This window comes from Terrapene carolina, unplaced genomic scaffold (genome assembly GCF_002925995.2).
Source record: "Terrapene carolina triunguis isolate 2854851 unplaced genomic scaffold, T_m_triunguis-2.0 Scaffold93, whole genome shotgun sequence".
NCBI classification, from domain to species: Eukaryota; Metazoa; Chordata; order Testudines; family Emydidae; genus Terrapene; species Terrapene triunguis.
In genome coordinates this window covers 14,908,254-14,969,201 of record NW_020664444.1, presented here as the reverse complement: position 1 = coordinate 14,969,201, position 60,948 = coordinate 14,908,254, and the positions used below count along the sequence as shown (strand labels likewise).

General features: G+C 44.7%; 2 protein-coding genes across 2 annotated transcripts in view; one reads left to right on the top strand and one right to left on the bottom strand.

Moving 5' to 3' along the window:
* Nucleotides 1-2,200: 2,200 nt before the first annotated feature.
* TECPR1 (tectonin beta-propeller repeat containing 1) lies at nucleotides 2,201-37,643 on the bottom strand. The gene is made up of 25 exons (XM_024208459.2): nucleotides 37,567-37,643; nucleotides 33,624-33,856; nucleotides 30,613-30,795; nucleotides 30,025-30,147; nucleotides 28,989-29,114; nucleotides 26,467-26,641; nucleotides 26,268-26,368; nucleotides 23,611-23,712; nucleotides 23,030-23,175; nucleotides 20,835-21,364; nucleotides 19,709-19,854; nucleotides 18,563-18,718; nucleotides 17,884-18,033; nucleotides 16,913-17,070; nucleotides 15,091-15,218; nucleotides 14,697-14,799; nucleotides 13,861-13,957; nucleotides 13,309-13,388; nucleotides 12,742-12,798; nucleotides 10,391-10,565; nucleotides 8,003-8,138; nucleotides 7,077-7,169; nucleotides 6,105-6,211; nucleotides 5,520-5,639; nucleotides 2,201-4,556 (listed from the first exon to the last, which is right to left on the bottom strand). Exons 2-25 carry the CDS (start codon nucleotides 33,852-33,854, stop codon nucleotides 4,353-4,355), a joined length of 3,627 nt encoding a protein of 1,208 aa, XP_024064227.2. The 5' UTR covers nucleotides 33,855-33,856; nucleotides 37,567-37,643; the 3' UTR covers nucleotides 2,201-4,352.
* Nucleotides 37,644-52,890: 15,247 nt separating this feature from the next.
* BRI3 (brain protein I3) overlaps nucleotides 52,891-60,948 on the top strand; it is a 25,966-nt gene continuing 17,908 nt past the window's right edge. The window contains exons 1-2 of the mRNA XM_024208449.3: nucleotides 52,891-53,324; nucleotides 56,436-56,544. Of these exons, the coding sequence (XP_024064217.1) occupies nucleotides 53,156-53,324; nucleotides 56,436-56,544 (278 nt within the window). The 5' untranslated portion in view covers nucleotides 52,891-53,155. The remainder of the gene's footprint in view (nucleotides 53,325-56,435; nucleotides 56,545-60,948) is intronic.

Sequence of the window (60,948 nt, the reverse complement as noted above, 5' to 3'; positions counted from 1 at the left end):
TCCTGAAAGGGGTACGGTAGTCTGGAAAGGTTGGGAACAACAGGTCCAGTAAGACTTTATAGCCTGGAAGGAGAAACCACATAGTTTGGCTGGAGGGACGAGTTACAAAGATAAAGCTGAAGCCCTTGAAGTGAGAGAGGGGGTAAGCAGGAGGACAGTGCGTTGAGAGCCCGCCAGGGCAGCTGTTAGACTTGGAAGAGAGCTGTTCTCCAGCGCAGCTAGGAGGAAGTACTACCCATGGTGAGTACCCTGGGACAAGTCTAAATAATGAGACAACGTTCCTGCTATTTTGGTTTTAAAAACCCAGGTCCCTGTGGGCCCAGAGCCTTGGTCTGGCATTTAAAGTCATTGTTGCAAACAAAGTGCTAACCAGCCACTGGCCCAAAGTGAATTAGGCTGAAGGCTCTCATCTGCCTACATGACAAGCAATGGTAAGGTCCAGATCACTTTAGCAAATGCTTCCAATATGTAACAGGTGCAGATAAGTATGTTCAGGATTTTGTCTTCCCCTCCCTCGCCCCACGGCCCAAAATGAATTCTAGTGACCCCGATGTCAGCTGGAGAAAGCTGGCTTAGGAGGAAAATGGCTGCAGCAGCTGGGAAGCTGCCAACCTGGAAAGGCTAATGAAGGTCAGAAAAATTTTTAAATACTTTAATTGCAATGTAAATACCGGATTGTTTGAGTAAATGTTGAAGTGCATGACAGGAGCAACACGGCAGCCATTTGTGCCTGTCTCTCTGGGTCAACTAGTTTTTGTACAACTCTGTTTTAACTAAATGAAAGGGGGGGGGAAATGGGGGAGTTGCATGTCACCATCCCTGGGCCCAGTGCACGTTTTGGGGCCATGGTACCTGCTTTGCGCAGTCTTACCTGCTGCAGGGATCCTGGAGGCAGCTATGGCTGGGTGGAGGCCCTGGTAGTCTGGCTGTCAAGGACTGTGGCCAGAACCACTGAGGCACAGGCTCAGAGCCTCCCACAATCATCGGGGGAACTCACCAAGGAGGTCTCTGGGCAGCTTTTTTTGGTGAGACCCCTCTGGTAGGATTCTTTGTGGCCCGGGGAGAAATGGACCCAACTTCCTACCTTTCAAACATTGCTGCTGCTACTTCTTCAGTAGTGACTCTCCATACACTTCTGAAATATCAATCTCTGAATCTCTTACAGAGACCGGGCCCCACATTGCTAAACAACACTTTAGCAGGAACAAAGCTGCCTTTAATGTTCTCTTAGAACCTCAAAATAATTTAATTTGGGCCACTAACAGAGTCTAATCCCCCTTAAACATACCAGGGAAGAGTTATGCAAGCACCAACTTACAATTCAAGTTCAGATGTCATGTAAAAGGCACTTTAAATGGGTGGAGTTACCTTAGTTCCTGGGGTTGTGGTCCGGAGAGATAACTCAGTGTACTAGCCAGGCTGTGGAAGACAACAAAGGGTGATGCCATGTATGTGGCTCTCTAGTTTTCTTGCTATGCCTAGATTTACAGACAGTTTAGTTGTGGTGGATCCTGGTCCCATTTCTTAAAAGCTCTCTTGACTGTTTATATAGGCCCCGATTCAGCAAAGCACTTAAGTGTGTGTTTAAGTGCTTTGCTGAATCTGTCTAGGCACAGTAATGAAAGTGAGATAAGTAATAGTGAGTGACAAACACTAAGGGAGTCTAATAAATCTTGCAGGGGTTTTTAAGCTCCTCAGTGACCAATACCTTACAATAGAGATTCCCACAGCAGTATTCTGTGTACTTTAAAATCCTTCTCTGTAGGACTTTTTTATGGGGTGGGACAGACAGCATTTTAGCTGCCAAGGCAGCGTATCAGTGTCTGGATTCAAATCTTAGCGTAAATAAAGGGGCATTATTACAAGTTATTAAAGCATTTGGCAAACAATACTGCATAACCTTTAACAGTAAATGCAGTATCAGGTAGCTAGTGGTACAGAGATCAGCTATGAAGGGTATGCCTTCCCTCAGTAAATACTGCCCTGCTGTCAGCTATGACCTGCTTCTCACTGAACAAAATTGCTAGGGTATTTTATTTCTTCCAGTAGTGTTAGCATTGTAGCTTAAGGCAAGTAGCTACCCCTAGTTTCAAAATAGTAGCTAGTGACAAGAGTTCCTCTTGGACAAATTCAAGGGGATTTCACAACAGGAGCCTTTTTTCTGACAGATGAACTTTATTTTTCAAAATCCATTTCAACCTTCAATTAATTTCAGTAAAGTTATCCCACAGTTATGGGGCTGATGTACATTTTAATTCCATCTGTCACTTTCTACTTTAAGACGACTTTCAGTGGGCAGAGATTTGGTGCTCAAATATAGATTTTATATTTTGCATATGTTCCCTTAAACAGCTTTTTGTTGTACAACAGACAAAATGGGGTTGGCAGTGCCGGGGGAAAAAAGGAGAAAATGCATGATTACATTAGCCTATATTTTATTGACTCAGTTAGTAGAATATGTAACTCTTGCATTGGCGATGTAAACATTGGATATTCAAAAGGAAAATATAAGTTGACCTTCTGACATAGATTATGTGTTAGCGCAGAGAAAAAGCAAGCCTAAGAGTATACGTGGTAAAGCTATTAATGATGCTTATTTGGAACAATTGCTGTGTAACTTATAGAAGTGTGTGTAACCTAGTAGTTATAGGAATGAATGCAAATAATGTCACTGACACCTGGAACACCACAGATGTAAAAATCAATACAAAACTATAATCACATATTGGAAAGTTCAATAGGTTAGACAGTAGCATCTTTAAGAATCTTTTTCACATTTGGACATAAACAGTGTCTTGGCATTAAAATATCAAATATATATATATATTAAATACAGGCAATAGTTACTTCTACAAATACAGTACGTGAGACCATGCCACACTGCTATTCAATTTATATAAAAATACCTCCATATACAATCACACACAATATAGGGAAAAAGAATGTAAACTTGCAGTGCTACCATTAAGAAACTCGGGGTGTGAGCCTGCTCTTAACAGTCCTATCGAATCGAAGTGTGCAAGATTAGCCCCTCAGTGAAAACCTCTCTAAGCTACAATGGATAAAGCCTGATCCCGTAAGGTGTGGAGTGCCCTCCTGAAACCAACAGGAGTTGAACGCACCTTGCAGGAGGTGATTGGCACCACGCAGCATTGGGCTTTAAAATAAGAGACGTTCAGAGGAGAATCTAGGATTAACTACAATTTTAGAGCAGGACAGAACTAGACCTTCTCTTTTGAGGAATAATGTACACTAAGGTGTTAACTCATTAGGAGAAGAGCCAGAAATAGATTCAGCACAGATCACTTAGTACAAACTAACAGCAAAGCCCCATTCTGAGTGCATGCTAGTCTACACTGACTTCACTGGAGTGACTGTAGCTCTCTACCACTATGAAGCCGGAATTAGGCACAGAACTTTTTCCAGTCTCTTGCTCGAAGAGACTTGGACAAAGCATGAGTTGTGAGCCATTGGAGGACGAGCTGAACATGAGGCTAAAAAGATGATTTTTCCACCTCATATCTGACACATGTAGAAGCAGATGCTGCCACCCCTACTGAGAGATTAGGACTCTTCCACAAGAGTTCCGCTGACGCCAATGGGAGCACTTGTGAAATAAGATACTACTCAGCATGAGAATGGGTACCAGAAATGGGCCCTTAGTAATGTGTACTCCCTCCGCTCCAGTCCTGCACACAAACACTTGTACTCACATGGAACATTATTGATGCAAGTAATCCCCGCTCAATGCGAGGGTAGCATTGAAGTCAATGGGCTGACTCACATGAGCAAAGTTAAGCATGTACATAAGTGTTTGCAGGATCAGGCCCCTAGATTTTACACTAGTGCAGTGACCAGAGCTCGCTGTACAGTAATCAACTATATATTGATACAATTTTTAAAATCCTCCTCCCTGCCCAAAGATGAGCAATACTAAAACTGGAGAGTGGCGTATAAGATGAGTAAGTGTTAAGGGATGTAGGGAAGGGAATTAAAGACTTCTACAGAAAAATAAATGAGTCTGCAAAGATATTCACATTCACACAGTTTGTGTAGCAGCTTTAAATAGGGGTCAGGGCTATTCCTGCGGCTCCAAACAGCACCTTGTCTCTCTTGTCAAAACTGTGTCAGTTCTATCAAGTCATACGCTATTAACTTAGTAGTATAAGAATAAATTAAATATTAAAATGCCCATATTGCAAACTCCAGTTCTATAAAATGCATTAGTTTTATCAGGCGGCGTTTTTATTTTTCTGAGCAGAAATGGGTTGAGTTTGATGTGTCCTACAGTTTGTTTTTCTTTAAATTACTTGGGAAACAAGCAGCAGCCAGTGTACGGAGAACAGAAAATACTAACAATTAACAGTGTTTCGGTCTAGTTCTTGCCCTTCGTTAACCATCAAGGTGGTTTTAGAATGGTTTCCATTTCCTTCTCCTCCATTCTCCCCATCTTCTAGATCCGTTGGGTTTGCTGAATGCTCTTCAGAGGTCTCATGTAAAGCAGCCTTAGGACCTTCAGTTGCATTTCCTCTGACTGTAATGTGCTCCCATCCACCCTACATGAGATTTTAATATATTTAAAAGAAACATCACAATTTGATTCAGAGCTTTGTTTACAGGAAGGTTTTTATGCTATTTATTCTTAATTCCCTGCCAGGGGGTTAGTTCCCCCCTAGGTCAGCTCAGAAAAAGGACTCCTTATAAAACCCTGACCTCTTAGTATGTGCAACGCCCAGAGGGAGCTGGGTGCATACCTGCCTGGTCCACATACTGCAGGGGCTCAAATCCCCATGACTCCCATCTCCTGGATACTCTGGTTAGAGCATCTAAAATGGATGAGACGCATGCTCAAGGAAAGGAGCAGGCCCGGACAAGGATTAGTATTCTGCATAATGGGGACTGGGTGAAATCCTGTCCGCACTGAAGTCGGAATTTTGCCATCGACTTCAAAGGGGCTAGGATTTCACCGAGACGGTTTAAATATCTGCACTTCAAACACTGCAGCAGAGAGTAGTGCAGCCTCATGACAATGGAGGATAATCATGCACAGACCACAGAGAAGCTTTACTTTTTAAAATGCTGCCATGTTAACTGCTGTATTATATTTCATTTGGCTAATCAGTTAACTACATATTTTAACAGTGTCACTGAAGTCTTCATTAAAGAGTTTAATTTTGTGTCCAAAGCTCTCAAACTAAAAACCAACACTAGTTTAAAGATTAGTATAATGTAAATGATACACTGTTCTATACAGTAATTGCATAACATACTTCATTAATTTAAAAAAAAGACACATACATCTGAAGACACTATCACTTGACATGGAAATGTCTCCATAGTCAAGACAAGGAATGCTCCCATTTCAGAGTACAGCGTACAAGACCAGTTTCCTGCCTTCCACAAGGAGATGAGCAGCTATCCAAAATTTTGAAGGAGCCTGTGAGACAAGGAGTGTATCTTCCTCTATAGACAGTGCCCAACCACCTATAACTGAGCAATTCTGTGCCCCCAGCACTCACCCCAATGCCGTAGTCCCATGAGAGCCCTTTCGGTTCCAATGGTTGGACTCCTGTTCGATGACAGACTGTCCCGCAACTTAGGCTGTGACTTCCCTGCACTTTGTCAGCTATCACCCAAACCTTAAAGAGAGAGAGAGAGAGAGAGAGAGAGAGAGAGAGAGAGTGTGTGTGTGTGTGTGTGTGTGTGTGTGTGTGTGTGTGTGTGTGTGTGTAAAATGTACCCGGCTCAATCACACAAACAGTTCCAAAGGCTGGATGCAGTGACCTTGCTTGGAGCAAAACAGCTCCAATTTGGGCAAAGAGAAACCCAAACATCCCTGCACAAATGAGACCCAGGCGTGCAGATTAGCAGTGAAAACATTCCCACTGAGATTTAACAAGGAAGGTTTACAATACATGCTGTTTGCATAGTTTCAGTGGGACAGCAGGAGTCTGTGTTACCATTTCACAGAGTTAATTTTCAGGTTGTCAGGATGCCAGCATGTGAATCACTGTCTTATGAGGGAAACAGGAGCAGAAACCAGTGTTTACTGATGATTTAACTAGGTCATTCATAACTAGTGAAATGCAAAGTTAAATACATACCTGATCCAGAGGTCCCACAGAAACTTTACGGATATTATTTGAAACATGGTCCCAACTGGATCCTTGAGGGTAGCTTGGTGTGATTCCCTGACGGTACCAGAGATTACCTATAAATAGATCAATTAAATCCTATGAAGGGAAGGATGGCCTTTTAGACAGAGTTCGGGAGTTCTGTTCGTGTAGGATGAGCCCACTGCATTAAAGCCATGAACTCTGCACTGTTTAATTAAACAGTTAAGAGATCAGCAGTTAATGCTTCCATATCTTCTATGGAATCCTGTTACACTTTTCACTAGTGTGTGGAACTTAATATTCTCCATTTACCCTATTTTGACCTTCCTGAATAATGGTGCACTCCCTAATTTGTAAAGCTCCTTGGGGAAAGGACCATGCATTATAGATTTACAAAGATCCATGCACACCATTGTTATAGAAGTAATGCAACATGGAAAAGGAGTTCTCTCAGACAGGACACTGCAGAGTTAAAGGCTTGTTTCTTTTGTGAAAGGACCCTTTAATCTTATCTAATGATGATGCACCAGTTTGTTTGCTATGGATGATGTGCATGGTTCACTGCAAGGCATTCTTCCTGCAGATTTGCATGCTTTTGGGTTTCTGGCAAAGCTCCTCAGATGCAGTGAGAGATGTAATTTTCTTCTTTGTGACCATCCAACGAATATTAAAAAAAAGTTACAGATGCTGTGTCCATATTATCTATGGCACTAGCTATGTAAAATACAATCCTAGGAGTCAGACAGTGATTACCTCACCCAGTCCATCACTGTGCCAAGGCCAAGCGATTCCCTCTAAACACACAGAGGAACAGATGCTCAGGTGGTGTAAACCAGCATAGCTCCACTAACGTCAATGGAGCAATGCCAATTTACACGGGTGGAGGAGGGGGCCCAGAATCTTGTTTTAAAGCAGTCAGATCTCTGGTTCATTTCCGAGTCCTTGTCATTTAAAACTCACCGTTTTTATCCACCGCCAACATAGATGTCCGTCCTACTGAGACTTGTTTTAACTTTTGTTTTGGAGGTGAAGGAATATGGTACCAACAGTCTCCTGAAAGTTGGAAATAAATGAACGAGGCATTGAGAAAACAGCAGTAAGGAGAGTCTTGTAATAGGCCAAAGAAAGCTGTGTGTTCAGACACCATGGGGGTAGGAGCATTAGAAATACCTAGCTACGCAAGGCATGGTGACTCACAGCAGAGGGAACCAAGAAGCCTTCCAGCCCTTCTGTCTATACAATAACATGACCGGCTGACATGAAAAGTGCTGGTCTCAAAGTCAAGCACACCCAAAGCACTAATCCTTTCCATTTGAATTACACACAGTGAGAATACCTAGCTCTTATATAGCACTTTTCATTGGTAGATTTCAAAGGAGGTCAGTATCATTATCCTCATTTTATAGATGGGGAAACTGAGGCACAGAATGGTTAAAATAAAGCGTGAGAACCCACTTCATATAAAGCAATATTTTCCATCTCCTTTCCCAACTCAGTATTTTCCATATTGAGGTGTGTTTAATGCTAGATGGTTTCTACCCTGACCTTCTCAAGAGAGTTTGGCCTGGAGAATTTAAGGAGGAATGTTGCTGACCTGTGTGAAATGGCATTTCCTTGTGGGCAAGGCTGGTAAAACTTCTCTTGGGCTTCCAAGAAGTTACCCAGATACATTGCTAACAAAAAGAAACTCATCTCAAGGTTTTGTAAACATTAACTAACTTTTAAAAGCGTCCTAACGCATGTTAATATAAGTGAGGAGGAGGCTGTTTACTTTGCATCAGCCTCACACTCTTTGCAGTGGTGACATTGAAATGTCTCCATCCTGTGCTTGTTCAGCTCACTACATCCTTGCTGCGAGAAGACCTGCTCTGTTCCCCAGCACTCACCTGCAGGTTTTTTTGGAGACACTGAACCCCGGTAGAAGGTAGAGCCATCTCTCGCAACAGCCCAGACTTGGTGGAATGCCCCAATCGAGACCAACATGAAGGGCTGATCTGTTCCCACGTGAAGCCATGATGTTCCCTAGTGAATGACAAAGAATAGCTTGGGAAACTCGCACCTGTTGCAGAACTGAATGACACAGCGTGCCTGCTGGCTGATCAGCACCTGACGGGAAAAATCCTACAGAATGCAACTGGTTCTGAAAAGTAATTTTTATAGAACTCTATACGACTTAACAGACAAAGGACCTTTCCCTGGTTTGTTTAGATTATGCTACAGCAGGGATGTAATCTTCCGTTCAATTCTATGGGACTTTTCTATAAGCACATTATGCCTTTAGGTGTACCTAACAGTACAACTCCTGAAATAGAACTGGTAGAAAAAACAGGAAACATATTAGTGAACAATTTTTTCAGATTTTTTTTAATACTGGTTTTTCCAAAGTTTCGAGATGTCTACATTTAAATTATATTAAAAAAAAAAAAAAAAGGAAAAATGTCTACAAGCTCTAGATATGACTTGTGCAAAAATTGTGCACACTTGGCCCCAATCCTGTAAAACACTTACACACTTAGACATGCAAGCATCCTTCTGAAGTCAAAGGGAGTGTCACAGGGTGGACAGGGCACTGCACACTTCTATACTGCACACTTCTTATGGCAGCATGTGGGGTACAAACATGGCACCCTCCATCCCCTGCCCAGGTATGAATAGCTTAGGGGAATAAAAGCACACCAGAACCTTAGGCTACGTACCCCACATGGCTCTCTACACACCCAGGCAGTGCTTCCCACATCTACACTGCTATTTTTAGTGTCAGGGGTGGGGTCCTATGCCCTCCCTGCTGCCAGACCCTTTCCCCATGGCTTCCCCCCTGCCAGAGCCTTTCTCTGTCATCTATAGCTACATGCTGCCGTGGGGACACAGCCGGCTTTTCACTGTTGTCTATAGCTACACCTATCCTACATGCTGCCTCCAATGGGGTGCAGCCCAGATATAGCCTAAGAGGGTGCTGGTCCAGCCCACCTGTTCCCCATTAAGAGCCTCACAATTGGGCCTAATAGAGGGCAGCTGGCCCTGCTAGAGAGCCAGAGGGGAGGCCTGGTTCAGGGACTCAACTGATGCTTTAATGGACACCTGAGCCTTATTACGGGGCAGAGATCAGTAGGGAGCAGAACCACAGGGACTGGTCGGGCTGGCTGCTCTGTGCCAGGGAAGGCACTGAACCAGAGAGGCTGCAGGAGAACACTACTCCAGGGGAAATCAGGCTAGAGGTGGAGTTTTTCTATACCAGAGCAGGGGAAAGACTCAACGGTAGCTCGAAAGGGGCTGGAAACACAGCCCGGGGGTAGGCTGAAGAAAAGGTCCTTCTATCTTTTTGTTTGCTGGGACTTCTTAGTTGTTTTTTTGTTACCCCCCAGAAGAGTTAAGTTTGTTTGTGAGGTGGCTAGAGGGCTAATCCACATCTCCAGCACTAGCCTGTCTGTGGAGTTTATTAAGGAGCCCTGAAAAAGAGGGAAACTGAGGTACCCCTGGCCAGGAGGGGACACTTGGGAGGCAGCTGCTATTACAGGGATGATTCACATGCATAAGTACGTTAGTGGATGGCGGTTACTGTTTTGCAATCTCTATTATAGTCTGTAGGTAAATGTGAACCTAGTATTAAGTATACCAGGCACGACAGATGTGCACGGCTCCTTATAAAAAACACACAGCCCAATACAAAGCCCACTGAAGTTAATGGAAAGGCTCCCATTGACTTCAGTGGGCTCTATATGGGGGCTATAGCTTGGCCAGGTTCCTGCCCTGAGCAGCTTAATATCTAAGTCAGATGGGCATGCTACCAATAATTTGAGGAGAAGGAGCAGACCCCTCAGTGACTGAAGGGGAAGTAGAGGAAAGAGGTGTTAGGGAGACATAGGGGGAGGGATAGATCAGTGGTTTGAGCATTGGCCTGCTAAACCCAGGGTTGTGAGTTCAATCCTTGAGGAGGCCACTTAAGGATCTGGGGCAAAATCAGTATTTGGTCCTGCTAGTGAAGGCAGGGGGCTGGACTCGACTCAATGACCTTTCAAGGTCCCTTCCAGTTCTAGGAGATAGGATATCTCCATTAATTATTATTAGGAGAGCAGTATCAAGCACAGGAGGCAGCATGAGTATACTGCCGCGGGGGGGGTGGAGCAGGAAAAGAAGGCTGAGGGGCTAACAGGGGTTTACACGAGAGACAAAAACCAGTGATTTGAGGGGGCACAGCGTGTACATGTGCGCACACACTACACACATGCACTTTAAATGACACTTGTATGAGAGAGGCAGTAAGAAGAAAGTCTTACAGCTGGATTTTGCTGCGTTACTCCGAGTCTGCACAGCACGTCTCCCTTGTCGCTAACTGCCCAGAGTGCTATCGATTCTTCTTTGTCTGCCGCCGAACTAGGGATTATGGCGATGTCCCAGAGGGCGATGGGAGGCACTTCCAGCCAGGGTCCGTTGGTGATTATTTTACATTTTCTAAAGAGAAAAACCCCACAACCCTTTAGGAGCACGCACTTCCTGTGAGTCTGTGCCCATGCTGACAGAATAACTCAAACGTAGGGGCGGGGGAAGGCCCCAAATCCTTTCATTAAATGGGTACTATGGAAACCAGAGATACCCTGCAACTAATATTTTCAGTTTGAGAGTGGGTTGACACCAACCAGGTTTGTGTTTCCAGGTTGAGTTCTGAAGCACTAGACATAGGATAACGTTTATCAGGGTTTCTTTTTCAAGAGCAACTTAATAAAGAAAAAACAGGCCCTCTTAGAAGTCTGTGCTGTGCTCCACTTTGCTTCCTACCGGTCTAAACCTAGCCTAGAACTTCAGGATAAAGAAGAGCATTTCATCATGTTCGTGGGGGAATCCATTGCTGAGAGCAGATCTCTGTAGCTGGTCCATTCCCTCCTCTGTACTGGCAATGGGAGTGACATCTGGACTTGATTCAGGAGGGGACTGTCTGAAGATAACACGGAGCATCCCGAGGGAGGGAGGGAGGCATGTTTGTTGGCTAAGAGTTGGCAGCCTTCCATTAAAGCAGTACAGAAAAAGGTTCTCTCTTAATGGGCCATTACAGAAAGCTACATTGCTCTAGTTTCCATAGAGAAATAAGTAGCACTGCAAATTAGGGAGGATGCATTAGACTCCACAGGCAGAATGTCTACCTGCACCCAGCCCGGGAACACAGGGAATTTCCCTCCTCCAACCCACAAATCCAGGATCTAGCCCTAAGCAATCCTCTATTTGTTTTCAATTTTAATTTGTGCAACTGAAAGACGGGAACGTTTGGGCTCAAGGCTTTTCTCAACTTGCGTCAGTTGTTATATTTGGCATCAGCACTTAGTTCATTTGGATTCAATTTGTTACAGGACATACAGGAGAACGGTTTGTGGCCCCAGGGCCTCGCTGAGCGGGAGGAAGAGATGCTCGAGGCCTAAAACGTTGGCTCTGCAGCCACAAAACAAGCACCAAACATTGAAGTCTTTAATTTGTAGGCTCGTAGCACCTCAATAGCACGGGTGTTGGATAGCTTAGCACAAGAAAGTGCAGGAGGAAAACTAGAGTGATTCAGAATTGCCCCAGGTTCCCTAGAGAAAGAGCAGGGTGCAGGGGGCTTCCTGCTCAAGGCACGATACAGGGATGGTTTGGTCTTTTCTGGTTCCATCCAATTACAGTAAAGCCTGGCTGGGAAGTCATCAGTTGCCTAGTAAGTAGGTGGTGCTGGTCACAGTTATATTAGGACACCATCTATAAGAGGGCTAAAGCCCTATTGTTATGTGTATTGTAGCACCTAGGAGCCCCAGTCACAGACCGTTGTGCTAGGTGCTATACAAACACAGAACAAAAAGACAGTCATTGCCCTAAGGGCCTGCAATCTAAGCATAAGAGACATGTGTTATAAATGGTTACAAGCAACCTACTGGCTTGCCGGACTCTTTAACAACATCTCCTAATCATTTAACCACCATTTATAGAGGGAGCTATAAAAGAGTGGTCTGCCCCTTTAAGGGCTAGAGACCTGGGCCCAGCCAACCCTAGTTACTAAGGCACATCTGAACGGGGTTTAGCTGAGTCCCCTGTAACGAGCAGCAGTAAGTGAAGGATGCTCAGGGAGACTAGAGTACAGAGGCTGCTGGGTGAAAGAAGTGAGACTATGGTAGGGAAGGCCCGAGCATGTCCTAATAAGGGGATAAATGGCTCACAAGAGATTTTCTATTTTTTGTTTATTTAATAAACCAGAACCCGAAAAGGGCTATGAATGGACACAAGGGTTTGAGTTTTTGAAGAAGCCCCTTGAAGGGGGATACTGAGGCAGGCTGCCTGTAGAACTGCAGTCCACGAGGGGATACTTGGGGCGATCTGTCCTGTGACAGGATCCTCGATATGAACTGTGACCAGAGGGCTTTTACCTAAAGATCTCACACAGTCACAATGGAAACGTTGGGACACTTGTGTGCAAAGGCTGGGAGTGAAAAATGCAATTTAAGTGGTTGCTAAAGCCAAGGGCTGCCCTGCTGGAGATGGGTTCTTCAGTGCCGGTTTCAGTGCTGTTGCCCTTTGTTAATGGAGAGATATTTAAGGGACTAAACAGCTTGCTCTTAAGAAAGGAGCATGTCTGAATTCTAAACTTTATGTCCATAACTTAATCCCTTACCTGGCCCAGCGTCTTCGCCGTACAAAATCCTTCATCGTCTTGTGGCCATGGTAGGATCTGCCAAAGATATTTAATGCAAGTTTGAGAGGACTTGGAAATACCTCACATTTCAGCAACAGCCTGTCGGCGCTAACTCTGCTTCAGCCCAGCGTTATTTTCCATGCAACTGTTCTGTAAAAAGCTCCCCCTCACACCACATAGTGTTGTGAGGATACCACGCACAGGCTTGCAACTGAAAATAACTATGTACCCTGGACACCCCCTGGCCGCTTTAGAATACTGGCAAGCCCTTATTTTGCTGTGTGGGACTTATATTTCACCCCTCCGCCCCAAATACCATGGCCAGTAATACTTCAAATCGATAAAGTACTCAACACTGATTGTCAGCAGCTCTCTCACCCTCATTTTGCAAAAGGGGAAATCAAGGCACAGATGCCACCATTAAAGGAAAGCTGAAGTGCAAATCAACTAGGTTTAATAATTGCTTGCAGTGTGGTTGTAGCCAATCAGGTGTTAGCCTGGCAGGGCCATGCCAAGTTTATTAGGTACAAGAAGGTAACTCCTTACGCTGGAAAGTCCGCTGCATACTGCCAGCCTTCCCGATCGGTTCCACCGGAAATGTTAAAATCAATATACCAGTCAGACACCTAGAGTCAGAAGGATAATATGAACAGGAGCACAACAGAAAGGAAGGCACAGCCGGGAGATCACCTTCCACCTCTTCTTCTGCACCCTTTGTATTGTCATTGCTTGTATGGAATGATCTGATAATATTTATATTACAACTTTGCCTGTTGAGAACACCTTCCATCTTGGGTCCCCAAGGACTTTAAAAACATTCAGGGTGGGATTCACAAAGGAGCCAAAGAGGAATTGGGTTGGGCGTGGGGGGAGGGACACAATCAATCCTCTCAGCATCCCTAGGATGTAGGGAAGATCATCTCCATTGTACCGATGAGGAAACCTGAGATTAAAGTGACACAGCAGGTCAGTGGTAGAGCCAGGAATGGAACCCAGGTCTTCTGACACCTCCGTTCTGTGCCCAAGCAACTAGGCCATCCTTTATTATTTTAAAATAAAAAAATAGAAAAAAAATAATAATTTCAAGACAAAATTTACCCAAGACCACTGCGGGGATGGAGGCTTTGTGTTAACTTTTGTACATTCTTGTAAGCCAGACACGTCACTCCACATGTACCTGTCTGTGGGCAGCCCTCTGCAACATAAGTACAAGGAATAAAGAATAAGCGACAGTAAGAGAAGGATAAAAGATAAAGCTCTTCACCTCTGCCTAGCACTTCCCACGTACGTACACACACGTACACACACGTACACACAACACTGTCTTCAATCACTAGACTCTCTTGAAGAAGGGACTGAAATGAAACAGGTTTGCTCTGCAGCTCAGTTGCCTGCCAAACACTGATCAAAGATCTCAAAAAACTGACTATTTTGCATTTAAAAACCAGGAGGGTGAAGCTTGAGAATGCTGCCGCTTTTCAAAGGTTGGTGGAAAAACCTTTCCTACCCACCACCAAGAGATTTATTGACTTCCATTTCACTAGACCCCAATGTCTTTAGATGATTATTAAATATTGTTATTAAATGCAGCATCCAGCAGCCCCACTCAGGATCAGGGATCCGTTGTGCTTAGCACTCCACAACACCCAGGAAGACATGGTTCCTGACTTGAAGAGCTTACGATCTATGACCTTAATCCTGCAATGCGTTGCTTGCAGGTAGGTTTCGTGCCTTCCCAGGGGTGTGCTGGTGTGCAACGCATTGCAGGACTGAGACTACAAAGGCATCCCTTAATGAATATTGACAAATCTAGCCTCTCAAAGCCCATGCGCCTTCCATCTCAATTTAATACTAAATGTTAGAGACAGCACGTGAAATAAAAGTTTAAAAATACCCTGACATTTCCCTTGACCATTATAAACACACACACTTGCCTGTTGCTATATCCTGTGACTGGATTCCACCGCTGGTTCTCATAGATATAAACACATTTCACATCTGATTGCATGTAAATATTATCGGCACTGCTGGCCAATCCTGCAGGCAATAAATCACTCGGATTAAAAGCAAAGGTAAGTGTTAAAGAAGAAAGTTGCTATAGTTTAAAATTTTGCCAGGTAGAACATTTATGCACTTTTTATTGCTCATTTTTGAGCCAAAGATACAAAGCTAAGATGCACACCTTGCTTCCCTTGCAGAGACGGGATATGCCCATCACCTCATTCTACAGACTAGACACAATACAAAGATGGAGGATTGAAATTTTTTGTTCTGCTGGTATCACGTAGGAGGTTAACCAGGGAATGTAGAATAAATGTGTGTCATTACCTTGAATGAAGCCGCCTCCGTATCCTCCAGTATAAACCCAGGCCGTGTGATCGTAACCTATGCCCCATACTATGCCATGGCTATTACACTCTATCAGGCGGAGATGCCCTCCAATCTGACGCCAAAACCTGCAGGGAGAGAGAGAACATTTTACATGAACTCCATAGTGGAGTCAGTAACAGCACGTGTTCCCTGCCCTGCGCCTCAGCCCTGACTTAGGGAGGGTAGCAGGCCAGTTCAGTCACTAGCTAATTGGGCCGCTGCCCAACCGGTGGGGAAGGCGATTGATGCCAGTTAAGAATGCTCCTTTTGACTGACTACTGTCAGTGGGTGGAGGCATCTTGGCTACCTCAGCTGCGAGCTTGTAGCCTGTCAAATGCCTCATTTACGTGTAAGTTTAACTTTGAATTTCCCAATTTGATCCATTGCATTTGTTTTGAACGGTTAGCTATGATACACCGGTGGGGATTTTCACTCGTTAGCTGTGGATATTCGCCCTCAGCGTTCACTTCGCCTGGAAGCTTTTCCTCTAGGAATTTTCTTGGTTTAATACACATGGATTGATGGTCCTAATGTGGGACTGGGGAAAGGCAGGAGGCCAAAGGGGATTCCCTCACCTTCTGCAGGAGCAGAGTCTTATTTTCCACTTACTCAAGACAGACCCCCATGTCTGCAGATGTGAGGAGGTGCACAGCAGAGGGAAATCCCTTCCTGGGGACCTGGAGCCCTGCAGGGTGTGGTGTGTGTGTGTCTAGGGAAGGCAAAGGGACTGTAGAGGAACATGCCAGTGGGGAGTCTGGGGGAGTAGAAAAGAAGACCTGCTTTTACAGATCAGGAAGTGTGCAGGAGTACCAACAACCTGGCAAGCTTTATGGCCTCAGAGGAGCCCCACCCACCTCTCCCTTCCACCGTTAGGACTCTGAGGGTATGTCTACACTGCCGCTGGGAGGTATGATTCCCAGCCAGGGTAGACAGACTCCTGCTAGCGCTGCTCAAGCTAGCAGGCTAGAACAGCACTGCTAGTTACCTGAGCTCTGACCCAAGGGATCAGGCGGGCTTGGACTCCAGCAGCTACCCTGAGCCGCCGTCCATGCTGCAATCTCTCGCCACACTGCTATTTTTAGCATGCTAGCTGGAGCTGAGCTAGTGCCAGTCTGTCTACCCACACTGGGAATCACCCTGCCCAGCTGCGCTGTTGACGTACCCAAGGAATTTTTAGGGGTTCATAACTCAGAAACACTTCGTGCAAGTCACTTCCAAATAGTAGCAAAAATTCTTCTTGGCCCTTAACCTGCCAATTTTGAGGCAGATTAAGGGCCTCTTTGCTTTTGGACTACCGTGGTCGGGGCTGCAGTATCATGCTTAGAATAGAAACCCAGCTGCTATCCTCACTAGAGAGCATCTACTGCCATTGCATGGGGGATTCAGAATTCCCTCACTTGGGTGCTATTCAAATCTCAGCCCTAATGAATGGAATGTTTCATTTACTCTAAAATGCCATCCATGAATTTGTGTAGGAGAATTTAGCACCCAACCCTGCAAGTCTTACAGGTCATCCCAATGAAATCAGATAGGAAACCTTGCAAGATCTGGCTCATAACATGCAGCTTGAGCATGTGAACATCAAAATATAGCCTGAGGAAACTTCTTCATCTCACTTATGAAAATGAAGGCAACTCCATGTCTCTCTTCGTCTTTGGCTGACATCTACAGCACACAATGCGTTCCACACAACAGACCGCATAACTTCTGACATGGAATTAAAGAAAATTCTGGCTGCTTGAAATGCACAATAGTGAGGGGAACTTTAAAACCTTCTTACATTTGGTCACATGGCATCAGGTGTGGTGTGGCCTCTAATTCAGGACTTGGCTCGCTGACAAAGACGTCTCCTTTGCAGGTAACAGACCAGATGGCCTGGTGGGAGGGAGGGCCTTGAATCCGTCTGCTTTCGCAGCAGGACATGCTCAGCAAAGCCAGCTATGATATAAGGAAGGAACAAAGAGCGAGGAGGTGCATTTCATGGTGTGAACAAGGGGTTTTCGCTTAACGTGGGTCATCTAGTGCTAGTGAAAGGAGGTTATCCTCATTGCTAGTCCACCTTGGAGATTTGTAAAAGGCAGAGTTCAGATCAAAGGTGTCAAGATTCATTGCTATCAACATGATTTATCTTTCAGGATCCCCAGAGTGCTTCACAATGTCTCTGTACGCACACACCTCCCCCCTTCCCTCTCACAGCTGCTGAAATGCAGCCATTTGTGTGCCATAGAGACGCAATCAGGTGGATAGACAGCTCAGTGCACAACAGTGAAGGAAAGTTTTGTCCCACTGGTTTAAGCTCTTTATAAGAAGTAGAATATCTTACACAGAGCTGAGCAAACCTTAGTAAAGACGGGTTGAATGCCTGTAGCCCTGCCCATCACACAAAACTCCATTTATCTGCCTCCAAAGAAGGGTAGGGCTGAGTTAATCCTGCCACAGTTCCTGTGGCCTTGTCCACAGTAGGGGATTTTAGAGGGGACAAAAATCCCACAAGAGTGACCATGGGGTCAGCTGCACCACTGGTCACACTGGCACGAGCCCTAGAGGTGACATGCAGCTGTAGGTGTTTTCACTATGATGTCAAGTAAACTTGGGCTGAATTTTTGTTGCACCAGTGGAATCGCTTACCAATCTGTTTGCTAGTGCAGACAAAGCCAAACAGTCCAGAGGTTGCAAACCTGATGCTCAAACCTCACACAAACGAGGGTTTAAGGAAGTAACCAGACTGTGTTAGAAAGTGGGCAGAGTTACCCAGTCATGCATTTCTTGTTCCGTGGCGGCTGCTAGACGAATTGGCCACCGCTGCTTTGTCCTCTCGGGCGTGTAGAGAGCGAAGGAGTGTTTGGCATCATTCAGAACTTCAACCAGAATGGTGACTTCGTTCAGGAACACGTGGATGTACTGGCACAATACAAAGGGCATTGGTGAACAAGGCAAACTCCCATTAAGCCTCCCCCATTGCCAGCACAATAGGGGGACCTTGCACAAATGGTCCCTGGTAAGGATGGCAGAAGGACTAACATTCTGCTTGGGAGTGCTCATGAAACGGGGTTAGACTTACAGCCCTGGATGACTGAGGTCCTATCTACCCCCTCTACATCATTCTGCCAGTGTGTGTCAACCCTATCTCAGAGGGCCCCCTTGCTAGGCATCAAAGGTTGGTTCTTTCTCCATGACCATTCAGTCTTTGGGCTGTCAACAAGATGGCTAATTGGTGTCAGCCTGGTGGTGGCTTGCCCATTGAGAGCGGGATTATTTCTAACAGGACCCTGAGTTAGCCACCAGAGAGAAAAGACCTTCATTTGCTACTGGCCTGGGCCAGATTGGAAGTGGTGACCTAGACGAGAAACCCTGTATCACAATGCCCATCCCCATGGTTTTCCTCTTGTCAAATGGGAAACCAGCAGTGCACTGCACTACTCGAATGTACCTTCTTCTCCTCATGATACATGTAATAGATGAACAGAATGCTGTCTCGCATGCCGTCGTTCCCAGTGAACTGCTCCAGTGCCACTCGCACGTCTGTCCATTTATGAGGCTTCCAGCTTCTCCACCACTGTAAGGTCCCCGTTTTCACCCAGACAGACTGTGGCAGAAACACAAGGTTACAAGGAGCTGCAAAGAGCTTTCTTGACCCCCTCCCTCCCAAAATTTCTGCTCGTTCTTTCTATTTTCTGCTTTGAGACAAGCAGAAGATAATGTGATCAGATGAAGGCTAACAAAACTCTATGGCAGGGAAGTGAGATGCCCCCTTCAGAGAGTTCAAAAATCACAGAGAGATTCTCTGACTTGGGAAAATACAGCAGGTTGTTTCTAACTGGGGTTAGAGTTAGAAACAGTGTTTCTAGCATTTAAGTGCTTTTAACATAATCATCTACTAAAACTGATTGAAAGTGCATACACCAAACTGTTCTATATTGAAACTAATTTTATTTTAATACTTTAAACAGGTGATATTGGATAACTCAAGTCTTAGAAAAGGAGGGGCCAAAATCCTGAATGAAATCTAAGAAGAGCCCAAGGAAATTCTGTGTGATAATCAAAGGGAAATATTAACTAGAAATCCGGTTATTCAGATGTTCTTGACGTTATAAGCACTACTTATGGAAGCTGTGCTATGCCCCCTGGTGTTCATAGAGAACAAGCTCACTCATTTATTGAAGTCCAAGTAATAAGGATATTCATGCAAACAGAAGGCCCTGAATTTGTGTAGTGCAGTAACTCACGTGCATCTAACACAATTTAGAGGCGTCCTGGATTAGGGATTTCAGCATATTCAGGAACAAGTGCAACAGTCAGCCAGTGTTCTTTTTGTATAGTACTAGCTGGAACTTTTCTACAAGAGCTGCTGTGCCAGAGGTTTAATGGCTACTAGGGTTTCCAATTGGAGTGCTTGGGAAAAGCTGCTCTAAGAGCTGTGGTAATGGACAAATGTGAACGGGGGCAAGGATACAATGCTTGATTACAGTAGGTTGCAGGCCATACATTGGACAGTACCATCACGGATACCCAATCCTGACAGATGTTAAATCATGCTCAGAGTTAAAGGGAAGGAAGCAGGAGGACTTTCACTTACCTGCTCAATAGCTTGTTCATAGTGTCTAAAGTTCTCCAGTTCCCGCTTGGTCCTTTCACTGAGCTGCTGGAAAATCTGCTTTCGCCACGCTGCTGTCTGCGCTGGACTGATGGACAGGGAAAGAGACTGCACAGAGGATAACAGACCTAGAGCAGAACCAACGTGATGAACAAGTGAGCTTGAAACTCAATTCTGTGAAGTATTAGATGCTCAAGACACAATCTGCCACTTCAAAAACACTGGGGCAAACACCTCTGGTCTAACACCACTATTGCATGAACACACTAGTCCCAGTGGCATTACCAAAAGGCCAGTGAGAATACTGCAAATGGTGCATAGAAAATGGATTGAAAGACTTATCATAAACTCCTCTGTATATCCCTCCACTAAAGCAGCACCTGTATACTACTAGGAGATGACCATAGGCTCTACAGATTCTGATACAGAGCTGAGATGACCAGTAAGACAAGGCTAAGTATTGGGATGCCACATACTCATTAATTTGACAACCAGCTTATTTGGAAATTTGACCATATTTCACTTTTTTCAAAAGCCTCCCTGTTCTAATCCCTCCAGGAGTCAAGGCTGGGCTCCCATTCAGAAAACCACCTTTCAATTCCTCTTGCCATTAGAAAAGCTTACGATAGTGTATATCTCAACCTCGGATCACAAGGACTATGGTACCAGCAGGGCACGGTGGTATTTGTCTCTAAACAGGCTCCCTCTACAACTTGATTTTCACAAGTTTTCAATCACACCCAGGCGCCATTTTATCCTGAGCTCTAGTTTCAATGCAATGGAGAGCTAAACAGGTGTGTGGAGTTCCGACAAACTGGATTATTACCTGTGTAACATTTCCGCCAAACATGCAGAGAAATAGTAACTAACTATGTTCATAAAGTGTTTTACAGCTAGATACGCACAACAGGAAATACCCTCCCTTCTGGGGTGAAGAGTAACAGCTAACTGGCATGCAGGATACTACGTAAGAGAGTGGGTGGAAGAAGGAGGGATTATTTTAAGATAAGGACATGCTTTTTTTTTTTTAAAGCACGGTATCTTATTATGGCAGCATCATTAGGCCCTGAGTGGGGATCAAGGCCCAGCTACGCTGAGCTGACAGTACCTGACTGAAGAGTGAACCATTTCAGCGAGCTGTGTGAATCCACCAGGCAGCCTCCTCCACATACCCAGGCCCACAACGGATGCTCATCAGCTCCATAATGTTCTTCGACTCCAACTGAGAACATGCCAAGGGAAGACAGGCTGGATGTCTCCGGGAAGGTGCTGGCGGAGAGCAGAGGCTTTTTATGGGCCTCCTTTAAGTCAATGTTTGTCCACTGCAGTTCTGCAGGATGGGGATCCTGGTCAGCAAAAGACTCGGGTTTTTCGAGACCAGCCTTCTCGCCATTGTCTGAAGCAGGGCTGGCTTCTTCAGGAGCAGAGTCCAGAGGATCCACAGCCAAGTTTGCACTCGCTTCTGCTGACTGGCTTCCCACGTTGTTACCGTTGACGCTAGCTGCAGCCCCTGACAGGGGCGTGTCGGCAAGGTTTGGCTGTATCTGTGGGCTCTCGGTATCAGAGGAAATGTCTGCATCGCTCTGAACGATCAAATTCGTTTGCTCCCTAACGTCGTCGCTGAAGAAACAGCCAGCGCTTGGGGACAAACAGACAAGTAACTAATCAGCCACCAGTCCCCGAATTATCAACCAGCACACAGCCATAGAAAAGACCAGAGAAAGACAGACAGAGATGGCTACACAGTGTCCAGCGGATACAAAGCAGAGCTTTTATGGTAAAAGCTTAACTTCATCCCCAAGGGAAGAGAGCCCGACACATGGCTTTGCAGGCCATGCTGAGAAATCCTTTTATGACAGCTTGTAGGGTTGGCTGCACAGAACTCTCCAGAATACCCCAAGTGTTAACACCCCAAGGCCCTGTCTTTTGGTTTACAAATGCTGAGCAGGACTCTTTTTAGACTCCAACTGGTAGGGACAGAAGCAGCCAAAGCAGGGACTGCTGCATTTGGGAGGGGTGGGGTAAAATATGGGGTCCAGCCAGGCCCCTTTCTTCCTCCCAATGCCCCCTTGGCCCCAGAACAGTGCAGAGGAGACCCCACACACCTTCTAGGGGTACTAGGACCCATGCAGTGCCTCCTGTCTTCTCCATGTGGCCTTGGAGGAGGGGTACAGAGAGAACCCGGCTAGAGACTCCAGCCCTTTGGAAGAGGAGCAGGCAAAGCAGAGACCTTTGGACGTTCCAGTCAGGACTACAGATGGGCGGACATTCTGTGACCTGTGCTGATCGGCTGTTTGCTTCAGCTCCCTGCCACCTTCATCTCAGATTCACTCCATAGCTGCCTCCCCGCCCCCCACCCTCGCCTCCATTCTCTGTTCTTTCTATTTAGCCGATCCCCTCCTAACTCCCCCCACCCCGGCAAACTAAAAGGAATCCTGGTATTAACATGATGTTTGCTGCCATTACACTGTTCACTCTGCTTGTGTGTGCTAACCTTTCCCCCACCCTGTGTCTGTCTAGACAAGATTGCATCAAGATTGTTTCCTTGCGCTCCCCCTCTGTCTGCATCCATCTGTTGTCGTCTTATTCTCAGACTGCAAGCGCTCTGGGGCAGGGGCTGCCTTTTTGTTCTGTGTTTGCCTAGGACAATGGGGGCCTGGGGCTCCCAGGTACTACTAGTACAAATAAATAATAATAATAGAGCCTATCAACATTGGATTCATTCTCAACTGCAGATAGTTTCTGTTCAGCAACACAAGACGTTCTGATTCCTAGGGTTTAGCACGTGGCTTCTCACAGTGTTCCCAGCATGTTCTGCATGGCCGAAGGGCCAACTCACAGCAGGGAGCCATTTGTTCATTCTCTCTGGGAAAGAAAGTGGCAAGATGCCACACAAGTGACACCCAAGAGGAGGATAATCGTTAAGTGGAGTAAACACCTCCAGGATATCCGGCAGGTAACATTTCATCTATTATAGACTGGACCCTGGAATCTGATGGCAAATCCCAGCTCAGCTCACTTTACTGCCAGGCTGCACTGAATTCTCAAGTCAGAACATTACCTCTCTCCCCAGAGAAGAAGAGTTTGCTGCTCACTGTTACATTTTAAATGGGGAAAAAAAACCCAAACAAATGGACTTCAGCACCTGGCGAGAAGCAGGAGCCACGTGTGGGGTTTGTTCAAGGTTACAGTGAGGGGCCTTGAACAAACTGGATGGATTGTGTTCACAGAAATACTCCTCATATGCCCTGGCAGCACCAAAATCCGATGGCCTTTAGGGGTTTTGGACACTTTATTAGCTACCTGAGCAGACTGGTCGAGCTGCCGGTCTGAGACCTGTCACTCTCTCTGACAGATACAATCGCCTTCCATGTCTTCCCGCTGAGCTCGCTCGGTGTGACGCCTTGCCGGAAATAAACTGCTCGATCCTCGCAGCCGATTCCCCAGACCTAGGGGAGAAAGGGGCCTTGATGGGAATGTGTGTGTGTCCTAAGGGGATGAATGGCATGAAAAGCAGATGGGCATCAGCTACAACAGGGGAGTGAGAAGAGGGCAGTTGAGGGCAAGAGTCTTTCCTGAATCAGGGGTTTTCTTTGGGTTCGTCTCTAGTGCTGATATTTTAGGTGCAGTGCATCACTCCTGTGTACGGTTAATTGCGGGATATGGGGTTTTGTACTCAAGTGTATCAGATGAGAGGTAGGTTTGCTGAATGTTCTCGCAATGTACCTCATGTGGCTTTTGGCAGTTCAGGCAATTGGGCCCCTTGTTGGACTGAACATCCCGGCGTCCCCCGAGTGTATTACGACCGCAAAGCTGAACATGATCATACGGAAGGAGTCTAAACATGCTCATGTGTTCACACAATTGGTGTTCCACTGCCTTACCTGGTCATTTAAGCCTACGTTTACCATCATCATTTCTCCAACCATTTCAATCCAGCTGGTGCCACATGGATTGTACGAGTTCACACCTCTTCTGAACCACACCTGTCACAAGTTAAAATCCAAGTTTTGAACTACTGTACTAGCAGGGAGACAGTTAAATGGTTAAAGCCGTGGCTGGGAGTCAGGGCTCCTGCGTCTCATTCTCAGTTCTGCCATTGCCACGTGGCCTTGAGCAACCAATAATATTTCAGCAGTGGCTTTGGTCTGAGGCTTCCAAAGCATCTACAAGACTGAGGCATTGAGACATTAAGAGACTTGCCTAAGGTGATACAGCAAGTCAGTGGCAGAGTGGGGAATAGAATTCCAAACTCCCAAGGCTGCACTTTCACCTCCCTCGGGGCAACACAGCATACACTGGCACACACCTCAGAGATGGCAGTTATCCAGAATAGCTTTGACAATCCTAGCCTAAAAAGGGACCTAAGAGAGTTAGGTGCCTAAAATCCTATTGGCAGCTGGGTTCCTAACCCCTTAGGTTCCTTTCAAAATACTAGCTAACTCTTTCAAAAGTTCCTAATACACTATGTTAACTTCAATATTAAAGAGCTGCTCTAGGAATGAGGGAGAAGGATCCAATCCTCATTTGCACTATGACCCCTTTACACCATTCTGGCAGTGCAAACAGGCCTTACGGTGGGAGGAAATGTAACGCACACCCACTTTAAGGCCCCTTACAGTGCCAAGATGGTGTAAATAAGAGGCAGTTCCATAGTTTCTGTAAGGAGAACTTCTCTCAGAAGTTAGAGAGCAAATAGCTGACAAGCATGAGCCAGCCAGTTCCCCATCTCGTCCCCTGAGAATGAGAGTTTCTCTGGTGCATGGGAAAATTCATTCTTTTATATCTCAACTGTAACTAGTGCTTCTGCCTCCAAGTCACTTCCCCAAGCTTTTCAAGGGCTTTAGACATTTTATTATATTAAACCCAACAGAATAGCCTGTGTTTACTTTAGAAGTTGTTTGTTAAATTAGTGGTTGGATTGTTTAAAAAAATCAAAACATACCATGTATTTAATCTCCTAATAGATTAGCTTGGTTCTATCTAAAAGGTTGTCTACAGGGGAAATTTTTCCAGTTACATTGGTATAGCTATAGAAGTTTAAATATACCAATATAACTGTGTGTGAACGTTCTGATTCCAGAAAAAGACCAACTTCTTGCGTCTTAATTTAAACCACTTCCAAAGCAACATAAACTAAACTGGAAAAAGGACACTCATATTGGACTAAGAGTGCTTACACAGGGAGCTATACTACAGAGCTTTAAATTCACCCCCTATATTACACCAGTATCATGTCCCTGTGTAGACAAGCCTTAAGCTATACATGCTATTGATACTAATAAGGGACCTCATGTTTGTTATTTAACTTCAATAAAGTTATCAATAAACCCTGGAAACTACTAATTCGCAGTAACAACCTGGGATAATTACACTCTGTTAGTGCTTAGAATCAATGATTTTTTTCCCCCAAGTACAGCAGATATTTGTTATTAATCAGCCATGTAGTATAATGTAGGTAAAGGGGGTATATTGTCATCAGAACAATAGACTATCTGGGATGTTGCACAGAGACTTGAAGTTGTAAACACAATGAGCAAACACATGCACATACATGGGCATCCTAGGTAAGAAGCCAAGATTGAACCATAATTTTTGTTTTTTTATAAAGTATAAAGCAGGAACTGAATATTATATTGTTCCCATAGGTGGAATTTGCTATATTCTGTCCTGGATCAGTAACAGAGAGCACTGCTAGATTGAGGGATTGGTGACCTTTAGAAGGTCAACTATTTTACTAATCACCAGGTGTAGAAATACACAGTAGACTTTGTCACCCAGGGCTAGAGACTAATGCTTTAACTATTCTGACTACCGAACTTGCCTATTTCATAGTGTGCTGGGGCTATAAACTCTTTGGTGAAAAGGCATTTTGGTTTTGGGACTGGTACATATTTCTGACCTTTGAATCAGCACCAGTGATCATCAGCTAGAAATGATCAAGATGCCTGTGTGAAATAAGCAGTTTTCACTCTTTCCAGGGGGCTGAAACACCATAGCGGGGGAAATGGCTGTACATCTCTCATTCTAGGCCCTTCTGTATTCTTCACTGCGAATTCTACACCGTGCTTTGCTCCTTGCCACCAGCTTCTTTTCATATCCCCATTATCGCTACATGCCACTCTACTGGCTACATCCAGATGTAATACACGACAACCACCACTGAGCAGCTGTAAAGGAGCCCCAGCATAGGGTTGTGAAACTTCCTCTTACACTCATTTGCTGTTGCTTGACTTGAGTTTGGCCCATTGTCTATAGCATTATCCCAAACTGACAGCAGCGTGCTGTCGAGCTGGAACCCATTTCTGTTCTGGGAGAGTGGCTTAGCAGCCTTCTCGTAGACACCCCACACCCCTATGCCTCTTGGTGGTTCAGTCACTAAGAGCCATAGAGCACCCCTGCAATTTTGGGGCACTGGAACTTACCCAGCAAAGGGGGCAAGAGATCCCAAATCCCTGACATTTCATAAGCTTGCACAGAAGAGCAACATACTGTAAACATACAGAGAAGAGAACCAGAAATGTAGCTCAAGGCCTCTTACTTTTCTGTCTTTAGTAACCGCCCACACCACGTTTATACCCACAGAGACGTGCAGGATCCCATTTTCAGAGCTTGGGGGCTCCACAATTGTCCAAGAAATTCCTGCCAAATAAACAAAACAAAGAGTCACTGTTCATTAGACTCTCGTTAAGTTCTCTACAAATCAAAGCAACTTCCCTGCATGGCATGACAGGTTTTACCTTGAGGGTTATTTCTATCAATCCCTTCTCTCACAATAGCTTGCCCCTCCCAAAGTGTTGCCCACAGGAGGTCATATGGTCCACAGCTGATCTGTACTGCTTCTCCAGGGGTGGCTATTAAGGACCACGAGGAGCCTTCTGGATTGTGGTGGCAAACGTCTTCTCTATACCATACCTAGGACAGACACAAAAGCCTTAGAAAAACAATCAGAACCTTTTGGGCAAACATATGGGCAGCCTGACAGAAAGGAGAGAACCATTCTTCTCTAGCCAAGGCTCCTTTTATAGCATTTGAACTCTCACCTTTAAGTGGCATTAGTTGAGTAGATTATACAACTGCAGACCACTTCCCTGTATATCAAGGGAGGAGGCTTTTCTATAGACTAGGTTTTATGATGCAAGCCAATTTGGACAGGCCCATGATCTCTTGCCACATGATCTGTATGTATTTCAACATTCTGAGCAGTTAAATATGATTCAAGGCACGTTAAATAAACTTAGCACCATTGAACTGTATGCCAAGAATCCTTCTTCCTTAGGAAAATACAGAGCATTCACACACCCAGGTTACTGCTGTAGATAAAAAGCCATGACCTGGCATTAACTGTAATGAGCTATCCATTTAGACAGACACCATTTGTATAAGGGCCAATACCTCACCACTTTCATAACTTTTGATGGTGTCCAGCCCAACATTTACACGCAGCAGAGAGAACATGCCACTTTAAGGGTTTTGTACTTGCCAGTCCTGGTCTTTCACACATGTGTTTCTCCACCTTATGTTTGAGAGAGCTTGGTGGGAAGGTTCAATATGGAGAGAGCACAGAGCATTCTTAGGTTGATATGCTCTCCTTGTGGAGGACAGTGAGCACTACAGCCCCACATTTATTAACAACATTTTCCTTTGGCAGGACTTCCACTTGGGGAACCCAAAGCACTTTAATGTTAATTAAATAAGCCTGTAAGGCAGGGAGCTATAATTTCCACATGGGGAAACTGAGACACAGGGAGATTTTTTTTTAAGTGACTTGCCCAATGCTACACAGCCAGCCAGTGGCAAAATGCGAGTAGACCCTAGGAGTGAGTATTTGTTATAGCCACTAGACTACACTCTTTCAAACATCTCAAGTTACTTCTAGACCTGTTAAGACACAAGCCAGGGATAGACGATGGCTAGGAAGATGACAGCTAAGACATGTGCCTAAGAGTGAAGGGTGGAAATCCTTACAGCATGGGGAAGGATAAGAAAGACTTCATCGTGGGCCTAAGAAAACGATGTGAGATGCATACTTTTTTTTTAGCATTTAGTATTATACATATAAAGTAAAACCTTGCCAGGGCTGGATTCCAAGACTACCCTACTGCCAGCTCAGCTCAGCTGAACTTTTCCCTTTCCCTATTCAACGCAAAAAAAGGTTAAACAAAATTGGATCCTTTCTATGGGTTCATTTTTCCACAACGAAGAAGCACTCACCCATGACACAGCACCTCTAAACTCTCCCTCTCTATTTTGATATAAAGCAGCATCAATCAACAGCCTATCACAGAAAGGGTTTTATTTCCATGTTCCCTGTCAGCCATGTCAAACAGCAAATATCCTGACCAGCGTATGAAGGCAATGCTTTAGCTTGCAGAACGTCTGTCTGGGCTTAAACACTGAGATTCACAGCCACCTAGTCAATTGTGATCTGGCCTTCAAATATCTCCCCCCATCCCCGCAACCTCATAATCAGAAGCAAGCTTCCCACAGATCAGGACCCACCAACTCAAAGTGGTACCAGACCCTTACCATAACAACATATGCAAAACCTGCAGGTATATCTCCACTGCTACGATGATAAATACCTACCTGCAACACACCTTCCAAGACGCATGGGTCCTTCACGTCTGTCATATGTGGTGTACCTCATCCAATGCACTAAATGGCCCAATAACAACTAGATGGGTAAAACCAAACAATCACTATGCTCTCAAATGAACTCTCACAGAAAAATGATAAAAGGAAAAAAAACACCAAACACCAGCAAAGGGCGAACATTTTTCACAAAATGATCACTCCATATCTGACCTCTCAGTCCTCGTCCTCAATGGAAACCTGCACAACACCTTCAAAAGACGAACCTGGGAGCTCAAATTCATAACTTGCTAGACACTAAAAATCATGGTCTTAAAAAAAGACACTGGATTTATGCCCCAGTACAACAACCTGTAATCCACTAGCATCCTCTTTTTGTCTAATGACAGAGGTTTTAATGGGCCACTTCACCTTGAATGGTCTCTTAGAATATGTGTTAACTACTTATGCTAAACTCTCTGTTCCACCTTGTATTTAGTTGTGACACCCAGAGTACCTTTCCCAGCCCTGAAGAGCTCTGTGTAGCTCCAAAGCTTGTCTATCTCACCAACAGAAGTTAGTCCAATAAAAGATATTACCTCACCCACTTTGTCTCTCTAATACCCTGGGACCAACATGGCTACAAAACCACTGCAGATAAGGAATACACACAAAAAGAGAGTTATACCCTTCCTTGTAAGGACACCGCCCAGACCGATAACCGGCCCATGGGCTCGTCAGTGATTTCCCATCCTCCAATGGAGAGATCGTTGAAAGGATCTGGCAACTGTTTAGGATCATCATGGGATGTTATCTAAAGCAAAGAGAGTGAGAAAAATTTAGAGAGGGGAAGTAGAAGGAGACCTGACCCCACATATACCTGCTGGCTATTTGGTGCACTGGGATAGGAGGGGCTTATCTCATTTTCTAGCAGACAAATCTTTGCATCACAAAGCCACCACCCAGATGCCAAATGGCTAGGCATGGAGGATGGACTCCCTCTCTCACTCATGGCTGCTTCTTCAGACAGGGTGGGGCCACATTTGTGGAGCAGCATGGAAGAAGCCTGCACTCTTGCTGCTGGGGCTATAACTGTTCTTATGTAAAGCATAGACTTTTGCTCCCACACCTGTCAATCCAGCATCTTGCACAAGCATTACAGTCACTAAAATAAATCATCTATGTTTTTGCATGTGCTCTCATTAGTGCTTGCAAACAGCAATCACATGTGCCTGTAGGGCAGACAGCTAGTGGACTGACACCAGGAAAAATCATACTGAAAATGGAGCATGTTTTTTCATCACGTAGCATTAGCTGCCTGTGGACAAGTGATCAGAATTCCTCTCCCTGCCTATGCCTCTATACACAAGATTGTAAATCAACACATGACAAAGATCTGAGGACTGGGCTGAAGCTCTTTATGTTAGAAACGAAAAAAAATTCAAAGCCATGGTGGAAATTTTGAAAGGCACCTAAAATAAATCCCACTGAATTTCAATGGGATTTGGGCACCTAATTTCCTTATGCTCCTTTGAAAAATTCCAGCCTTGAATTTGTAAGAGGTGAGAGAGGTGCTAGATCAGCAGCTGCAGAGTCCAAGGTCCTGTCTTTGCAGACAGCACAAACTGCAGTGACAGCAGTGCAAACTTCCCCACTCTCATGCCATCACTTCTTTCATATACCACTTGAGCTAATAAATAAAACAAACAAACACAGAAAGAGACCTTTGCCCAAGTGTCTCGTGATTTGTATCTCCTGTATCTGATCCACCTCCTACGTCGGACACAGGAATTCCATTTCTTATCCTTTGCGTAGGTAGCTGGGAAGTCAATGGCATACGTCCAACCCTAAAAACAGAGAGTTCCTTTCATAAAGATTGGGAGCAGATGGCTACATTAAATAACTCAGAACAATTCTTCACAAGGATCACTCCTACAAACATAATACAAATTACTTTGCATATGCATAGGGGCTTTTATCTCCTAACTCTATAGACATTAATGAACTACATCTCAACTCCTCTGCGCAATACATACAGGACAAATAAGATATAGAAAAGCATTTCATTTTTATTATAATAAAGATGTTATAGTAAATAACAGCATCCAATAGCTATCATTTCAGGGCTGGATACAAAGCCTGTTGAAGTTAACAGAAAGACTCCCTTTGGTTTCAATAGCCCTAGGAAAAGATGCCTCCAGCACTATACTATAGCGATCTCCATTCCCAGCAAGAAACAGCTGTTGAAAGATGCTTTTACTTTTACAGAGTGGATTCCCAGAATGGATCTCTTGCCGGTATTGTTCACCTACCCCTTTCTCTGTTGGTTCCCCTCCAATATTTTCATCCACGTACCAGTCAGACTCCCACTCCCAGTGCGGTGATGGCAGCGTGAAACTGTCAAGCTGCTGATGTTTTAGCCCGCTCACGTCACTCCATTGCCAGCGATCACTGGGCATTAATTTCTCACAAAAGCCACCAACCGGATTCCAACGCTGCCAGAAGGGAGAAAAATTGCACAGGTCAGGTCTGTAAGGTCATGTAACCTTGTTAGGTCACAGATGGGGCCTTGGAGATGTTCAGATGTTCCACACCTCAAGAGAAAAGATCCACTGGGGAAACAAGAAGGCATCCAAACACTGGCTACCGGCTAATATCATTTTTGGAAGGAGCATCCTTCAGATACCAGCTACTGGCTCACATTAATGCCAATGCTAAGGAGGACAAGGTGGGTGAGGTCATTTCTTTTACTGGACCAACTTCTGTTGGTCAGAGAGACAAGCTTTCGAGCTTACATAGAGCTCTTCTTCAGGCTTGTCTTTCTCACCTTCAGAAATTGGTCCAATAAAAGATATTACCTCACCCACCTTGTCTGTCTAATATCCTGGGACTGACATGGCTACAACTAGACTGCATAATGCTAAGGGGGAAAGTTACTTCATTTTAACAAACATGTGGTGGGTGTCATTCTAATTGATGACATTCAATTGTTCACTCTATTACCAAAGATCATGGAATAATAAACAATAAGACACACCATCAAGTGTTCCCATTCATATACTAGAAAGCATTATTGATTGCGGGACTGTCTGCAGCATTTCATTTCTAGTGTACTGGTCCAAGTTCAGCCCAGGGTGGTAGCCAATGAAAGCCACCACATCAGACAGCTATCAAGTGACCAGTGGCCATGGATTTAGGGGCCGTAGTCCAATTCCTAATGGAAAGGTGACTCAGGGTATGTCTATACTTCAATTAAAAACCCGCAGCTGGACCGTGCCAGCTGACTCGGGCTAAGGGGCTGTCTAACTGTGGTGTAGATGTTTGGGCTCGGGCTGGAGCCCAGGTGCTAGGACTCTGCAAGATGGGATGGTCCCAGAGCTCAGGCTCCAGCCCGAGCCCAAACATCTACACCACAGTTAAACAGCCCCTTAGCCCGAGTCAGCTGGCACGGTCCAGCTGCGGGTTTTTAATTGAAGTATAGACATACCCTAAGGCTCTGTCTACCCTAGAAAGGGTTTGCCAGTATTCCTATACCAGTAAACCCTCCTAGTGGAGATACAGCTAATACCAGCAAAAGAATTGCTGTTATAGCTTACACCAGTTCCCCTAATGAAATAAACCAGCGATTTTCAAACTTTTTTCATCTGCAGACGCCAAAAAAATTTCAAATGGAGGTGCGGACCCCTTTGGAAATTCCACCTGCGATCCCCTACCATAGATGTCTTAGACTGAACTGAACAGAATTCAACTATAAATGTTGCATGGGCTTGGCACAGCATTCGATGCAGCATAAGAAAGGGCACTAAACTGTGGGTTTCTATGGTAACGACAAAATTCCAGGTTTGGACCTGTAGGTGGGGACATTCACATACTTTTGATTGATCCTTAGAGGTGTCCCCCCAGGTTAGAAGCTGACCTGCCACGTTGCTCTCAACACTGTATGACTTTGGTTTCCAATGCTGTCAAACCTGCCCAAGTTCACTTACATAATAACAACAACATTTTTAAAGGACCACACACAGCCCAGTGCTTTAAAAAAAAACAAAAAAAAACCCACAACGAAGAATCTTAATCAAATAAAATTGCCACGAAGTTTTACCCAACTAGCTCTCCCTCAGTCACATTGGTCTAGTCCACAGCCACTCCCTTGTCTGGTGTAAGACCTCTTATGTGCAAAGATCGTAAATGATTCAAGATGTTTCAATATTGGTTATACTGTATACAATATTATTAGGCTAAACTTCTTTGCACATTCTTTATCCACTATTCAAGGTCTGATAGCTATGACTTTTTTAGTTTGTTCCCACAGAAAAGCTTCACATCTCCGATTTCTATTTTTCATGCTTTAGACCAAACAAAGGGAAGAATTTACAATTTACAACCCAGATAACGCATATTTAACGAAGATCATTTAAAATGTTTTCATAAAAGAAGGAATGTTCTAAAAACACAATGCATAATTATATCAATGTTAGACAAAATATAAAAAGGTCAGGAAAATATGCCTTCCCCTGCTTAAATAAAAACACAGCACTCTATACTACATTTATCTAGTGATCCCTTAGAAAGCAAGAGAAACAAGAAAAAAAAAATCCTTTGATCGTAGCTCTAGAATGACTTTACCAAATACATAAGAGGTGGGTTTGGGGGGGGGGGGTGTTTCATGTTTTTTTTTTAAAAAGAAAAGCAATTTATGAATGCATTCTGTTGAAGCATGTGTTACAGAGAAGCCCCATAGAATGTGACAATGACATTTCTACAGGTTTTTTTTTAAAAGACATAGTAGATTTTAATGGGAAATTGTACCTGGGGAATTTTTTTAAACCTTTTCTAAATAACTCTATAGGCTTTGTTGCTGTTAAGTTCCATGTGACTTTTTCCTAAGGGAACAGGTATTGCTAACTGATGGAAGCAAAACATCAGACTTAGAGACTGAATGACCCCAACTGAGACGACTGGTGCTCAAGAGGACGCTATTTGCAAGGGGAAGAAAGAGGAAGGATTTAGGGGGACATTTAGGATCTGCTCTTCAGAAATACGCGGCAGGGATTAAAATAAATGAATAAATAAATAAATACAATCCCTGAATGCTCGGGATGGTTCACAGTACCCAGAGAAGGGAGAACTCCACCCGAAGCTAGGAATTCCTTCCCTAGCTGCCACATTCACTTTGAACCCCAAATATGAGATTTACACATTACACAACAAACAACCTTACTACTGGACAACAGATCAGTCTGGACAAGTAACCACATTTCTCACTGCCAGCCCTCTCTGAAGACCACATGGCAAGTTTGACAGATGTGCTCATGACTTTACATACCTGATTCTCATAAGTTTCTTCCTGGTATCTGATTGGAACATCACTTGAGAATACGTAGGCATATACCTGGTGATCACAAGCTATTCCCCAGCAGCACTGTTTGACAGCAGAGACTCGTTTGAATTCCAGCTGTCTGTCTTTACAGAGCTCCCAGTACTGGCCAGCTGTAGAAAGAGTGTAAACCCTCCCAAAGATATCAACTGCCCACAAGAGGGAGTTAGGCATAGCCATAGCTGAAAGGCAAAGAAAGAGGTATTAATGTAGAGGCTAATTTTTAAGAGGTGGGTTCAAACCCCACTCCCAGCCCAAACAGACCCAGAAACTGAACTGAATACTGTGAGCCCCTCTCCAATGATACTAAACTTGAGAACAAAGGATGATATTTTCAAAGGAGCTTAGGGGATTCATCCATCCAAATCCCATCGCCTTTTAATGAGAGTTGGGTACCTAATTACCTTAGGCTCCTTTGGAAATCCCAGCCCAGGGGATACCAACTGGAATCTACATTGCAAACCCTTCCAATACAATTAGCAGCAACAATCTCAGGCTAAGAAGAGAAGCCAAAGGTTGAATGGATACATGGGGCCTGAACTGCTCTCACCCCAGAAGAGGGACCTCCAGGACTGGGCTAAGGCACATTGACTAAGCAGCATGGTGGAGCTTGTGTTGCTAGTGCTCTCTGGCTAAAGAGAAGATTTCACTCTCCTGAGCTTTATGCACTTGGTGTCCAGGACCCCACAAAGTCACAGGAACTCCTCATCAATCTCCTCCTGGCACTGGCCGAGATGGACTCCATCAATCCAGGAAGAGGAAGCTAGACCTGTAATTGCCAGGATCACCTCTGGAGCCCTTTTTAAAAATTGCCGTCACATTAGCTATCCTACAGTCATTTGGTACAAAAGCTGATTTAAATGATAGGTTACAGACTACAGTTAGTAGTTCTGCAATTTCACATTTGAGTTCCTTCAGAACTCTTGGGTGAATACCATCTGGTCCTGGTGACTTATTGCTGTTAAATTTATCAATTTGTTCCAAAACCTCCTCTAATGATACTTCAGTCTGGGACAGTTCCTCAGATCTGTCACCTAAAAAGAATGGCTCAGGTTTGGGAATCTCCCTCACATCCTCAGCCGTGAAGACCGATGCAAAGAATTCATTTAGTTTCTCCGCAATGGCCTTATCGTCCTTGAGTGCTCCTTTATCACCTCGATCGTCCAGTGGCCCCACTGGTTGTTTAGCAGGCTTCCTGCTTCTGATGTACTTAAAATTTTTTTTGCTATTACTTTTATAAGACATATACTTGTGTGTGTGTATGTGTGTGTGTATCTAAATACTTTTATATACATATATAAGACACAGGGAGTAACTATTCTACTCTACTTGACTCTGGTGAGGCCTCAGCTGGAGTACGGTGTCCAGTTTTGGGCACCACATTTTAAGAAAGGTGTGGAGAAATGGAGGAGAGTCCAAAGGAGAGCAACAGAAGTTCTAGAAAACATGACCTATGAGGAAGGTTTAATAATAATAATAATTAATAATAAAAAACCCTGAGTATGTTTAGTCTTGAGAAAAGACTGGCGGGATTGGGGGGTGGGGGGAGAAGAAACCTGATATGTCTTCAAATATGTTAAAGGCTGTTATTAAAAAGGATTGTGATGTTTCCATGTCCAGTGTAGGTAGGACAAGAAACAACTGGCTTGATCTGCAGCAAAGGAGATTGAGGATAGATATTATGAAAAATGTTCTAATCATAAAGGTAGCTAAGTACTGGAACAAGCTTCCAAGAGAGGTTGTGGAATCCCCATCACTGTAGATTTGTAAGAACAAGTTAGACAAACACCTGTCAGGGGTGGTCTAATTATATTTGGTCCCGTTGCAGGGGGATGAACTAAATTACCTCTGAAGGTCCTTTCCAACCTTACATTTCCTTGACTGATCTCAGGCTCCCAACTTGCCGGATCATGAGGGAAAATGACTCCTCATGGATAACTCAATTAAGATATCTACCTGGAGCACAGTAGTTTTTTGTTTGTTTGTTTTTAGTGGAATGCTTGGGAATCTTAAGACAGGGAGGACAAACAAATATCAATCCAGATATGGAGGGCTCTCTTTGCAATGCTGGTTAAAAAAGATAGCACAGAGACTGAAAAGGTTCAGAAACAGGAAACGAAAGAGCTTAGCAATATGAAGGGATCTGTACACAGTGAAAGATCACAAAGATGATTAAGGCTACTTAAACTAGGAAGAAGAGTTAGATGGGACTAGATTGAGGTATTCAAGATAGTAAGGATAGAGGGAAAATGAGCAGTTCCTGTTTACTCTGTGTTATTTGAGACTAAAGGGTGTGGCAATGAACAAGTGAAAATTTTACCTGAGGTCTTTTGTTCAGTTGGCTTTACACAAGTGATTTAGGAGTTTAAATTACTTTTGAGAATTGGATTTAGGAGTCTGTGGAATTCATTGCAGCAGTAGGTCACCAAAGAGAGAGATACTGCCTGAGTTTTCAAAGGTGCTGAGTGCTACAGCAGTCATTCATTACAGTAGGTACAGAGGTTACCCATTATGCCGGGGTGGGGGAGAAATCAGACCAGGACTGTGTAAATCATCCATTCCTTCCCCACCCAAATTAGGACAACTAGACAGTTGAAGTAGCTATAAATATTTATGGTTCAAATTAACTTAATGATACATGTCATTCAAAAGCCCTGCTACAAGGCACACAGGGGTCAAGAAAAGTCCCCATCTGTTTGTACAATACTGAAAAATTACTTGGGTTCTTCAGAGGGGGTTTTCAGCCTCTCTCTTCAGGTATTGGCCACTAGTGGAGGCAGGATGCCAGCTTAGATGGATCTGTGGGCTGTGCCACTATGGACATTCTCTTGCTCCAATGTAAAATTTACACCTACAGGCTTCTCATTCATTCCCTATGAAGGCACTTGGCAAGTATTTCTAGGACTAATATAAAAGGGGTCCATGATAATGGTCTTCCATTCATTCACTGCCTTTCATTCAAATAGATCTCAAAGCACTTTACAAACATCACACACTATATACAAGAATAAATCTGTCATTGAATGGCAGCTGACTGTGGGGTGGAAATAAAGCAGCTGTTTATCAGGAACATTCCACAGGCAGTGTAAAGTCTGTTTATCTAGCCCCAAGTTCACTCCATATTCCTTCCAAGGGCTGGTCACATCCCCTGACAGATGTGTAGGCCATGAAGTGCTGTTCCGCCTGAGTGCAAAATGCCCTCTTCATGATAACTAGGGTTGTACTATGGGGGGAGCCCAAGAGGGGCACAGGGCTCTTTTACCAGAAATGGTGCCATACATATGAGCTTCATAGCAAAGAGGGCAATTTGTTATATGCTGCAGCAATTCTCACGTTTTCAGATGTCACCATAAGCTCCATACAGCAGCTATTCAACACCCCCTTTGCAAAACAAAAACAAATGCCCCAGCATGACCCCAGTGCCACGGCCCAGGATTATTTTTTTTTTTGGTGCCTTCCTGTTTGTCTGGCGACAAAAGCATCAGCATAAAACCTGCATAATACAAGGAAGGCTCTTTGGCACCAGTTAAACAGCCACTGTTAATTAACCCTGTCGAGGCTAGGAATGCTCCAGCGATTGCGTTTATCATGCAATTCCAGCGGGGCAGCAGGGGCCATGCATTGCACAAGGTTGGAAACAGGACAAGGGGCGCGAGCCCCACCGGGGGACACAACCCGCGCTGCATCCTAGCAAGCGAACCGCAGAAAGCTCTGGAGAAGAAGAGGGTGAAAGACGTTCCCAGGGGGGAGGGACAGTCGACAGGGAGATGGATTCCCAAGACATCCAGGCACCAGCCGGAGAGCTCTGAGTGCTGGCCCCAGGCATAGGGACGGTGGTGCCTGCTCCAGCCCTGGGCCCTCGCCCACCACCTCCCGGGAACCAGCCCCTTACCTGCTCCTCCTGCAGCCCCGCCTCCGTCCGCACCTGCACGAGCAGCCCCGGCCACCACAGCGACTAGGGCCGCTACAGCTCAGGCTCCAGCAGGAAGCGCGTGCGAATGTAAACGTCTCGCCTACTGGCTGCGCGATCCCAGCTAGGATCTAAGCCCGGCAGCTATTCGCTAGGGAGTGGAGTCAGCTGGCTCCATCGCGTTCCACGACTCACTTCACCCCCCCGCCGGGATGCAAGTGGGCGATGGAACCAGCCGGCTGGCCCCCACGTGGGTGGGAGATTTGTAGGCTGGCAGCTGAACACCTGGTCCCTCCATTCCCGTCCCTGCACAGGCTGCTGCCAGCCCCAGGCCACTACACCCTCACTGGAGCCATAAAGGTCAGGAGGCCCAGTCTGGTGCCCCCTGAACTGAAGTGTCCACAGCCATCACAATGGGTGGCATGACGCAGCCCCCTGATGCTGGGCGCCGTAGGAAGGGATGGCTGTGACCCAGGCTGGTGCAGCACCTGGCATGCTGTTGGCGCTTTATTAATATTTAATAACAGCAGCAACTGGATTGTAATTTGCTTGGGGCAGAAACCTCATCTTCATGCCCATCATTCCCGATGCGTTCTATGCCAGTAAATCCCATTGTGATACAGCATTGGAACATGGTGAAGTGTCACTAGACCCTCCCCTGCCCACGGGGATTTGGGGATCTCTGTGGGGTGAGATCTGGGATTGCCCAGCATGCTGTGATATCCATACTCATGTCTATTCTGTTCAGGCCCTCATCACCGTAGTGTCAGAGCACCTTCCAGTAGTTTATTGAGTGATGTGACTAAAGCACATTGGAAATGTGGGCATCAGTCCCGCTACCTCTCACGTGTTAAGCAAGTGCTCTACCATTGAGCTAGCTCCCCAACACATCCCTTAGCAGTATCAGCTTGAGGGGGCTATCCAACATTAGATGTTGGTCATCTGCATAGGTTGTCTGACTCAGTCAAATCTGTATCAGGCAGAGGAAGATCTTTGCAACAACAACAAACAATTGCCTCTGAAATGCACTAGATTGAACAGAGGAATTTTAATTTGAATTAAAGCCTTGAGACCCCCTGCCTCACAGCTGAAGCCCAGAACCCTGAATGGGGTGGGTGGGCGTTCTAAGAAATACTCAATGAGAATTTGAGCCCGGTATGATGAGACTGCCTACAGTGACATGTAGCTGATCTGCGACTGCTAGAAGCAATAGCTCCAACGGCCGGTGATGGGATACTAGATGGGGAAGGCTCTGTATTACTACAGATTCTTTCCCAGGTGTCTGGCTGGTGGGTCTTGCTCACATGCTCAGGGTCTAACTGATCGCCATATTTGGGATCGGGAAGGAATTTCCCCCCAGGTCAGATTGGCAGAGACCCTGGTGGTTTTTTGCCTTCCTCTGGAGCATGGGGCATGGGTCACTTGCAGATTTAAACTATTGTAAATGGTGAATTCTCTGTAACCTGACGTCTTTAAATCATTTGAGGACTTCAGTAACTCAGTCAGAGTTTATGGGTCTATAACTGGAGTGGATGGGTGAAGTTTTGTGGCCTGCAATGTGCAGGAATTCAGACTAGATGATCATGATGGTCCTGTCTGATCTTAAAGTCTCTGAGGAGCCAGAGCATGGATTAGGACCCCAGTGTGCTAGCTGCTATACAAACACAGAACAAAAAGACCCTGTCCCCAAGGAACTTACAATCTAAGTATAAGAAAAGAGACAACAGATAGATACAGGCAGATAAGGAAATACAAGGAAACAATTAAACAATGTTGGTGATAGGCAGTGGTCACAGCACTCCAGGAGCCTAACTGTTGTCAATTTTTTTGTAGGGATCATGGCAAAGAAGAATTATGAGGAGGGGTTTGAAAGTGGATAATGAGGTAGCTTTGCATGAGGGGCAGCAAATACTGAACTAATACTGCACTTGATCTTACGTCCTAATTGTAAAGTGGTACGCCTGCTTTGAGAAAGTAACGAGCTTCCTCTCTTGCAATGAGAAGCAGTGTCAGGTCAAAAATGAAAACTCAGGGAGCCTAATTGTGATTTATTATGTGCCATCAGTGTGCTTGGCCCTGTACAAAACACAGAGGAAGAAAATCCCTGCTTCAAGGAGCTTGCAGTTTATATTGAAAAGACGATGCAGTTGATATGGGATGATTGGGGGCTCAATCCTGCAAAGTGCAGGAGGTGAGGATGCTCAGCACCTCCAAGATCAATCCTTAGATGACAATTGAATCACAGACCATTGCAGGGAACTGTTCTTTTAAATAGTCACTTCTTTCTTTGGGGGATTAACGTTGAAAGGTTTTGTGACTTGTTCCAAAGAGAGGGTAAGTAAAGAGATTAGCAGTGAAGACATCATGTTAGTCTCTTTTCTTTCTCCAATTTTTTTTCTTTCTAGCAAGACAAGAACAAGCAGGTACTAACAGGACAGACAAATAAACAATGGATTCCCTCCTCATGCTTTGATGTCCTTGACAGTAGGTAATGTTTCTGCACGTTTATATGGCCAGAAGCCATGCTACCTTGGGTTGTCCATTCACAGGGGAAGCAGAGACGATCCTGGACAGTAATTTGGGTAATGGGTAACCTGACTGGAAAATTCAAGGGGCTGAAGGAAGGGGTGCTGATGATTCAGTACTGTACTGTGTTTACTGCATTTCTCAGTCACTACAGAAGCAATGAGAGAGCATAATGTTAGGGGCTCTGTGTTGCTGGCAGTGCACGGTGGCAGGGCCGTCCCTAGGGGGATGTGGAGCCCGGGGCGGAAGTGAGGAATATGTCACTTCTGGGACTGACCCATCATTTCCAAGACTGACTGCACCCGGCGCCGGCCAATCACACGGCCATAGTGCGGGGCCCGGAGTGGTTGCCCCGATTCACCGTACCCAAGGGACAGCTCTGCACGGTGGTGCCATCCTTTGGACAAGATGTAAAACCACTATTCTGACCACTTATGGTCCTTAAAATCCCATAACACTTTTCATTAGAGTTGGGGAAAGTTGTACTGAACAAATTCCATTTTGGGTAATTCCATTCTTCTTTCATGCATTCCCATGAAGTTTAAATTGGATACAGGATGCTTCATTTCCTGTCCTAAACTATAGCGTACTGTTGCTTTGTGCTGTCAGACAGCTGCTGCGTTTCACTTAGTGAGACAGACAGTAGAGCCCAGTCACGTAATGCACCACATGCCCTGACAATGGCCATGTCTCTGAGCAATGCAAAGGAGAGAAAACAAATAAGTATGGTCTTTCTTCAGTGGTGGATAGGCCTTGAATTGGCCCTCTGCACAGTGGTGAATTTCTGCCTTGATACAGAAGTTCCAAACATGGGGTAACAAGAAGGAAGCCACAAAGACGACAGTAGACTCAGGATACAAACGATTGTTTAGGCAAGAGGTTAGATAGGACTGCCGGCAGTGGAGTGGAACTAAAGGAAATTAGATCAGATCTGTAGGCAAGATGGAGTGGTACAGAGTCTTGAGAGGAAGGATGAGAACTTGGAACTAGCTGTCGTATTTGAGAGGAGACCAGTGGAGGAACCCTCCCAAGGAAGGGACAGGGTCAGAACAGTCAGAGCAGAATAATGGTCTGATTGTTCTCTCACTTACACCTGTCTTCAATGGAGTTACTTCTGATTTATTGTGGCATGAGATCAGAATCAGGCCCAATGATTTTAGCAGCAGCATTGTGTATGAGTATGATCTAACTACGTGTGTGAAAATTGTTTTTAATCGAAAGTAAAAGTGAGGATTTATTTCTTGTAAGAGAGTCATGGAGGATAAGCCTAAGGCTATGTCTCCACAGCAGTGGGGAGGGGTAATGCCCTGTGTAAGTAGACATACATGTGCTAGCTCTGCTCAGGCTAGCGTGCTAAAAACAGCATTGTGGCTGTGGCGGCAAGATACCCCGGGGGGCGGGGGAGATTATACTTGGGCAACTAGCCTGAGCTGCCACTCAGGCTGCTGCTGCAGCCGCTCTGTTATTTTAGCGGTGTAGACATACCCTAAGCGCTGCATCATAGAACTGACAGCTTTGGGGATTGGAGGGAGGCACTAAGGTGACTTTTGTGCCTTCCTGAGCCTGCGCTGTTTTAGGGGCTGGAGAGGCTCCTGATGTAACTTAGACAGCTCTGAGGGCCTATCTAAGTTACAGCAGTTTCTCTGGACTGCCCCACTGGCTACCACACTGCCTGGAATCTCTGCAGCTTTGTGTGGTCTTGTCCCACCCCTGACACGATCTTCCTGCTCCTAATCCCACCCCAGCATGTTCCTATACCAGGACTCACGGTGGAGTCCTTGAAAGGCAGCCTTATGGCTGTCTCTGCAGTGCATGTATTGGGGGAATCCTCCCTCGGCTGGACACAGACAAGGCTTTTAGGGCCCCTTTATGTTGCTCCGGACCTTTTACCCAGCGTAAAAGGACTGGAGCAGGGTGGGGAATCTCATCCATAGTTTATAAAAACTCTTAACATTGTGTGAGGCATTGGATGACTCAGGAGATGGATAATTGGGATACGGAGCCTTTCGCCTCTTGACCTGGGATGTAATGGGGTGCTGTCCCTTTAAAGTAGCGTGAGAGGCCAGTTACCCCATCCCAGGTGTCTGGAATGACCGAAGCAGTCATTGGGAAGAAGGAAGATGGTTCCAGGGAGCAGTTAGTGTTGAGGGAAGGTCTAGGGCCTCCCAGGCCATTGTTCCTTTAAGGGCCTAGGACCAAAGCCTTGTAGAGTGGACAGGGTAAGGCTCCCTTCTCTCCCTGCCAGTATAGACAGGTGATTACTGGTCCAACCTAGGAAGAATTAAGAGCCTGATTAGAGGACTGAGCAGGGGAATCAAAAAGAGGCTCCAAGCACAGGCAGGGAGAATTGCTGAGGGAGCTGTTTAGGGGGAAGGAACTCAGGCAGGGCTGGGCATTGCAACATAGACCCCAAGAAGGAGGGCTGGGAAACCCCTGAACCTAAGGGGAGGTCTGTGGGCCAGGGAGGCCAGAACTTAAAACCGCAGTACCAGGAAAGAGGATTGTAAAACCCTTAACTTAAGGGGTCTGAGTTTGCAAGGCAGGGAGGCTGGGACTTAAAGCCACAGTCCCAAGAAGGATTGGGAAGCCCTAAACCTGAGGGGTGAGCAGAAAGGGGACTGAATGGTACTGAATAAATTATACCCCCAAGAGAGGGGGAATATTGTTTCAAAGACCTTGGCTGTGACTAGATTATTCTGGGGAAATGCAGGGGGGAAACTGAGGCAATGTGCCTTCAAGGCCACTCCAGACCATGAGGGGATGATGTAGGATGCCACCAGTCTATATTGCGGAGGTTTAAATCTGGAAGGGTGGTATATGGCTACAATATTACCAACTAGTGGCCCAAACGAAGAGAGCACCTGGTCTCAGTCCAGTTCTGGGGGGATAACTGTCACTGAACACCAGCACAGTTATCACTAACTGTCACCCTTGCTGGCAGTCAGAGCAAAGAGACCAAGGATGGAATAGGTCTGGAAAAGCTTTTGGCCCACAGTGGTGGAGGGACGTTTGGAGGCTACTAACTCATGCTCTACCTGTCCTATGGAAAATAGAGAACTGTGCAGTCCCAGGGTGAAATCCTGGCCCTGCTGAAGTCAATGGCAAAACTCCCATTGACTTCAGTGGGCCAGGATGTCACCCAAGTCTGTTTTCTGGCACTTCTCGTGAGTGATAAATACACACCCACACACAGCACCCAACATAGTTTTGTTGTTTGTCCTCTCCTTTCTTTGTTTTATGCTGTCCTTGCTACTGAACATATCTTTCACATCTACTTATGACCCGCTATAGTCCAGATTTGTTTCATTTTAGTGTCAGTGGGATATCTCTTGTATAAAGCCGTTTTCTTGCAAAAGGCCCAATCCTGCTTTGTCTGTGGTAGGACTGGGCCCTAATGCACCATTTATATCTCTCTCTACCTGTCATAGTTCATGCCAGTTGTATGTACATTTAATATATAATTCAAACTATTAATTTTAAAGAGAGTGTTTAAAAGTACTTTATAAATTGCTTTAGGAATATTTCTATGGAGGGCAAGGCAATTTAATAGTTTTAACTTCTAACGGTGTCTAGTTTTCTTTCCAGATTGTAGAAGATCCAAAGGACAAGTGCAGGCTGGAATGCTGGCGTGAGAGCCTAGAATTCAATTAAAAATACTATGCCTTTCAGGAACCAGATAGCTATAATTCTGTATATGACTAGCTTCTGTGACTGGCAACCTTGCAAACCTTCTTCTCATATTGTATGGACTTACTGTGAATCATTATTACCCTTTGTGAAATGTAGCTGCTGAAAAAGGGATCTGAGCTGCAACGTTTATAAATCGTATCCAGGATTGAAACTTGATTTACAGACAGCATCTGGGACTGAAAGCCATTCTCATAGAAACTGTTTTCTGTTCAACTATTATTATAAATGAAGAAAACAGAAACAGTGAAGTGAAGAAACAGATTGACAGAGCCAGAAGGGTACCCAGAAGTCACCTACTACAGGACAGGCCCAACAAAGAAAGTAACAGAACGCCACTAGCCGTCACCATTAGCCCCCAACTAAAACCTCTCCAGTGCATCAAGGATCTACAACCTATCCTAAAGGACGATCCCTCACAGACTTGGGAGACAGGCCAGTCCTCGCTTACAGACAGTCCCCCAACCTGAAGCAAATACTCACCAGCAACTACACACCACACAACAAAAACACTAACCCAGGAACCAATCCCTGCAACGAACCCCGTTGCCAACTGTGTCCGCATATCTATTCAAGGGACACCATCATAGGACCTAACCACATCAGCCACATCATCAGGGGCTCGTTCACCTGCACATCTACCAATGTGATATATGCCATCATGTGCCAGCAATGCCCCTCTGCCATGTACATTGGCCAAACTTGACAGTCTCTACGCAAAAGAATAAATGGACACAAATCAGACATCAAGAATTGTAACATTCAAAAACCAGTAGGAGAGCACTTCAATCTCCCTGGACACTCAATAACACTTAAAAGTGGCAATTCTTCAACAACAAAACCTTCAGAAACAGACTTCAACGAGAAACTGCAGAACTGGAATTAATTTACAAACTGGACACCATCAAATTAGGCCTGAATAAAGACTGGGAGTGGATGGGTCACTACAAAAAGTAATTTTCCCTCTGCTGATACTCACACCTTCTTATCAACTGTTGGAAATGGCCAACGTCCCCCTTGATTGCATTGGCCTTGTTAGCACTACAAAAGTAATTTTCCCTCTCTTGATATTCACCCCTTCTTGTCAGCTGTTGACAGTGGGTCACTTCCACCTTAATTGAATTGGTCTCGTTAGCACTGACACCCCACTTGGTAAGGCAACTCCCATCTTTTCATGTGCTGTATATATATACTGCTTACTGTATTTTTCACTCCATGCATCTGATGAAGTGGGTTTTAACTCACGAAAGCTTATGCCCAAATAAATTTGTTAGTCTCTAAGGTGCCACAAGGACTCCTCGTTGTTGTTATTATAAAGGCACTATCAATAGCAACTGAGGCCAACAACTGATTTATGGACATACTGGGAGTTATAAAACATAAACCATATATCACGTTGTCTTTATGATACTGAATCTCTCCATACAGACAGCAAGGATTAAACATCTGTTTATAAAGTTTATTCTGTGGTTCCAGAACAATTTTTAATCCAGCAATTTTAACCCAAGTTTTATTATTTCTCTCTGTATCAGATTTTTAAGGACTAAGTAATTTTGCTGAATTTTCAATGCATCAGTCTTTGAGATGACTTATTATCAAGTTTCAAATTTATCTGGATTATTGTTTACAAAAAGGGTACAAAAGGAGCTTCTCCGCAATTGAATATTGGTACGTATGACCCATTGAGAGATCAGTTCAGATACTTGTACATGTGCCTAGTACTTCAATTAACTATGTATTATGTGGACTTAAATATGTAAACCCCGTTCTGATCTCACTTATGCTGGTATAAAACAACTCCATGGAGTTACACTGGTATAAAGAGATCAGAATTAGCCATAAAAAGAGCAGTTTTGGTCAGTGCCCAACAACATCTGCTGCTTAATACAGAACAAGAAAAACCTTAAATATCTAGTGGATATAAAAACTGGAAAATAGAGGAAATGAAGTGTTTACAAAGACAGTAAAGATGATCTGGGGGTAGAGATAACTATTTATTTGAAGGGATTTTTTGCTTTGCTCACACTGTTTCTTATTTATGTGCTGCGCATACTCACTACATGATTTTGAAATACCAATAGCTTTGCTAAGTGTCATTTCTATTGTAATTTGTATGTACCTATCATAGTCACTAGACACACTTACACAATTGAAAGGACACTGTGACGGCAATTCATTTGTAGAATGAAGCTTTTATGAAACCTAAGACCATTACAGAAAAATGTCTGCACAAAATATAAAACAATCCCAGTGGCAAGTGTTTTAAGAGCAAAGCAAATAAATAAACATTCCCCTGAAGGCCTGCAACCCAAACACTTGCAACAAACTAAGGCAGGAAAGTGAAAATTACTATAAACAGAGGTGGAACTGACTAGTTTAGTATCATTGTCCAGCAGGAGAGAAATGCAAAAAGTAAGTGGCATGAACAATGACAAGTAAATAAGGGATGAGATTTTTTCAAAGACTCTTAAGTGATTCGGATGCTTGAGCCTCCAAATACCTTAGGTGTCTTTGAAAGTCCACGTTTAGATGTACAAATTCTTTCAAATTGGAAAACATTAGGTGTCATTTCTGTACCATCTAAGGACTCCCCTGAGTCAAGGAATCCTCAGCTAACTGAATCAATCAGCTTTACAATCTGTTTGCACTGCCAAAGTGTTGAAAAGGGTCATAGAAGGGGTCAGTATCTGGATGAATCCTGAGGCATATTATTTATAAACTCCTTTATAACTGTCCCCCTGTAAAAGTGGGGAATCTCCTCTTTTCCTCCATGGGTAACTGGAAAAGATCAGTCTAGCAATGCAATATAACAGCTCCGGAGAAAGTGGTTCGCAGGACTGAAAACAAAACTGAAAGCTAACAAGTCACAGGCTGGCAGGAAGTGATTTCATCCAAAGGCTCTGAAATGTTTGCCTTCTATGGTATTAAGAAAAAATACAGAGAGAGAGTCCAAGAGCAATTAGAGAGGGAGGCTGAGAGGAGATGACTCACTTTCAGGTCTTTGTTGAAATCTCGATTTTCCTATCACGCCAGGCTTCAGGGAAAGCTAGATTCTAGAAAAGGCCTAGCAATGGTGGGGGAAGAAATGGGTTTGGACCATTTTCATTCTTTGTGATGCACAAAGAAGGCCTGAAAGGGTTTTTTTAATGAATTGGGGTTTTGGCTTGTTTGTTCCTGAAGAAATGTCAAGTCTTTTCTTACTACTTTTTGCTAGAGGACTCCTTGGAGGATAAGAGAAATGGGGTGGGACTTTTCTCAGTGATCAGTTGAAACTATATGTATCTTTAAAAAAAGGGAGAGCTTTTCTCCTAAGTATTTGTCAGGAGTTTGAGATATATCGGTGTATACAAAAACAAACATATAAAGCGTAGGGTTAGCCGGTGTTCTTTTTATTCACGCTGAGTAATGCCTTACTGCACAAGGAGTCTTATCAACTTTAATGAGATTACTCATGCTGTACGGTTCTGTTTGCTGTGAGCAAGGGGGTCACAATCTGCCCCAAGTAGTCCAAATAAAATTTCTTCCCCTTTGTATTTGCTCACACTTCCATCTCTTGTCATTTCATAGAATCATAGAATATCAGGGTTGGAAGGGACCTCAGGAGGTCATCTAGTCCAACCCCCTACTCAAAGTGGGACCAATCCCCAACTAAATCATCCAAGCCAGGGCTTTGTCAAGCCTGACCTTAAAAACCTCTAAGGAAGGAGATTCCACCACCTCCCTAGGTATCCCATTCCAGTGCTTTACCACCTTCCTAGTGAAAAAGTTTTTCCTAATATCCAACCTAAACCTCCCCCACTGCAACTTGAGACCATTACTCCTTGTTTTGTCATCTGGTACCACTGAGAACAGTCTAGATCCATCCTCTTTGGAACCCCCTTTCAGGTAGTTGAAAGCAGCTATCAAATCCCCCCTCATTCTTCTCTTCTGCCTATTAAATAATCCCAGTTCCCTCAGCCTCTACTCATAAATCATGTGCTCCAGCCCCCTAATCATTTTTGTTGCCCTCCACTGGACTCTTTCCAATTTTTCTACATCCTTCTTGTAGTGTGGGGCCCAAAACTGGACACAATACTCCAGATGAGGCCTCACCAGTGCCGAATAAAGGGGAATGATCACATCCCTCGATCTGCTGGCAATGCTCCTACTTATACAGCCCAAAATGCTGTTAGCCTTCTTGGCAACAATGACACACTGTTGACTCATATCCAGCTGCTTGTCCACTGTAACCCCTAGATCCTTTTCTGCAGAACTGCTGCCTAGCCATTTGATCCCTAGTCTGTAGCAGTGCATGTGAGTCTTCTGTCCTGCACTTGTCCTTGTTGAACCTCATCAGATTTATTTTGGCTCAATCCTCTAATTTGTATAGGTCCCTCTGTATCCTATCCGTACCCTCCAGCGTATCTACTCTTCCTCCCAGTTTAGTGTCATCTGCAAACTTGCTGAGGGTGCAATTCACGCCATCCTCCAGATCATGAATGAAGATATTGAACAAAACCAGCCCCAGGACTGACCCTTGGGGCACTCCGCTTGATACCAGCTGCCAACTAGACGTGGAGCCATTGATCACTACTCGTTGAGCCCGATGAACTAGCCAGCTTTCTTTCCACCTTATAGTCCATTCATCCAGCCCATACTTCGTGATGTTATTTGTGATGTCATGATCCCATTTGTTCTCCAGTCACCCAGAGTCCAATAAAATAGGATAGACAAGAGCTGGCGTGTGTAATAGGATAAAAAATCAGGAAAGAGACTTACAAACAAAAAACATTTGCAAGCCTTCTCTATGCATGTTAGCGACACAGTAAAGAGAGGTGTAAATTCAATTATTTTTAATTGCAAGCCACTTTCAAGCTGAACTGGAAAACTCATTGTAAACCTGAATTGGGCAGAATCCATCTGCCTTGCTCTCATCCTCTAGTTGCGGTGGGGGGTGTCAGGGTCTGGTGTGTGCATGAAATGCTTTAGGGAGAAGTCCGCATATAGCAGAGCCTTCCAGTTTGGATCATCACTCAGGAGACACAAGGAGTGTCTGGCTGACTCCCTTAGGACTAAATTCTGATCCCATGGGAGTCAGTTTAGCTCCTGGTGGAAAAAGGTGCATATGAACAAGGGAACAGTGCTACAGAAAATGTTGGCCAAAAATGGGCACAGAAAAGTCATTCCCTCTCCCCTTTGCAGTTTACTTTTGCCTTGCTAGGCTTAGAGCTCCTCTGGTTTGTTTCCTCTACGTGAGGCTTCGTATGTCAGACCCTCTGACCATATCCACTATTTCCTTCAGGACTGATTGCCTGTAAAGCTTGTATTCCTGAAGGATAAACTTCCCTGCCCTTGGGTAAAAATATGAACAGTACAACTGTCCTCTGTTTTAAACTGATCCCTTAGGGGTTTTGTGGGGATTCATTCATATTGCAAAGTGCTATATAAAGATGAAGTATTATTTATATCCTCGAGTGTCATTCCTTGAGGTCTGTCGGAGGCTGTGGAACTGCTACACTTGTACAGTGTGCAGTATTGCCCAAGAAGCTCACATGCTAAGTCAGTGGCAGAGTTTCCTCTTGCTTGTTTTAAATTAGAAGTTCTAACTCCTAGATCAGTCCAACTCTCATTAAAGTCAGTGGAGAGACTCCCATTGTCTTCAATGGGAACGGGATGGTGCCCTTGTGGAGTAAAAGTTCACGGAGCATTCTCTTGGTTTCAAAATCCAAGACTGTAAGAAAAACAATGTCTCCAGACACGATCACATCCACATGATGCTAGTGTGCAGTATTGCCCAAGAAGTTCACATGCTATGCTAATTTCAGGGAGCTGAAGTTTCCTAGCCTTTGCTCATGGAGGAGGATTGTGATTTAACTGTCTTCCTTCCTGACACCTGTCTTGCTGTTGCCCCTGCTCTTCAGAGCTACCAAGTCTCACTCACTTGGGAAGGTGACTCAGGCCTCATCTAGTCTGGAGATTTGCCCTGATTTTAGCTAGCGTGGGGCCGGATGTCACTCTCAGCACTAATGTTCCCTCCATGGGCAGGTGGAGGGAGGACCTTGGATGTCACTCTCAGCACTAATGTTCCCTCCCTGGGCAGGTGGAGGGAGGATCTTGGAAAGTTGAGAGTAACCCCTAGTGTAGAAAGGCCTGACCAATATTTGCACAGGAGAAGCTTACCCCAGTAGAAGTAATGGTGGTGCCTGTCTACACTAGGGATTGCAGGAACACTAATGGCTGTAATTGGGGGAAATCCCTCGCCAAGGCTTGAATCACATGGGGTTCACTTTAAGGCAGTTTTTAAAGTTTCTCCCTCATGATGGACTTTGCTAGTGCCTTTCACAATTAAGACATTTAAAATCTTTTTCATCATGTGCTGGGCATCTTTCTCATGTAAATTTTCCAGGTTGAGACAGAGCCCCTGTTGCAATTTAACAGTTCCAAGGAAAATGATTTCACTGAGGATGAAAATATCCCCTCGACATTCTTGCAAGCACTATCTAGTTAGTTTCCCTTCCCTCTTGTCTTTTCCCAGCCCCCCTCAGTTTCAATTCTTTAGAAGGGAGTCTTCTCCCTGCCATGTGATATTCATTTTAAGGAAGTGCCCTTGTTTCTGAAGAGAAAGGATTGTGCTGTGTTCCTGTTTCAACGGGCTTTTAAAGTCTCACATAGCACATACACACACACACACACACACACGAGCAAAATCCTTCATCACCCAGAGCAGGAAGGAGCCTGTAAACATTGCTGCAGAATCACTGCCGAATTCCTCCTAATGAGTGAGGCTTGCAGGTCTGGAGCAAGAGAGGAAAAAAAGGCAGGCAGACCTGCATGCCTCCCTCCCCTGGTCTTAGACTGGAACTCAGGATAGCTGGCCTCCATTCCCAGGTGTGTCAAAGGTTTCCTGTTTGATTTTGCACAAGTCACTTAATCTCTTCGCTTTTTAGTTTTCCCAGCAATAAAATGGGATAATCCTTCCCTACCTCACAGGAGTGTTGTGAGGATAGGTCCTTAAATGTTTGGGAGCACTTAGCTACTGCAGTGATGGGACCCATCTAGGTATCTGGACTGATGGAACATTCCCAGACGTGTATCTAATAGAAATTGATGGTGATTGATACATCAGGGGGTGGGGAGGGACAACAGTCAAGAACTCAGATTTCAAAAATAACTACTAGTAGTCAAAGCACCAAGAAATCACTGATTCAGATTACTGTACTGGGGAAAGCAAGCAACTCCGTATTTGCTTCCCCCCTACTTTCCTTATTCTCTTTCAGCAGCTCACAGATTTTCATAGCTTTTAAGGCTAGAAAGGACCATTAGATCATCTAGTCTGACCTCCTATGTGTCCCAGGCTATTAAATTTCACTCAGTTACTAATAATTGGGCTCAGTACAGGCGTGTTTGTCTAAAGCAGATCTTCCAAAAAAGGCATCCATTCTTGATCTGAAGACATCAAGAGCCAGAGAGTCCATCACTTCCCTTTGTACTTCGTTCCAGTGGTTAATCACTCTCACTGTTAAAAAATTGTGTCTAACTTGATTTTTGTCTGGCTTCAGCTTCTAGCTATTTCTTCTTGTTTTGCTTTTCTCTGTTAGATTAAAGAACCTTTTAGTACCCAGGATTTTCTCTCTGTGAAGGTAATCAAATCACCTCACAGTCGTCTTTTTGATAAACTAAACAGATCGAACTCTTTAATTCTCACTGTAAGGCCTTTATCTCCGGTCCTCAAATCATTTTTTGGCTCTTTTCTATACCCTCTAGAGAGTCTAGATTTTTCAACATCCTTTTAAAAATATGGACACCAGAACTTGACACAGTATTCCAGTATTGGTCTCACCAATCCCAAATACCGAGGTAAAATTATCTCCTACTACTCATTTCCTTTTAGACCTTATGTCTTTTCTTCACTTACACAGTTTTTCCTTAGAACAAATTTGCTATAACTGTTCATCTTTAGAAAATGTTTCCATTCATTCCCTACGCCCACAAATCTCTTTTTTTCCCCTGGACTCCTATGGCACTACTCCCAATGCATTAATTTAAGCATGTGCATAAGTCTTTGGAGAATAAGGGCCTTATTTAATTTCTGATTTGGCTTTGAAATCTGTACAGACCGATACTTATGCCTGCCTGGAGTCCAGCTGAAGTGATTAGAGTTCTGCATAAGTCTGTCCAAGTGGATCCAATTACATTTGGAGGATGGGGGAGGGTAGGTGGTCTTTGTCCTCACTCCCTTCCATTCCAATTCCCTGAGTCTTCTTGATTTAAAGAAACTTGAGCCTGGGTCCTGCTCTCCCTCCATCTCAGCGTGAGATGAGAACCTTGGCTCGGACCAACTGGATAAGGAATATAAAGTGATGGTTTTCATTCTTCATTATGTTTTTGCAGATTTAAGCTGTCAGTTTGCAACGGGGTCAGGATCTCAGTTGGGGTTTGTTTGAGTTCTCAGCAAATCACACACACAAAATCCTACATCACCATAAAAACAAAAAAAACCCCAAACCAAACCCCTCAGCTTTGAAAAAGACTCCACAGCCTGACAGTCTCCCTTCCCCAGGGGTTAGCTTTCCGTCTGTAGTGTTTGGTTGGTGTGTTTTTCTTACGGGATGAGGATTCATTGCTGGATGTGCTATTTTATTTCATGGCCTGTGTGCTCTTAAACCTGGCGCCAGGTGCCGGAGAGATTGGAACAAAGGCCACTCCCTTCAGCCTGACAGTTCTCCGGGGGACAGGGACTGTGTCCCCCAATTTGTCCCTACAGCACCGAGCACCGGCAATAGAGGGCATAATATTGATATCTGCCCAGTGAACGCAGCACCCCACTTTACAAAATCCGCGAGCTGCTTTGTCTCTGACCCTCCCGGACTGACTGACGCGACGCTGAGCCCACAGGTCTCCATGCAAACGCGCCCGTCTTCCTGCCCCTCGGGAGGCTGCGCCCCGGCTCCCCGCTGCTGAGCACCCAGCTGGGCCGCACGCGCGCGGCGGCCCGGGGCTGAACAGGTGGGTGCCGCGCGCGGGGCGCGGGGCGCGGGCTCGGGCGGCTCCTTTAAGGGCGGGTTTCCTGCGGCGGCCGGAGAGTCACCGCGGATCGCTGGGGGGAGCCGCGTCACGTGAGCTCAGTCTTGTGACTGGCCCGAGCGCTGGGAGCCGCCGCGGCAGCGGGCACGTTGCTGCTGTCTGCGGGCGCCTGGGCTCCGTTCCCCCCGCGGATGCGCTGGGTGCGGGGGCGGCTGGCTTGGCGGAGAGCCCCTCTCTAGCGGCGCGCTCCCCCCCTCCGGCCGGGGGGCGGCACAGGGAAAGTTGGGCGCCGCTTCCTCTCCCCGCGGGGTCTCTGCGCTGCTCCCACCCCGGGGGCCCCTGGCCGCGTCCCAGCATGGATAACAAGCCTCTTCTGCAGGAGCGGCCCCCCGCCTACACCCCGGCCTCGCAGGGGGGCGACTACGGACAGAGCAACTATGGGGCCATCCCCCCTCCTCAGCCGGGCTTCCAGCCTCCTCCGCCCTACCCCTACCCCAGCGCTGCCGCTGCTGCTGCCCCTGCAGGTGGGTCGCTGGCCGGGCCGGGGGGCGAGGCCCGGAGCCGGGCGTTTGTGCAAAGGGCCCTGCTTTAAGTTTTAAGCGGCGTGCCCCTGGCTCTGGTCCGGGCGGGGTGGGGATGTGAGACGCAAAACAAACTTTGCAGAACTCTGCGAGGTGCAGTGTACAAGCCCCGCCGTGGGCTCGGTGTGTAGCTCTAATCCGGCGGGGTGTGTGTGGGTGTGTAGGGGGGTCTTTCTGGCGGCTGTTGCACTGTGTGAGTGAAAAACTAGCGTGGAAAAGGGAAATGTGTTACTAAAGCCTTGCGAGCAAATAAATCCCCCCTCTTCCCTTCCTCCCACCGCCAATGAAATCAATCATTATAAGCCCGGGAATTGCTGTGCTCCAGAAGCCAAGGCAACTCTCTAGAAGGCGTTCTCTCGTTTGCTGGACTTGCAAGTCGAACAAACTCTTCTGTTAAAGTCGAGTTAAATATCCTACATGGCCATGCCAATAGAAGGGCTGTGACGATCTGGTTGCTAGAGACACTAGATCGCTTGGAAAAAGTTTTGTGGCCTGTCAAACCAAAACCTAGCTGCTGGTGTATGAAGCCATGGTATTGGGCTGTAGCAGGAGAAATTCACAGTCGCTTTGCTAAACAGTTGTGTGCCACTTCCCTGTAAAAACCGTCTGTCACTTTGCCCTCAGTGGCTTGGTTAATACTCAAGCTGGAGTAGAAGACAAGTTGGTCAGGAGTGCCAGATGTTCGAAAAGCTCCTCCCTTTCTTCCCACTTAAGACTGCAATGTGTGTCCTTTTTCTCTACCTAGCTGTATTTGTGCTCTGCTGTCACTAACTACTGAGATACTGTACTGCCATTATTTTTTGAAGGGGGATGGAATTATCAGGACTTCATACAAAGATGCACACATTAGCACTTGGTGTTTGACTTCCTCTTCCCAAAGCTACAATTTACCATGCACACATTCCTCCTGTTCCTCTGATTAAATGTGGTGTTTTCTAATGTAAATTCACTGTTAGCTGCTGAAATCTCTCTGGAACTGAGTGTAACCCTTTCTGTTGACTATGAAATTAGTATGACTTGGATCTTTTTAAAGAAACAAAACTAGACTATTGGCAATTTCTCAATGGAAATTCCTCTCCTCCTCCCCCCCCCCCAACATTTGAAGAAAAACTAGTGCATCAAGTAGTACTTAACCCCAGATCCTGTAAAGACTCAGGCATATACCATATTTCATGCATTGTGAGTAGTCCCAAGTGACTTCAGTGGGACTATTCACAGTGCATAAAGTTAAGCATGTGCCTTTAGGCTTGGGACCATAGATATTTGATTACCATTTACTCAGTAAGTCCAAGCACACTTGCCCAAGAATTATTTTTGACTTTTTCTTTACTAGTACACTTAATGGGTTTCCTGTGATTCCTTAAATTAAATATGATTCTGCCCTTATTCATTAAGAAACTCCCCCAAAACATCACAACTTGGATGATGTAAGGAGCCTCATCTTCTGATGTCATAATAGCCCAGTTTCTCTATTTGGCAGGATATGTCATTGCGTAGTCTCTTGCTAAACAACAAGCTTGGAGTTGTTGTAGTTGCATTTCTGAGGCTTATGTAGTAATGATTTGCAAAATAGTTTGCTTTCTAAATACAGTTGTTAGAACACGCACAAGCTTGCTGGCCAGGTTGGGACTTCCAAGCAATTTCATTTCTCAGTTTTCAAGATGTCTCATCCATTTCTTTACCTCTACCTCTTTCTCTCCACTCCTGCTATTGTATATTAGTCACAGTTTAACTAATGTGGAAGTTTTCAGGCTAGCAGCCAGAGAAACAGTGCATCCTGTCTCAACCAGTTTGGATGCCTAAAACTGAAAATTGTGACCTTTGTTCAGTTAAACTGTTTTTTCATCCTCTTCTCCAGTAACATTAAAACACAATCTTTGAAGCTAATTATTAGCCTTATGTGCATTTTAGACTGTGAAATTGTATTAGATATTCAGGCCTATGAAACAATTTTGCAAGGATATGTTAATTAGCAGGGCTGGCTCCAGCTTTTTTGCCACCCCAAGCAGCGAAGGGGAAAAAAAAAATACAACAACAACCGAGAGCGGCGGCACTTCGGCGGCTGCTCTACTGCGCCGCTTCATCCTTCGGCGGCAATTTGGCGGCCGGTCCTTCCCTCCGAGAGGGACTGAGGGACTTGCCGCCAAAGACCCGGATGTGCCGCCCCCTTCCATGGGCCGCCCCAAGCACCAGCTTGCTGTGCTGGTGCCTGGAGCCAGCCCTGCTAATTAGCATATCCCCTTCAGAAGGATTTGTTCCAACTCTACCTCTGATTTAGGTTCTTGTATGTGTCCTCCCAAGTCCTGAGGAATACACCTTCGGGGCCCACAGTCTTGTCACATACAATGAATTTTTTTTAAGAGTCTTATTCAGATTACAGTTCTGTTGCTTTGTTTATGTTAAGCAGATTTTGGGCCATATCTAGAAACTTCTGCCTACGTAGCTATGTTGGGTGGGAGGGGAGAGAAGAGATGCTGTGCTGGTATAAACCCTTAGTGTATACATGGTAAAACCAGCAAAATTGTGCTTTTGCTTATATTCACCTCTACGCCGATATAACGCGACCCGATATAACATGAATTCGGATATAACACGGTAAAGCAGCGCTCGTGGGGGGGGCTGCGCGCTCCGGCAGATCAAAGCAAGTTCAGTATAATGCGGTTTCACCGATAACGCAGTAAGATTTTTTTTTTTTTTTTTTTTTTTTCCCTGAGGACTGCTTTATATCGAGGTAGAGGTGTAGTTTGTTTTGTTGGGGGGGGGGGGGCGTTAGTGGCTGGAATAAGTTAGAAAGCACAGTTTTGCTGGTATAAGAGATGTACACACCCAAGAGCTCATTGCTGGTATAGTATACCTATATAACTATAATGGCAAAGTGCTTCTACTGTAGAATTGATCCTATGATATCAAGTGTCTTTCTGTTGTGGAAAATGAAATCTACCTTTCCAAGTTACCATTGTCTAAGGAATCAGTGTCCTTCATCTGTTTTAAAAACAAACAAACAAAAAACCCGCTTTATGACCAGAGGTTCACTTGCATTTCTCTTTGTTCTAGGATATGCTGCACCACCACCGCAACATAACTATCCCAACATGTATACCATCATTCAACAGCCAGCTACCACCACCTCCGTTGTAGTGGTTGGAGGTTGCCCTGCCTGCAGGTACAGTTCTCTCCAGTTGTTTTTCAACTTTTAAAATAAATTACAGATCTCTGGCCTTGAAACCACAGACATCTTGGTTTTAAATATCAAAATGAAATTAGTTGAATATTTTTATATATAAAGTAATGGTGGGATGCGCTCACTCATTCCATTCAACCATAACCAAACACAGAAAGTTTCATTCCAGTGTTATGACCCTAGTCCCTTTTGTCACGTACCATTGCCATAGAAAGGACTCCTACCTACACAATACCCACATTTGGGAGCCTAGTCAGCTCTGTTGATTTTTCCTTCTCTAGGTTGATGAAGAAAACCTGGGATTTTTCCTTCCCTTGTACTTACTTAAACTATGGCTGAAGTAGTGGGCAGTGCTCTCTTGGCAGGGGTGGTTTCTTGTTTGTATTGGTACAATATTGATGATTCTAGGAGTGTGGAAGTCTGCTTGCTGCGGAAGAGTTGGCAGATAACAGCAAGGTGTTATCCCAAGATAGAACATGGGAGTCAGAAAAGATTAATTGCAAGTTCCTCCACTAATTAATAAGACAAAACTCTTTTTTTTTTTTTTTTTTTTAAATCATTATTAAACCACTGTTACTCACTGAAGAGAAGTTAGAATGCTCTAAAGAAAAGGATAGAGAATACTGGACATATGCCACCATATAAATTAATTATGCTTCCTCTCCTGGACTACTGCGTTCAATTCTGGTCAGCCCAGCTCCAAAAGAATATATGAGAGAGAGCATATTCACAAGAGGTGATGAGATCAGATCATTTCTGAGGTTAATCCTGGGCTTTCTTTATGATCCGTCTTAACACTTGCAACTGTGGGGTGCTGAGCTCCTTCAACTTCCACTGAAGTGCGTGAGAGTTGTGCTTACAGGATCTTGCCCAGGAGCAGGATCTTGCAGTATTGAGCCATTATTCAGAGATCTGTGCTTAGGAGACGGACCCACCAGAATAGCACAAGTGGTATCAAGCACAGTTGTGCTAGAGTAATGTTCTAATGAGTTTCAACACAGTAATAAGATGATATGAATGAAGCATCCTATGGCCTTTGTGGAATGGAATTGTACTGTGAGGAATCAGAGCCTGCCTTCTAAGTCTGACCTCTTCCTAGAAAGGTGGGTCCAAAAGATGGAGGCTCTTAAAATGCTGTGTAAGGGCTGATGCTGTTGAACTACATCAGTTTATGCTGAAACTGTAGCAGCTGGATAAATTCAGGCGAGATATTAGATGCACATTGTTAACAGTGAAGGTAACTAACCATTGGACTGCTTAGTTGGGGACGTGGTGGATTCTCCATCACTTGAAGCTGTTAAATCAAGATGGGAGGTCTTTCTAAAAAATGTTCTAACTTAGCCAGAAAATAGAGCTTGATAGAGGAATTACTAAGTGACATTCTATGTCCTTTTCTATATAGGAAGTCAGACAAGAATGATCATAATGGTCTCCTCTTGCCTTAAAACCTCTGAATCTGAAAGGGAATTTAACTTGAAAATAGTGACTCTTCTGCACTAGACTAAACATCAGTGGCCTCTTACAGATTTTTATGTAATTCTTGTTTCTCTTTCTGTTAGTAACTCCCTCAGCATGGTATGGAGGATTCCTTGGAAGCTTCAGATCTGAAAATGTAACCTTTAGTGCAAAATCCCTTTCTAGGCAGTGAAACTTACTTGAACACCATCCTTGTGCTGAGCGTTGCTCAGGCTTTTGGAAGTGTTCACTGTTCGGTCCAGACATGTGTAGTATGCTGGGTGGTGGTGCAGATTTGATAAGATGAAGACTGAGCCTTGCAGAAATCAGTGTTAAGTCTTTGCTTAAATAGAGTCCCTCTTCATCAGAGAGGCATGTAGGCACTTTAGGACACATCTGATGCTCTGCATGCTTCTTTTCCACTGTCTGATTATTCTCTACAGAGGATAGGAGCAAGAAATTTTAGCTTAGTCTCCTCTGAGGTAGGATCCTGAGAGTCCCTTTCCCTCTAGATTAAAATCTACTGCTTCTGCCTTAATTCCTCAGGCTCTGTTTCAGCCTACAAAAAATGACTAGGTTGGGAGGGAGAATATATTTACTCCAAGATACAATGATTACTCTACAGGGCCCTTTTTAGCTTCTGTAAGATGCATGCTCAGTTGTAGGAAGTGAACCCTTGGGACCAGTAGCTGTATCCACAGATAGGCTGATGCCAAATCAGCACCTTCCTCGCCTTTTTTAATGAAGTGCTTGAACTGCTATAGTGTACCTGGTATCAGAAGTGGTAAAAACTGTGTAAATGTCTGAATGGGCAATAGAATACAAAAACTTGAATACTCCTACTTTGACTAGCTGTGGGATTGATAGTCTTGTATTGGGATCTCTCTTCAGAAAAGAGAACTGGGGTTGTGTGCAGGGAGAAGGAATGGAAGCTCAATCCATTCTGGGAAGCATGGGGTATCAAGGAACTCCCACCCATGAGACATAAAGGTTGCTGTCTTGTCTGAATCATCTGTGCCTCTAGCTGACTTGGAAGAAGAGCTTTTAATCCTTGACTTTTCAAGGACTGTGCAGCAATGTTATTTCTAGGCCTGAAAAATTTATTTGCAGAGATGTTGTCTAAGCCAGTTCTCAACTTTTCCAGACTACTATACCCCTTCCAGGAGGCTGATTTGTCTTGCGTACCCCAAATTTCACCTCACTTAAACTTCTAGCTTACAAAACAAGACCTAAAAATACAGAAGTGTCACAGCACGCTTGCTTTGTCATTTTTACCATATAATTATAAAATTGTGACGCCCCCCCCAGGTTGAGAAACACTGATATAGCATATAGAGCAGTATAAACAAGTCATTGTCTGTATGAAATTTTAGTTTGTACGGACTTTACTAGTGCTTTTTATGTAGCCTGTTTGTAAAACTAGGCAAATACCTAGATGAGTTGACATACCCCCTGGAAGACCTTGTGTACCCCAGGGGTATGCATACCCCTTTTTGAGAACCACTGGTCTAAGATGATATGTCTTGGTCTTTCCTTGGTCCTTGAAAACGTTTGTCCCAGTTGCATCTTTTCAGTATCCTACAGATGGCATAAATCAACAACAACCAAGTACTGTAGCATATGATGGATTGGAGAAAGAACCACAAGATCATGATGCTAAAATGAACATTGCTGTAATACCCTTGGCTGTATTGTTTGACTCAGAATTAGTCAGACTCTAGACAGGAGAAACTGCCACTGATTTTGTTACATATAGTACTTTTAGATTTATTTCCCCCTGCAATAGCTGAGAATCTGAGTGTAAAACTGGTGTTAGAGGAGTGTGAATGTGCTCTGATTAATCCAGTAATCTAGTTAGGATGTGGCTTTGGATCTTCCACACACTTTTGATAGTGACTTTGTTAGGAAATCTCATAGTGGGCACATGAATCTTTGTGGGGTTTCATAGATACTGAACTGTGTATTGTGATACACGCAGAGTCAGTGTAACAAGTGTACTAGCACTACAAATTGGGTTATTGAGGCTCTAGAGACTAGCTTTAAATACCCTCATTTTGCAAATTTAAGACCCACATTTGTGCATTTTAGCTGATTGTAACTTGTCTGAATGGGAGGGGATGTTGTATCCAATGTGTGTATACATATATTACACTGTATAAGATGTGGGTAACTAATATAAAATGGTTTAAGGCAATTTTTTAAAATAAACCATAAGTTGTATATATTATACAATATTTTTTTACACACACACTCTCTCTCTCTTACTTACTTTATGGTGGTTTTAAAAAAAAAAAAAAAATCCAAACCCCACAAAGCCAGCTTTCCTTTCATGACACCTTAAGTCATGTTGCCAGGAAGGTCCTGCCATGTTAAGAGGTAGACAAAATAATTAATGTTTGCAGATTTCCCCCACAGCTGCAAGCAAGACAACATAATTTATGGTGAGGGTTCTCACCATCATGAGATGAATTAGCACCTTCAGGTACAGCTGTGGGATGTAAATTTTTCATCGCGGTGTGGGTGTATATGTGTAAATGCTGCTTATCCAAACAAACAAGAGTTGCCCCTACCCAGGATACTTGCACTGTCAGAGGCCAGACTTCTTCAGCGAGATCAGATACATACAGTATTTGCTCTGGAACTACTCCGTACGAAGCCAGTCAGGACTCTGGGGTAGCATGCCTCCTCTCTGTGAGCATACTGTCTCCAGGGCAAGAAGCTTACATAACTTTGGCCTTCCTGGGGCTGACCTCGGAGCATTCAGCATCCCCTCTTTACATCATGCGCTTCCCACAGCGAGTCCGCACTGGTGGGGCTCCTGGGGAAGCCAGAGGGCCCTGCACCCCAACTCCACAGTCAGACGTGACTTTCAGCCAGCGTAAAACAGAAGGTTTATTTGTAGACAGGACCACAGCATAGAACCGAGCTTGT

Excerpts from the sequence above, each read along its gene's own strand:
- TECPR1 (XM_024208459.2), bottom strand. The coding sequence starts at position 33,854 with ATGGCTATGCCTAACTCCCTCTTGTGGGCAGTTGATATCTTTGGGAGG. Across the intron at positions 17,071-17,883 it reads AACAAGAAATGCATGACTGG|CTGGCTTTGCTGAGCATGTC; the intron begins GTAACTCTGCCC and ends CTTATATCATAG. Across the intron at positions 4,557-5,519 it reads CATGGGACTACGGCATTGGG|GGTGGATGGGAGCACATTAC; the intron begins GTGAGTGCTGGG and ends AATCTCATGTAG.